The sequence below is a fragment of the Alligator mississippiensis genome, chromosome 16 (assembly GCF_030867095.1).
Source record: "Alligator mississippiensis isolate rAllMis1 chromosome 16, rAllMis1, whole genome shotgun sequence".
Lineage (NCBI taxonomy): Eukaryota > Metazoa > Chordata > Crocodylia > Alligatoridae > Alligator > Alligator mississippiensis.
This window is the reverse complement of record NC_081839.1, coordinates 9,929,736-10,001,518: the sequence shown is the minus strand read 5'-3', so window position 1 is coordinate 10,001,518 and position 71,783 is coordinate 9,929,736. Positions and strand designations below refer to the sequence as shown.

The window sequence follows — 71,783 nt, the reverse complement described above, 5'->3', positions numbered from 1 at the left end:
AGCACTGGCTTGTAACCCACCCCCACTGCCAGCCGCTGTCTATATTGAGTCCATGAGTTTCTGTACCTAGGAGGCTGATAAAGTGAAATTCATAGGCCCGGCTGTGAAAAGTAGTTTGTAAATTCCCTTTCAGGATCAGGCCTGAGAGACTGGAGACAGAGTGGTATTTTTGTGAGAAATGTGTCCCCACAGGTAGTTGGGTATTCTTGTCTTTGATAGATTATGCTGTGCAGTTTGTGGGGGTACTGGAGATTGTTGGCATGTTTTGTGTTTTGAGCTGTAGGAAGTTGGCTTCTGGTGATGAGGTGAGGTTAGCAAGGTTCAGTGCTTGTTTGAATTTACAAACCACTTTTCACAGGCTCCATCCAGGTTGAAGGCAGGCACTGCAGAAGAGCAATTCACACTGCCTGCCCATGCTCACAGGGAGTGAGCAGGGCCAACCCTGAAGAGGGTTTTAGCCAGAGCCTTAGCTCCTTCTCACTTATTCTAGATTAATTGCATTCACTGCAGATGATCCCTCCCAATTCCCTCAGCATCAGGGAAAGGAGAATCACTCCCTCAATTTTTACTTGGGCAAATCCTACTGGAACCAAGGTAATCAGGCCAGTGTCTCACAAATGAATGCTAATTTGGAGAACTCCAGTGTTAGATGTTCAGCTGGAGAAACTTAAGTGGGCCTGATAGAGAGACCACAATTTCTGGACTATCTGCCACCCAGGTTTTGTCTGGGCACCCACAGTTGCTTTTGGCTTTTGCCCACATGATGAAGCCGTGTTCGGACTCAGCTGCAAGGTTGAAGATCCTCAGGACTCCAGCCATTTCTGCTCCCCATAGAGCACTTGGAAATATGCCCTATTTATCCTTTCAAAAGGGGAGATAAAATGGTTTAAGGCTTGCTGAACAGCTGCCAAAAAAATTGCCATTAGGCCCTGGAAAGCTTAATCCCCACCTAGACTAAAAGCCTGCTAGCTGAATCACTGCTCGTCCTGTCTGCAAGAGGATAACATGATATAAAAGGATTTCATGAAATAAAGAAACCTTTTCTGGACTAAATCCATCCTGAAATGTGTGGATTGTTTGGGGCACGGAATTGCAATCTCTGCCATTTTGCTCAGATATCACCTGCAGCTCTGTTAATCCTTCATTACAAGTCCGTCCCTCCGGGCCTGTATGTTCTTGTTGCACTTCTCTGGTTTCTCTCTTTTGTTAATGCCACTCTCGGTACTGAAGGGCTGTGATCCCTGCTTGTCTACGGAGCTCAGTGTTTTCACAGTGTTCACTGCAACAGATCATCCATTTCCTCCTTGCTCAGATGCCTCTACACACAGCACCCTGGTACAAATACAAGCAGAGAATCACAGCGGCATTTCTGCAGGTTTGTGGCACTGCCAACTCCTCTCTGCCTTTGCTGTTGCAACAAAGCCTGTATCTCTCTTGCAATTCTTAGTTTCAAGGTTTCTCCATCACAGCGGGGATGTTATCGCTGTAGGTTTATTTTCCTGAAACTCTCCTAGTCGGCATGTTTCCCAGCTGACTCACATTTTGTTATTTCCGGCACGTATCTCTAGCTCCTTTTGCTTCCACTCCACTTCTGTCCTCACAGTACCTCTCACCTGGGGCTCATCCCCACTTTGAGTGCATCCGAACCGTCTCTTCTTAGGGAAGATTTCAGTGCCTGGCTTAGCAAGAGATTGCTGAAGGCCGCACGCATTGTCTTTCAGCTCCGGTACAGTAATGGTGTCAATTTGGGGCTGACTTTGAAAAGCAGTCCCCAGCTGGGCTGCTTGCTTTATCTTTTGTGAAGGTCACCAGAGGTGTGAGTCACGACTGATAAAGCTGTAAATGATTTGGGACCTGCTTATCTGACATAATGAGCCAGATTCTCCACAACCCTGAGCCTGGACATTTGCTGTTACTTACCTCCAAGGCAAAGTAGATGTGCAACTTAGTGAATCAGAATGGGAACAATTCATGCCCACTTTGCGCCAAGCTGATTGATATGATGTGGTGCAAAGATACAGAGAAAAAAGCCTGTTGTCTCTTCAGTCCTGTCCTGAAAGCCACAACGGTTGCTCCTAACCGTGTCAAATGTTCCAGATTAAAAGCAGAACTGGCTCAAACGGGCCCCTCCCCTCCAGATCCATCTCCCCTGCCCTGGCCAAATTCAAAGGTTCAGGGTAACCCTAACCCTAACCTGATTCAGGACTGAGGCTGAGCTTACAGTGCCTGTAACTGAAAAAATGCAAGCTGCACATGGCAGGAATGGAAACTGCTCTAAACTTTTGGGGGTCAGAAGTGCACTCCCTGGGTGGGATCACCAGCCAATATAACTCAGAAAAGCTCCAGGATCTAGCCCTTGAAGTAAGGCCTCTCCCTTTTGCTACTTCACACCTCAGTGTCTAATGGCTGCCAGGTGGGGAAGCAACAGAGCATGAGAAACATTTCTAAAAAATAAAAGGCATCAGATTGCGCTGATTTTCAAAACCTGCCAGTGGGACAGATTATGCGTGGAGCTGTCTGCACCCTCCCATCATCACTTAATTCAAATGCTGCTGGGTGCTGGAACATGCCCCCCGGTTAGTCAATGAACAGCCACACCAGCATATGGCTCATTAGCTACACTTCTACTGCCAAGTCTAATCCCCTACTACTTCACAGCACATTTTTATACATTACTGGGAACCTAAAGCCGTGTCAGTAACACATTTCAAACAAGCCCGCCCCCGGCAGTGCCCAGAGTCTTGGTGAGAGGCCTGAACTAGGCTGGACCATGGGTAGACCTAGGACTCTGAAAAGGTGGCGTGGTGCATCATCCCATAGCACAACATATATTTTTCTGCAATTAAAAAGAAACTAGAAGCTTTATTATTATGCTATAGGGCTGTATTATTCAGTTTATGATCCAAGCAAAAACAATGTAACTGAATTTGTGGGGCACTGATTGCCAGCAGCTGATGCCATGGGTTATAGCTGCTACCCCACCTCTGTCCGGTTCTGGAGAGAACAGCTCCCTGCACCCCGGCATGTCTCCCAGACACTCCACCATGGCCCCCATTTGTCCCTCACTGTCCTTTATGCATTATCCCTGCCACCTCTCATGCCTCCTGGCTCCAATCTGTCCCGTTATCCCACATGTTCAACACCTCCCCTTCGTGTCCCAAACACATCAGACCCCACCATTCCCCAATGAGTCTTATCTTGTCCCCTTACCGCTCCCATGAATCCACTGCACCCTGTGCAGAGCTAATCCCATCGCGCCCCAGCTCCCTTAACCCCTCCCACACATCCCACTGAGCCCCTGCCTTTCTGAGCATCCAAACCTCGCTGCAGCCCCTCACACCCCCTGGGCTCGTCTTACCCACGGTCCATCTTGCTCCCTCTTCTCCCCCATCCAGCTCTTCATGGGCCTGGGAGCCTCTTCTCCTCAAAGCCCCTCCCAAACAGGGCCCTCTGCCCCTTATGGCCCTGCCCATGGGGCAGGTGTGGACAGGGCTGTAACTCCCCCCACCCACTGCTCCTTTTGTCCACCCATGCTCAGCTTTATGGTGCTCTGCTTGCACCACTGGATCAGCCTGCGTCATCTGCTGCAATGAATAATCCACAGTCACTGCAGTCATTTTCTTTTTCACTTCAGCTTTGCAACTTCCTCTTGCCTTTGACAGCTGCCCCATGGCACTGCTCAGCCTGCTTTTAGCCCTGTCCCTCCTCTCCCTGTCTCTGACTTGTTGTGGGTTTGAATCCCCTACCAACAAAGCCACACAGTAAGGTTCCTAGATAGCAGCACATCTTTATGGGACAGGCTACGGGGTGAGGAGAGAAACCTTACCAGGAGCAGATAACACGGGATAATTGTAGAAGAAAGGCCAGCTTGATTAGAGGATGATCAAGGGTGGTTAATACCTATGGAGTAAAGAGATTAGCTGAAACTAAGTAGAAAATAATGAGCGATTAAGTCACTTGGCTCCCTGAGCTCCACCTGAAAAGAAATGTGGCTGTCTCTGCCAGGCAGTTTGTTTTAAACTTTCTTTGGAGCAGGAATCAAAGGGGAGTGCAAGTGCACCCTCAAACCTCCCCCAGACTCATCTCTGAACTGGATGAGTACTTGCATTTTAAACCAGTCTTACAAGTATCTAGCAGGACATCAATTCCTGATTATCTTTGCAACTCATTGCACACACAGCCTGATGGGGACCTATGCTAGATTTTGTCTTAGACTCTGTGGTCTCTCATGGTTCAGAGGAAGGGAAATGCTATTAGGAAACACACTTTCATTCCACCACTGAAGTGAATCCCCAGCCAAAGTGCAGGGTCTGGATAGATCCTTTACTAATACAGATGCAGGCACAACTCCACAACATGCTGTCAGTCACTAAAGGATAATGTAGGTTAGGGCACAAAGTGCTAAGCTAGATGCCAGGAACTCCTGAGTTCCCATTTGTGTCCTAGCATGGACTGGAATAAGCCATTTAATCCCCCTGCCATTTGCTCAGGGAAGTGAGACTGATAATAGTCAGTTCTTTCCTCCCTCACAGCGCGAATGTGAGACTGGGCTAATAGCTATAAATTTCTGTATCATGCTTTTAAACCTGAGCTTACTTCTGTAAGCTCCTGAAAGCCCATAGGCCGCTGTACCCATTGTGGTCAGTGACAAATCCCCTTTCCTGCTCCACATGCCTTGTCCAATCAATGCTGTAGCTGGGTCTTGGCTTCTTTCGTGGGTTGTTTTGGACCCAAGTGAGCATGGCTGTGATGCTTCCAGGTGTCAGCCTGGACCAGGAGCTCCGGCCCCCAGAAGTGCAAACCTGCCCATTACACCTCTGCATGATGGCTGCACCCGGGAGCTGGCATGCTTCCCATGGAGCTCCAGCCTCAGCACACGCAGACTCCTGCTGCACATGTAACTGTCCATGGCCAAACTGGGACTGACCAGGTCCAGGGTCCCAGGTGGAGGCAATCAGATAAACAAGCAAGTCACCCCACAGGGAGAGGCCCTACCCACACTAGCTATAGAAGCTCAGACCAGACAGCAGAGAGCTGTCTGGGCAACAAACCACCTTGCTGTACCTCTGGCCTACTTGGAAAACCTGAACCTGACTCCATGCTCTGAACCTCTGGCTGGGACTCTTCTGCCTGCTTCTGTTTTGAACCTCCTGGCTTGGATCAACTGCTTACCATGACCAAAACCTCATCTTATGCTTTGGTTTGATATCACCGACTCGGGCTGATACCCAGCTTGACTTTGGTTTAGAGTCTGGTAACACCCCCAACCTAGTATGCTCTCCTTGGACTTACCACTTATGACCTAGTAACCCCCTTCCTGCACATCTCTAGCTCTGTTTTGCCCTCCTGCCTACTCATCCATGTTGGGAGTTGGTGCCAAGCTTCTTCCTCCTATGCTCTGGCCTCAACTTACCCCTGGAACCAGTTCTGTTCTCCTGCTTCCTCCATTTGGAGCCTCCTATCAGTGGTATCCTCTCTGTCCTTTTACACAGCTTGTGAGCTTCATGCTCAGTAGCTCATGCCCATCTGCCAGCTTCTCTCTGATTCCACCATCTTCGGTTGCACCTCAGGAATGACCTTCCTCCTTTACTGAGCTAAGCTGTTTTTACTGGCCCTAGCTCTGAGTCTGGCCCTTTCCCTGTGCTGGGTTGAGCTACAGTACCATTGCCCATTGAAAGGTGAAGATTCATTGTGGAAAGGGCAATCCTAGGTTTTACTTTTGCATCCTTGATCTGAATACCTCCAGCAGGAAAAGCCAGAGCAGACTGAGTTGCTGCACCATACATTTTCTGCTGTGAGATCAGTGACCTCTTCCCTGCCTGAAGCAGGTGATAAGAGGAAGGACAAGTCCAATTGCAGCACTAATGGAGAGCAGCCAAGAAAGCACAGCACTTTCTATCCTGTAGGTTTTGTAGAAGCTGCTCTTTGACATAAAGAGATGACCAACCTCTATGGGCCACTTTGGCCAACCCTGGTAGGGGAAAAGCCAATGCCCTCCCACAGCAGGCAGCCAGGGCTTGCAGCAAGTGGGTGAGAGGCTATGTCTACACTCACCTGGATTCACCTTAATCTAGCTGGCTTGGGAGCCAATGGCCATGAAGTCATGATGCTGCAGTTGTCTGCCACCTGAGTGAACACCCTGAGTCCCAGACATGTTTGTACAGGTCACACAGACACCTATGCTTCATATGCCAATGCTATTGCTATTGCTACATGCAGCACAGCCACAAATAAGCTTGTCTGCACGATGGCAGTAGCAGGTCCCAGACAGAGGGACCTAAGCAAACCTACATCTTGCTCTCCCATGCCTGCTGATGCACTTCAAATCTGGAAGCATGCCACTCAAGCCACTTTGGGTTTGTCCCCAGCCCTTGCTTTTAGAGATCAATGACGGACAGACAGACAAGTCCGGGGCAGCCTCACTGGCATATTTTTGGGTTTCAAGCTTGTCTCGTGTGATGGGTGTGTAGAGTGAGTAGAACACACTTGGGCCCCTTGGTGCTGATACTTACTGCTGCTCTGGTATAGACAAGCCCTTGAGGCTTATAAAATGGTAGAGGTCTGAGGAGAGGGGATGGGGTACTATGGGGCAGTAGATGAGACTATAAATGGTCCATGGCTCACCAGGGTATCAAACAAACTGCAGACCACAGGTATCTCAGGGACAGTGTGAGCACTGAAGGAAGCAGAGTAGTGATTAGACCAGAGGAAATGAGGGGGATGGGAATCAAACTCAGGTGATGCCTAGCACACTGGACCAGAAAAGGGTATCTGGATTGATGCAGAACCATGTCAAGCAGTGGCTTCTTCCTTGGAAAAAAAATTCCTACAGTTTAGATTTTGAGCCATTTCAAAACAAAGGTTTAATGGCCATAGAATGTAGGCACCTCCATGCCTTTGACCAGGGACTTGGGCTGCAACATCTCATAGTCAAGGTCAAATCAGTTAAAAGACAGCCAGCACTGGGCACTATAATTGGACCTATGTCGGGAGTGGGTGGTGGTAATGATGCCACCTGCTGGCCATGTGATTCCTGCCCATGCTCTGATTCCTCGGGATACCTTCCCTTGCTATCTCGTCTGCCATGCCTTAATGTTGCTCATAGGGTTTGGGAGGCTGCCCCAGGGCCCCCAGAGTGAGTTCAATCCTCTGCTATCCTTCCCTCAGGCACCAAGCTGTGGCCCTTCTGGCCCTTTCAGAGCCTTAGCACCTTATGGGCTATATTTGCACCCATCATCTGCCCCGATAGCCATGCTCATGCTTTGTGGATAGTATACGGTATCACTTCAGAGGGGCTGCCTGACCCACCACAGTGCTTTGTCCCTGTAAACCTCAAACCTTTGTTGGGGCTTCAGCCTCCCTGGCTGCAGCTCCATTCCTCTGGCTGGGCTCCCCCTCAGCCTTGGTCCATTGCTTCGGACCTTAGCCTCTGGGCCCCAGCCCTGGTCTCACCCTTTTTGGCCTCTAGGTCCCTGGCCCTGCCTTGCTCTGTCTCAGTTCCAGCCCCTGGGATCAGTGACCCAGGTGAGGCTGCTCTCAGTCTCTGCTCCAGCCCCCAGAGTACCTGACCCAGGCAAGGCTCTAAACTGGGTGCTCCTCTAGCATCCCCATGGCCTCCACACCTCCCCCATAGCCACAGTCCAGTCCTGCAGTTGTAAACCTAACTAACAAAATAAAGGTACAAGCAACCACTTGCTAACAAAAATACCACCCACACTCTGGGTAACAGACATTTTGCCAGCCACTGGCTCTCACTTCTTTACTCTCAGTACCAGTCAGCATGTCTCCTACAGCCCCTCTCTCCCAGGAGCTGATTCCTGCCAGACACTGAGCCTGACTGACTGTCTTCCTCCAGGCACTGGGCTTATATGCCTTGGAGCCCTAATTGCCTAATAGGCAGCCTGCCCCTCCCTACTGCCGCTTAGCCTCCCTGCTTGCAGGCCTTATCCTCTGGCTGCCTGCCTACACAGCCAAGCTAGCCTGCTGTGCCTTCCCTTTTAAGTAAGGGGCCTTTGGCTCCTTGTAACAGGCTCCAAATCCCTGGTCCCCAATCACCTTAATGTTCCCAAGAAAGATGCACAGCTTGCTCACAAGTCAGTCTCCAAAACTCCTGCTTCCTTGTTGACTTCTTTTCCCCATCTTCTGCCTGTCATTTCCTTCCCCTTTGTAGCATCTCTGCATCCTCCAATGAACTTTACTTCCCTGATCCGCCTATAAGCATTCCCTCTATTTCCCTTCTCCTCATCCCATACCCTTGTGCCAATGGTGTCCCTTGAAACCTTCTCTGTTTCTTGTCATCAATTACTGCCTTGAGAGTGGGGAATCAAAATTCAAGAGAGATTTCTGTTAGCTGCATGTGGTCACAGCCATGGGCAACTGGTGCCTCCTGAGTCTGAGGGGGCACCCGCAGAAGCTGCCGGAGGTGGGGATGGGGCTGGCATGCCGCCCCTGCCTTCCCCATGCCTCCCCTACCTACCAGTCACCTATGGTCACAGCTGCTATGTCAAAGTGAGGATGACAGAAAACTGATAGCTCTTTGGCAGTTTCCATCCATATGATGCAACTCTCTTCTTGCTTTCACCAGAGATTGACACATTGCTCCAGCCCCCTACAAATACAGCTGTTATTACAACAGCTCAGAAGATAGCGTGCTTTGTGTATGACTGATTGCTCATGGTCAGTGTAGAGACCATCCCTGCAGACGTGGCCACCACCTGCAGGTGTCTCAACCATTTTTCTTTTTTTCTCCCAGAACATCTGTGTGCCAGTCACTCCTGAAGCCACAATTCTTGTTCCTTGTTTCATTTATTTATCTTTTTGGGGTAAATTTGTAGCCTATTGGGTCAAATTGCAGTACATTCCAGGCTCCGGGAGCCAGGAATTGTAATCGTCTGTCCTAATCCAACAAACGTAAGGGAGAAGAACCCAAATACTTCCTAAGGCAAGGTTCATTACTCCCCAGTGAGGATGAGGGTTTGCAAAGTATCCTAGTGTATGCAGAATAGCAGCAGAGAGCTGCACTAGGCCACTGAGGCTCTCCAGTTGTTTGCTGAATCTTTGATTTAAATGGGGGTCACTGATCACTTACCAGGGACTGCTAATGAGCTCCAGCTGATTGGAAGCACCCTTTGAAGTCAAAACTGTAGCAAACAGTTGATCAGCTTATTTTTAATTTGGCACCCCACTGCTAACTACCTAAATACAACCGATCTAGACCAAGAGTGTCAAATTTTTGGCCCAGGGGCCAGATCTGGCCTGTAAACCTGCTCTGTCCAGCCTGTTGGGTTACTGGTAGGCTGAGGAATTTGGTGAGGGGTGGGGAAGAGGGGTTGGCCTGCCACAGAGTGTAGGGCCCTGAGCCCCAGGGGACATGGTCCTCAACCGAGACAGACTTAGGGGCTGGTGGCATGGGTTACTGCCCAGGGCACTGTGGTCAGGGGGGCACCACACACACACACATTGCCCTGCCCTGCTGCTCGTATCAGGTGGGAGCCGCTGGGGGACTTCAGTGGCAGCTAATCTTGGGGGGTTGGGCAGCGAGGCATAACTCCCTCCCCTCCCAAGCCATGCTTGGAACTAACTGGAGCCAGCTTGCCAGGGTAATGAGATAAAAATCCCGAGGGCAGTGGTAGCGGTGCTGGCAGGTGCTGCTAGGCAGCATGACAGGCCAGGAGGAGGGCTCCAAGGGCTGGGCCAAGGGCAAAGTGATGGTATAACTGGGTGGCTCTGGCTTGTGCGCCATGGGCTTTGTCATCACCAACCTGCTGGGGCTGGAGGCTGAGCTGCAGCCCTCCTGGCCACCGCTACCACTGCCAAGGACATGGGGATGGGCAGCTGAGTGGTGCTGGGCAGCAGCACCCTGTCTTTGGAGCTGGGCTTCTAGGGTCCTTGTCCACCTGCCCTTCCTGCTGTCCTGCATCGAGCCCCTGCCATCCCCCAGCCCTGGCTGGCACCAGGGCAGCATCTCAGGTGAACAGGCATGTGCTGCTCCGTGAGAGCCCACAAAGTTGCCTGCCACCCACAGCAGCTGGCGTATGTGTGCCCCTCGTGCATGCACACCCACCCCCAAACAAACCCACATTCACACCTCAGCCCCCCCCACACACACCCTCCACATACAGCCCACACAAATCCCACGCACAGTGTCGGTGACTTGGAGGGCATTGGAGAAGTGCCAGAGGGAGGCATCGGGGTAGGCAAAATAAAAGTTTGCCCATTTTTCTTAAGGCCGGCTCTGGCCCTCAGCAGTGTGGGGAGGTGAGTAAGGGCTACATCATACAGCCCTTGCTTGCTCTGCAACTGCTTGGCCCACCACCTGCTTATACCACCTCTGCACCAGTAAGTGGTTGTCTGACCCTATTTCCTGGGCTGGATCTGGCCTGGGGCACAAGGTGATACTCTGATCTAGATCCTACAGTATTTTGCTTGCTTCATCAGTGATGTCAGAAGCTACCAGTCCATCTGCTGTAAAATATATTCAAAGCTGACACAGAAATGTATGTTAGGGATCAATTCCCTGAGAGGGAGTCACTAGTCTCCAAGTCAGAGTTGAGGGAGATGGGGTAGATCCAGGCTGGGAAATTAAATTAGAAAGTCGGTTGGTGGGGAGGTGAGAGGAGGGCAGAGAGCTTGCTATGGGATAGGGAAGGCAGCTGGATTCTGGAATATCCTGCCCCAGTTGGTGTAGACTAACACTGACTATTCAAAGTTCTCCTGGTCCTTGCCCCTGACAGCCCCCAGTTACTTTTGCTATCACTCAGTAGTTTGCTTTTAGTCATGGGAAAATCGACTATGGCTTTTTCTCCAGTGGGATTTCCTACTTTGTGGGCAATTTGATTGCTTTCAACACAGCCTAGACATCTCTTTGATCCTACATGGGAGGCTGCCTTTGTGCATTCCCTCTGGAATATGGTAGCATGTAGCTTTAGGCACGTTTGGAGTTAGTCCAGGGCTTTTCTGTTCTTGATCTCATCCAGCATTCAGCAGTTTGGCCTTTGCTTTCAATTCTAGTGGACTTACAGCCACTCTTTCATTACCAACCAAAGAGGCATTAAGGTTTTCTGGACCAAGCATAGGGCTGGGAATCGGGAACTTACTGGGCTTGACTATGCCATCAGCGGACTGTGCTAGGAATTGCCACAGCCAAGTCTGACACTCCCACTCTGTATGTTATGTCCCAAGATAGATTTACTATAGCCACCATAGCGTGGTGCTGTTGTGCTCCAGGAAGCCTGAAGTCTTGACGGTAGTTATTGTCCCATGGTACAGCAAAGAAGCTAAATTCTGCCCATTTCAGGTATAACATTAGCACAGAGCAGGAGTGCCATATTTTGCTGCCACACTCCCTAGCGTGATCCTTTGACAGTGTATCCATGCCCACTATGCTTGATCCCTTGGAGAAATCACTCAAGTATTGTTCAAGAACCAAAACAGAAACAACCCCAGCTTTCCAAGAAATGTAAACTTTTCTTTCAGAAGCTTGGAGAAGGGAACAGAGGATGGAAGTGGAAGCTAGAACGCCTATCTTCTAACTCTAGTTGCCTTCCTAGGTGGTCTTGAGCCATCAGCTGATCTCTCTGGCAAGGCTGCCTTAGATATGCTCCTAAGGGCACCCACCTTCACTTGGTGAAGAGCCAGAAGGAAGGTGGTGTTCAAGAGGAGGGTGGTCAAGTACCTCGTTGAGCTCGTCTGAGTCCAATAACCTCCTGCCCATGGCAAGGGATCGGACTTGATGATCTTACAGGTCCCTTCCAGTCCATGATCCTATAAGGAAGTATAAGCCAGTCAGTGTAACAAGATGGCCTCCTTTATCTTACTCTTGCATTCTTCCTTAGGCCCTCTGAGAGGGTCTTGGTCTAGTATTCTGCGTGGCTGGGTCCAGGAGGAATCTAAGAGGAAATTTCAGCCTCTGAAAGGAGTTAATGAGCACCTTGTGGATTTTAACCTTACTGGGGTACACCTGAAAAGGTTGTGTCACGCCCAAGGAGGTCTTGAGAGGGAAGAAGATTTCAAAGTCCCCCAGAGTGAGAGAGGGCTAGTCAGAGCTAGAAGGAAGTGGACATGTGAGGAAATTACAGGAGTAGAGTTGACTTCTCTAGCAGGACTCTGGGAAAGGGTGAATTGCTGAGACAGACAGTGGAGTTGAGGGCACTGGAAGAGGACCTGGAAGCCTGGGCTCCAGTAGGGCTGGGAGTGGTTTAGTCAAACAAGGATTAAGGCTGAAATTGTCAAGGACACCAGCACCAGCTTTATGAAGGGGTGGGGCTAGGAAGAAACCCGAGAGGGGTTGATTGGTCATTGTGGCACAGCACCTTCCACTTTAAGTTTGAATTTGGCAGTGGAGCAGCCCACAGGTGGGTGCTAGCCTCATCAAGGCTAGCATGTGACCCCAGGAGGGCCCTAGGATTGGCTGAGGGGGCAGAACAGCCTCCATTTTAGCCCAGGCCCTCAGAGGGGAAAGCAGCAGTCTGTTGGGGGACAACACTGGCTGAGCGGCTGCTCGGGAACATCTTGGAGGCAGGGGCAGGAGCTATGGGGATGGCTGGAGGCTCCTGGTCCTGGGCATGACCTAAAATTGTACCCTGCTAGGGAAGGGTGGCCTGGTGGGGCTCTCTGTGGTGGGGGCATCCCCAAGAAATACCAGGCCAGTTACCTCCCCAGTGAAAGGCGAGGAGGGGTGCCTGAAAACCCCAGCCCGCACCTGCGGGTGGGTTACAACACCAGAAGAGAGCAGGGCCAGGCAAACCTAGCGAGGGACACCGGAGCCCAGTGTAGTGAGGGCCAAGCACAGTGTTAATCACCCGAGCCCCATCAGGGGAGAGACCCCAGTGTAGTGGGGGCTTGGCATGGGGTGAGCCCCACAGGGTGCAAGACCCGAGTGAGTGAAGCGGCCCAGGCGAGGGGGTAGAGTTACTTAGAGAGAGACTACAGAAATCCTGGATAAGAGAATGCAGAATTACTGGGTGCAATACAGAGTTGCCTAAATGAGGGAATGGAGAATACTGAATGAGGGAATACCGAATTCCTGGATGCGACAATGTAGAATTCTTGGATGTGTGAATATAGAGACTCTGGATAGAACTTAGATGCCATCTGCGAGGCCCGGGACTCATGTAAGCAGAGGTTGGAGGTTGGTATACTAAGGCCCTTGTCATCAGGAGAGTGAGCAATGGACAGCCTCCTGCTTTGGTAACATCATTCATATTTATTTTCATCAAGGCATGGCAGACAAGCAAGGCGGCGGTTTAGGTTGTCAATGCTTCCCTACAGGAGGGTAGGATGCTGGACAGCCTGTAATTGTCTGGCTCCATCTCAAGAAACCATGACTTGATGCTGACTCCCCAGCCAGCTATTGCCCCATTTCCAACCTCCCCTTTTGGGGAAGAGCACTGAACAGGTAGCTGCCCAGCAGCTCTAAGTACATCTAGATGCACTTCGATTTCTGGACCTTTCATCTTGGGTATAGCATGGGGACTGAACTTGTTGTCTTATGTGATGGTCTTCACCTGGAGATCAACAGGGGAGATTGTGTTCTGTTGCTCTTACTACATCTTTCAGCAGCTTTTGATACAGTTGCCCATGAGAAGCTGATAAATGGCGCACAAAAATCACAGAGAAGTAGGGCCAGAAAGGACCTCTGGAGATCATCTAGTGCAACCCCCTGCTTGAGGCAGAATCATTCCTATCCAAACCATCCTGTACTAATCCTTGTCTAACCTATCCTTAAAACTATACAATCAAACCTGTCATGCAACCACAAGGCCCAAAGACACCAGAAGTACCCTAACTTGCCACAGGTAAAGCAGGGGGATGAATACAGTCAGTGTCTCACCACTGCAAGGGTTGTTAAAATGCATGCAAGAGATCCAAGGAAGAGGACCATGCCCCCTCACTCTAGAGGAAGACCCTCCCCCCTCCTCCCACTGTCCATACCAATTTGACCACGGAGGAAAATTATTTCCTCATCTGAAATGCAGCAGTCAGTCTCACCCTGAGCAAAGAGGCAAGACCTTCTAACCAGGAACCAGGTTCTTTAGCCATAGGAGGAGCATTGGCACACCCCATTCAAAATCCCCAGCCTTGGCTGTGGTCAACACCCAATGATTCTGAGGAAGGCAGAGGAAAAAAAACCAACCCTCACACCGCTAGCAACAGGAGGCAAAAAGTTCCTTTTTAAAGTGTGGACCCCAAAACACTAGATGAGGCCCAACCAGCTCCAGATAAGAGACACTATTATCTCCCATACCTTGCAATTATTGATGCAGCCTAAACCTAGATATGCCTTTTTTTGCAGCTGTGTCACACTGCAGGCTCGTATTGAGTCTGTGATCCACCACGACTCCTGGAGCGCCTATACATATGCAGCGAGGCTGCCTTGCGCTGTAATTACAGCATGTTAGATCAGACTTGATTAATCGAGTCTGCTAGACCATAGTTATTAATCGAGTCTGCCGGAGCGTGGTAATTACCACACTGTAGTAGACTCCAGTGTCATGTGTATCAGGGTCCCCACACTGAAAAATGGTGATGGGGTGCTTTAACTAAAGCTCATTTGACGAGCGTTAGTTAAAGCGCCCCCACCACCATTTTTCAGTGCAGGGACACTGACACATGCGATGCTCTGGGCGCTTTAATGAGAGCAGCTCTTGGATCGTCCTCCTGCCTCCACTCGCAAAGCATGTGTATAAATCCCCATAGATCCTTTTCCACAGTGCTGCCATCCAGCCAGTTGTCACTCATCTTGCACTTACATTTTGGATTATTCTTCCCAAGGTGTAGCACCTTGTATTTGTCACCATTGGGCTTCATCCTGCCGGCTCTACCCAGCTTTCCAATCTACCAAGATCCTTCTGAATTGCATTCCTGTCTTCCAGTGTGTTCACAGTCTTTCACAGTTTCATATCCTCTGCAGATTTGCTCAGGAAGTTCTCTATCGCAACATCTAAATTGTTAGTAAACATGTTGAACAGTAATGTGCCCAGGACAGACACATGTGGAACTCAGTTTGAAACTTCCTGCCATTCTGACATGGATCCATTTATAATTACCCTTTGCTTGTGCATACTGAGCCATCTGTAGCCTTTTAGCAGGCTTATCTATCCTACATTTCTCCGGTTTGTTTATGAGAAGGTCACAGGGGACTTTGTCAAAAGCCTTGCTTAAGTCCAGATATACTACAGTATATCCATTGCATTCCCTTCATTCATTCATCTAGCTATTTTGTTGAAAAAGGAGATCAAGTTTGTTTGGCACAATGTGTTCTAATAAATTCATGCTGGTGATAAGCCTTTCCACCTCCATGTGCTTGTAAACAGCCTTCCTTATGATATGCTCCAGTAGAGAGGCTGATCCAGAGATCTGTTTTCTACAAGTGCAGGCCATTGTCAAGTAGTCTTCCTTAGAGGCTGCCCCAAGCTCCCATTGTTTGTACGCCTCTTTCTTTTTCTGTAGGAGGGCTGCAACTTCCCTGCTTAGCCAAGAGTGTTTCTTGACCCTTCTGCTACTTTTTCTCAATAAGGGAATGGATTTTCTCTGAGCCTTAAGGATTGTATCCTTAAGGCATGACCATTCTTCTCATGGTCCTTGGTCTCTCAGGGCATTTTCTACTAGTGACCTGAGCTTATTAAAATTTATGCTTTTGAAGTCTAAGACTTCGAGCTTGTTTTGTCAGCCTTGCGATGGACCATGAACGTAATGATTTCATGGTCACTATCGCCTAGGCTGCCCTCTATGTTTAAGTTGGTCACCAGGTCATCCCCTTTGACCAGGACCAGGTCAAGAACTGCATTGCCTCTAGTTGGTTTGTGCTCCTCCTGAGTCAAAAAAAGCTCTTTGGTGCTGGTCAGGAAGGATCATGATTGATATGAGTTGGCTGAGCACTCCTCCCAGGAGATGTCTGGGTAGTTGAAGTCACCCATGACAACCATGTCCCATGAGGCCTCCGTTAGTTCACGGGCAAATGCTAGATCAAGTTTCTCCCCTTGGTTAGGCGGCCTGTAGTATACACCTACAGTCAGGTCTTTCTTGCCATGACTCCCCTGGAGCTTGACCCAGAAGGTTTCAAGCTGTTCTTCTTCGGGGCTAGCATCGGCCTGTAGGGAGGTGTACTACTCCTTGACATAGAGGGCAACACCCCCACCTCTCTTCCCTACCCAATCCTTTCTGTGAAGAACATAGCCCTTTATGGCTACGCTCCAGTCATGAGAGGAGTCCCACCAGGTCTCCGTGATCCCTACTAAATTGTAGTGCCCAGTGGAAAGCAGGAGGACTAGTTCCTCCTGCTTGTTCCCCGTGCTTCTGGCATTAGTGTACAGGCACCTGGGTCCTTCTACTGAGGTCACTGGCTGCTTGTTGCATTGAAGGGGAGCTGTTTTCTCAGCTCCCGTAAGAGTGGTTTGCTTGGTTTCATTGTTGATGGAGCTTTTCTGTATATTGGTCCCCAGGTAGACTCCACTTAGCATTTCCCCATCTCCCTACGATCTTAGTTTAAAGCCCTATCTAAGATATTGGCCATCCTGGCTGAGAAAAGGGACTTACCTTTCTACGTGAGGTGGATGCTGTCTCTCCCCAGGAGTCCTTTGTCCCTGAAGTGGGCTCCATGGTCGTAGAAGCCGAAGCCTTCTTGGTGGCACCACCGTTGGAGATGCTGCTTCACCTCATCGGTGCATTCTTGCCTCCTTGGACCGTGGCCTGCAAAAGGGAGCACAGCGGAAAAAACTACCTGAGCCCCCAATCCTTTAAGCCCAGCTCCCAGAGCCTTGTAGTCACCCACGATGCAGTCTGGATTGCTCCTGGCCGTGTCATTTGTTCCCACATGGATAAGGAGCATGGGGTAGTAATCTGTGGGCTGGACAAGCCTGGGGATCCTCTCTGTGACATCATAGATCCGTGCCCCAGGGAGACAGCAGACCTCCCGTGCTGTGGGATCTGGGTGGCAGATGTCTTGCTCCGTTCCTCTCAGCAGGGAGTCGCCTACCACAATTACCCGATGTCTTCTCCTCTGGTTGCTCTGTTGCCTCGCAGCCTGCCTGGTGGTAGCTATGGGAGTGGTCTCCGTTGCTGCACTCACTCCCAATGATACTGGGGCCCCAAATCAGTTCCCTACTTGCACTGGAGGGGTGGGTCCAGCAACGCGGGGTCTAATTCTGCATCGTCTAGAACTAGAGGTGACTGTCTTCCATCCGTCCATATCAGGTCCCTTTTGTGTTGCCATCTTGCCATTTGAGTGATCCTGCCAAGAGTGGAAGTACCCATCAATCTCATCCTCAATGGCTCTGATCCCACGCAGCCTGCTGACCTCTGCCTGGAGTTCCCTCACCTGCCCCTCCAGGGCCTCAATCTGGTCACATGTGGGACAGGTGAGGGGACTCCTGGCCATCCCACTGCCCCCAGACCCCTGAGGACCCACCAGGAAACCCCTGTAGGCAGGGGGTCCAGGTGCCACTGACTCACCCAAAGGCTCTGTCTGGATGGAGACCTCAGAGGAGCCCTGGGCGGGAGGCAGCATCGGGACAGGGTCCATGGCTGCGCTCCGAGTCGCCACCCCCATTGACACTCCCTCACGTGCACTCATGTAAAGACTCTAGAGACTCTGTCCGAAGCCACTGACTCCGATGCATGAAGTCTCAGGCCCCTCCTGCTTTCCCCACTGCACGAACTCCTGCGCAAACTCCTGCGCGTCCCTAAAGAGCAAGCCTGTTTGTGGGGCCTGTTCTCACAGCTCAGGAGCATGGCTCCCACCCGGCACAGCTAAATAGGGGTGGGAGGGGAGAAAATCCCCTTCCTGATTCCCTACAGATGGCCTGGCTGGCCCAGCACCTCCTCCTTCTTCCCCCCTGCCCTGCCTGGCTCACCGCGATTCAGCTGTCAGCTCCTTGCTCACTACTCTGCTCGGTGTGTTCGGGAGGAGCCAAGGGCTCACGTGTGCTGACACACACGTGTGCCTTCTTTGGCATCCAAGCCTGACTGGCAGGGATTAAATAAGTAGCAAGCTTGCAGCTACTCAAGGTAGATTCAAGCCCCTTGTTAGATTCAAGGCACCCCTCTAAAAATGCCAGCTCTTAGCTTCCAGTAAGTTTTTGAATATAGAAAAATACCATATTTTTCTTGCATAAAACACCCATGAGTAAAGTAACTGCTGAGCGAAGAAGCTGCTGTTACCATCTTTCCTCAATGATGATGTTCACCCCAGTTTCCAGCAGCTATATTTTGGAAAAAATGTGCATGTTTTATATGACAAAATGTTATAATACAGAGATACTTCTGTTGCAAAGAATCCGGGAAGACCAGAACAGGACAGAATGGTTTTGACTCTATGACTAGTTCTATTTGAAGCTTCTTGGTTTATCCTTTGAATCACGAGTAGGTGTTTTCACACCTAACAGTGCTAACAGCACCCTTAAAAGGACCCTGGTTGGGGATAACTGCTTTGGTAACTTCCCAGGTATTAAGGTGAGGCTAACTGGTCTATAATCCCCTGGGTCCTCCTTTTTGCCTTTTTTAAAGAAGAGCACTATGTAGACCCTTTCCCTGTCTTCTGCTTCCTCTAGTACCTTGCCTGTCTCCCATGATTTGGCAAATATTGTTGCCAAGGGCTCTGTTCTGCTTAATTGTTAGCTCAGGAGATGGTGCTGCAGAAACAAGGAGCCTGCTGCTGCCCGGGCTCAGGTAGGAGAGAGAAGGGGCAGAATGGATGTGTCTATCTGTACTTCCTTTTCTCAGCTGTAAAGGAACAGAAAGAGCTGAGAGTCACTGCTTTCCTCCCTTCCTGGGCAAAAAAAGTATTAGATCTTCATGTGAGGGGAGGAAGCAGGACATGAGCAGCTTCATTCCTTCTGTGCCTTCCAACAGAGGCATACCTGGGCACTTCTGTGCAGGGTAGCAGCTGCTGTTTACCCACCCCCCAACTCAGCACCTGAGTCTGGTACCCCAGGTCACTTCTACTTAGCTTTGCTACTGCCCTCCATGCATCCCTGCCGTGTGCAAACCTTGTAGTTCATCTGAGATGTGGGCTAAGGGGCTCTTGCCGGGCAGCCTGAGGATCACAGACGTGGCACTGCAGAAAGCATTTACTAACCCAGCACTTTCAAAACATGTTCTAGTCACCAATGAAGTGTTAAGCATGAGAGTAGAAGAAGGGCTCTTTTCTTTCTGAGGCAGCACAATTTCAGCCTTTCACTTGGAGCTTATTGCCACCCTGAATTGTGAAGAGGCCGTTGCTAAACCAGGTCAAAATCCAGACCTGCTAGCTGCCAACACAAATCTTTACTGCTTGAACTAAGGGAAAACTCTGTTGCCTACTAGTTGTTGAGTTACTCCCGTCTTCTTCCTTATCTGTAGAGGGCAACAGGATCTGACACATCCCGGCTAAACCTGTTCCAACAAAAGTCAATGGCAAAAACTTCCATTAACAAAAGATACCAGGTCTGGGCACCCCAAAAGGTCCTGACAAACTGTGTTCTCCCTGTGCCTAGCCAGAATTTGATTTCCCAGGGAGATTTTACCATATGGAAAGGTTAGAGCTGCACCATTACAAGCCAAGAGAAAGAAAAAAAAACAGCAGCTAAATGATTATGTCAGGCTATTTTTAATAGCATGTGATTGGAAGAAAAGGGCATTGCTAGTTTTCTTTAGACTTTACAGAAACATTTTCCTCCAAATATATCTGGTTGTTCTCCGGCCAAATTATTTTCTCGAGCCAAAGTTTTGGGGAAGATCAGTAGGGATTTGTCCTCCAAGTCACAGTCACTCTGTCCCAAACAAGGGAAAAGCTCTCGAAAGAGAGGTCACATCTACAATTCCTTTTCAGGGCAAAGCCATGCTATGGATCAAACTGTGCCTTGCTAATGCCATGGCAAAGCCCACAGGGCTCATGGGACTGGATGTGGAGTGATACAGGATAGAACTGGCCACATACGGTTTCAGTCCGAGGACAATACCAGGTGCTGAGAGCTTGGCCTGTACTGAGGGTACTCTTGCTCTACTTGCAAATACTGGAAGGAGTCAAAAACAGCACTGCTCTGTGACCTCCATTTCTTGATTTCACTTTCAAAGTGTTGCTGGGATGATTGCAGTCATTGTTTATCAAATCCTGTGCTGGGGACTGATGTCAGCACCAGGGTGGTATCTGCCTCTAGCTAAAACTCCAGTTCAAAACATGAACTCTGCAATGAGAAGACCCACAGGATATGACTTATGATGATGGAAAGCTACTGCTTTCTAAACACCCTGTGCACTGTCTGCAGCAAAGCCACCAGTAAAGACAAGGCATTTTTTTTTGAGCAGTCATTGCAATTCTCAAATGATTTTTAATCCAGTTTGTTGTAAACATATACTTGTTGGGCCAGGAGTCTCAGTTAATGCAAACCAGCAGTACTCCATCTTCCATTCAGTTGCAGAGGTTAAAAAGTGCTAAGACTCTTATGATGCATTATATTTAGGGGGAAAAGGCTTCAGGATTGTTCTCCCGCGGATCGGGCCAGGAGGCTCATCCGTTCTGTTGCATGAGGCCCCTCCCTGGAGTGGTGGAAGCAGGGAAGGTCTCTCCTGTGTTGCAGCTGCTTGCCTTTTCCACTGTGATATGGAGGGGCGAGGCTCTGCACAAACTGCTTCTCACGTGACACCCACCTGCCTTATTTGCACCATATGTCCCCCGTCCCCCCCTTCCTGTTTACAGTTCTGCTGGAAAACGGAATGGTTTTTTTTTTCTTTCTTAAATTAGAGTGTACCAAGGCCCTGAAGTCAGATAAAGGCCTGTTTCTGCCTTGCATGTGTTTATGACTTGCTGGGACATGCTGCTCCTGGAAATACTACATCAATGAGGTCTGGGGAAAGCTCAGCTTCCAGAACAGATTTTACCTTTTGCCTATATCTGCAGATTCCAGGCATGCAGCACAGGGCTGATTCACCTCCCAAGAGTGGCATACTGGTTAGGTCTCCTTGCAAGGATTAGTTTATTGGGGACTGAGTGTTTGGATGATACTGTATATTCATAATGGTGTCCAGGGGTCACAACAATGGCCATTTGTCAGAAAGTCGGTCCCATAAAATTTTAAAACTCCACCCAGGGAGCACCATGACTAAAGCGACCAACTACATAATGCAAAGCACGTGATTTTACTTGTATTGCAGTAGTTCCTGGGAGCCCCAATCATGGTGCTGGGCCATATCGTGTACGGGGCTGGACAGGCATGAAACAAAGAAACAGGCCTTGTCCAGGAGAGCAGATAGCAAGTAGTGAAAAGTAAGCGCTTTCTGAACAATCAAGAAGCTGCCAAGTGTTTGTGCAAAATGCTCAATGAGTCCTTGTGATTAATGAATCCACCAAAAGGAGTCCAGCTTGTTCTAGATCCTAATTGTTCCACGTACCAAATGCCAGCTATTAATATGAGGGGCCTCTGTGCTTGTTGTAAAGCTAAATTGGGTCTTCATTAAGTCTGTTCACAGAAATGTTGCAGCAGCGGCCATTCTTCTAGCCATAAGTCCACAGACTGGCTTCTGATGCCTCCTCTTCCCTCCTGAAACTTGTGCTGCCCCCTCCAAGTTTTGTCCATGTTTCCCTTTAACTTTTTTTGCTGCTGGCATGTCTTTTGTGCCAGCATTTGGTGACCCGCTAGAGACAGAGTTTACTCAAGTACATACTGCCCTAAGGAAGTTACCTTTATTGACAGCCCATTGTGGCAGCCGTATCCTGTTGTTGCCTTCGTTCTTATGGACAGCACCATGGTGGTTTTCTGTACTGCTCAGGTACCTAATTGCTTCTGGCTACATCAGGCCAGTTGACAGCTGAGTCTCTTTTACTACCTGCCCTTAAGTTAGCAAGACACTGAATGTGTCATCAGCCCCTGCTTTACCTGTGGCCAGGTAGGGTGTTCTTGATGTTCATGGACATTGGGCCAGTAGTTGCACAAGAAGACTGTGCAGCTTTGTTTGGAATAGGCTGGACAGACACTTGTCTAGTGTGGTTGATATAGGGATGACCTGGCCTTGAGCAGGAGGTTGAACCAGATGACCTCCTGATGTAGTTTCCAGCACTAAGTTTCTCTGATTCTGTGCTGTGATGAATGTGCTGTGATCCATTGTCTGATCCATTGTCCATCCATCCATTTTCTGAGGTCCACTGTGTCTGGAGTGCCAGACCTACATCACACCTTCAGTTTCCTCATCATAATTCTTGTCTGCATTGTAATTCTAATCTTGAGATAGAGCCCCCCTCCCTGCCTGCCCTCAAGAAATCAGACTCCACTATTACAGTTCCTGTCATTTAAAGTCAAAGCTTCTATCCTGACTTCTACACAGTCCCTAGCTGGGATCTCACCAGCTTCTTTCTTGTCTGGATTCAGCTTCAATTGGTTAACATGCATCTAGTCCCCAAGTGCTACTAGGAACTGAGAAAGGACCAAGACAGTGAGACCTGGATTGGATGAAAGGGATAACATATTGATATCACTTTACTCCAAATCTCCATCCAGTCTTATCCAGGAGCCTCATACACTTGTTGAACAAGAGGGGCATCAACATGGAGCCCTGAGGGACCCCCACAGGAAAGCTCCTGAGGAGATTATGAACACTTGTCCATCACTACCCCCTGGGACCTCCTTGTGACAAAAGACTGCAACCAATTCAGAATGGTCTGTATTGCAGACCACCCAGGGCATGTATACAGAGGTGTAGGTTGTAGCTGTGTTGGTCTAAGGGCATGTATATACACTTGTCGCCTGGCTCAGGAGGAAGAAGGTATGTATTTAGGTGAAGAAAAAAGGTGAAAGGTATAGTGTGAACTAATAGTGGGCATCTGTTATAGACCATCAAATCAGGAAGAAGAGATGGATGAGGCACTCTTCAAGGTGACAGAATTATCCAAAAGTTATGAAATGGTATTGATGAAAAACTTCAATTTTCCAGGCATCTGCTGGAAGACTAATACAACCAAACATAAAATATTGAGCCAGTGGCAATGCGTAGGGGGTGCACGTGGGTGCATGTGCACCCCCTGAGTGTGTTGGTGCACCCCCTGTGAAAAGGCACTTCTGACTTTGTTGGTGGTGCCTGCGGGTGGTTGCCACTTGCCACTAGTGCACTAGAGACACTGGTGGCAGTGGCAGCGGGTGGCCCACAATCACTGCTGGCTGCCGCAGTGGTGTCTGCGGGTGTTCACTGACTACTGGTCGGCGCTTGCCACCTCTCCACCCAGCGCCGACAGAGCTCCCCGCTTACCTCCGCCATGCTCCCACTGCCAGCAGTGCCACCACTATCTGCGGGAGTTTGCTGTGTCCCCCCCCCGCCCGCCTCTGGGGGCATGCAGTGTTCATGTATTAAGCAATTTCCTAACTGGTGTGGAGGACAATTTTCTATAGCAGATTATAGTCATGGTGCCATGGGAGGACAGACTGAAGGATAAAGGTGCTCAGGAGGTCTGGGAGCTCCTAAAGGAAACAGTATTAGAAGCCCAATACAAAGCTATTCCAACATGATGGAAGCACAAGAAGAATGGAAAGAAATGGAAACTCTGGCTGCTCTAGGAAATTCTGGGATGCCTCAAAAGCAAAAGGAAAGGTACAGGGAATAAAAAAGATGGGCAGGTCACCAAGGAAGCATACCAGGAAATCACAAGAACTTTAAGGGACAAAATCAGGGAGGCAAAGGTAAAAAAATACCTACACCTGTTGAGGGAAGTTAAGACAACAAGAAGGGGTTATATACATATGTTGGTTAAAAAACAAAGATTGATGAAGCTGTGCATCCACTATCAAATAGCACAGTCAAGTAGTGAGCTGCCAACAGGTAGTGTGCCTCAGTCTTCTCAGAATTAAGCTGCAACCAGATAGCTAATAAAGTTTATTTGGATAATAATCGGGTCTGCACAGAAGTAGTTAGGGATCTTCTGGAAGGGCTGGATGTTTTTAAATCTGTGGGCCCTGATGCCCTCCACCCACGGGTGTTGAGGGAGCTGGCAGGGGTCATTGCTGTGCCCTTGACCCAGCTGTACGAGCGATCGTGGTCCACGGGCCAGGTGCCCGGAGATTGGAAACTAGCTTATGTGGTCCTCATCTATAAGAAAGGGAGAAAGGAGGACCCAGGAAACTATAGGCCCATAAGCCTCACATCAGTCTTGGGGAAAATCCTTGAAAAAATTATCAAGGAGCACATCTGTGAGGGGCCAGCAGAGGACATCATGCCCAGGGGAAATCAGCATGGGTTCATCAAAGGCAGGTCCTGCGAGACCAACCTGATGGCCTTTTATGACCAGGTAACTAAATCCCTGGATGATGGTGTTGCTGTGGACGTAGTCTTTCTGGACTTTAAGAAGGCCTTTGACGCTGTCTCTCACCCCATCCTCATCAGTAAACTGAGCGACTGTGGCATCGATGCCTACACAGTTGGATGGGTCAAAAATTGGCTGATGGGGCGCACCCAGAGAGTAATGGTGGATGGGTCGTACTCAACCTGGTGGGATGGGTCCCCCAGGGCTCGGTCTTGGGGCCTACACTGTTCAACATCTTCATCAGCGACTTGGACGAGGGGGTGGAAAACACGTTGTCCAAGTTTGCTGATGAAACCAAGATGTGGGGAGAGGTAGGCACGCTCGAAGGGAGAGGGAGCCTGCAATTAGACTTAGACAGACTACAGAAGTCGGTGGATGGTAATAGGATCAATGTAGATAAATGCAGGGTGCTGCACCTGGGGAGAAGGAATCCACAGCATACATACAAGCTGGGGAGCTCCCCCCTTGTGAGCACAGAGGCAGAAAGGGATCTTGGAGTCATTATTGACTCCAAGATGAACATGAGCCGCCAATGCCAGACCGCAGCCAGCAAAGCCAACCGCACCTTGTCGTGCATCCAAAGATGCATCTCAAGCCGGTCCAGAGAGGTGATACTCCCTCTCTATGTGACATTGGCCCGGCCTCAATTGGAGTACTGCGTCCAGTTCTGGGCGCCGCACTTTAAGAAGGATGTGGCCTGCCTTGAGAGGGTTCAGAGGAGGCCACCCGCTTCGTTGGAGGGCAACAGAGCAGGCCCTATGGGGAGAGGCTGAGGGACCTGAACCTGTTCAGCCTCAGCAAACAGGGGCTGAGGGGGGATTTGGTGGCTGCCTACAAACTCGTTAGGGAAGATCAGCAGCAAATAGAAAGGTCCTATTCCCCCCAGCAGCACCTGGGGTGACAAGGAACAATGGCCAGAAGCTGCTGGGGAATAGGTTCAGGTTAGAGATTAGGAGGTACTATTTCACTGTCAGGGTAGCTAGGATCTGGAACCAACTTCCTAGGGAAGTGGTCCTCGCTCCTACCTTGGGTAAATTAAAAAAGAGGTTGGATGAACACCTGTCTGGGGTCATGTGATCCCAGCGTGTGCTCCGGCCAGTGGCGGGGGGTTAGACTAGATGATCTATTCAGGTCCCTTCTGACCCCTAACTACTATGAAACTATGATAAGGAAGGAGACAGTCTAAGGAGGAATACTTCGCACTGGTCCGGACCTGCAGGGAGCGAATCAGGAAAGCCAAGGCTGCGACAGAACTCCAGCTAGCTTCAAATATCAAGGACAATAAAAAGTCCTTTTTTAGATATGTGGGGAGCCAGAGGAAAAGCAAGGGCAACACTGGACCCCTGCTAAACCAGATGGGACAACTGACAACCGATGCCCAGGAAAAAGCCAACTTGCTAAATGGGTACTTTGTGTCGGTCTTTCATCAGTCCTATGGGATGCCCCTGCCCACTACGGGACAGGGAGGCCCGGGTGAGGGAGATTCCCTGCCCTCCATCAATGCTGACCTCGTGAAGGAACACCTTGAGAGACTGGATACCTTCAAGTCAGCTGTCCCTGACAATTTACACCCCAGGGTATTCAAGGAGCTGGCGAGCATCATAGCCCAGCCCCTGGCATGGATCTTCAAGAGCTTCTGGTGCTCTGGTGAAGTGCCCAAAGATTGGAAGAAGGCCAATGTGGTGCCTATCTTCAAGAAAGGGAGAAAAGTAGATCCGGCAAACTACAAACCCATTAGCCTGACCTCTATCCCGGGGAAAGTCTTAGAAAAGATTGTCAAAGAGGCCGTTCTCAATGGACTGGCCGACGGCAACATCCTGAGGGACAGCCAGCATGGGTTTGCTGCGGGTAGGTCTTGCTTGACCAATCTCATTCCCTTTTATGACCAGGTGACCTATCACCTGGACAAGGGAGAACAGATTGATGTCATATATCTTGACTTTAAAAAAGCCTTCTATCTGGTATCCCATGATCACCTCTTAGTAAAACTGGCCAACTGCAGCCTCGGCCTCACCACAAACCACTGGCTGGGGAATTGGCTCCGCGGTTGAACCTAGAGGGTGGTGGTTGATGGAAGGCAATCATCGTGGTGCCTGTGACCAGTGGGGTCCCCCAGGGCTCTATTCTTGGGCCTACACTATTTAACATCTTCATTAATGATGTGGACATTGGTATCAGAAGTGGACTGGCCAAGTTTGCTGATGACAGCAAACTCTGGGGTAAAGCATCCACACCTGAGGACAGGAGGGTGATCCAGACTGACCTTGACAGGCTCAGGAAATGGGTGGATGAGAACCTGATGGTGTTTAACACCAAAAAATGCAAGGTTCTCCACCTTGGGAGGAAAAACCTGCAGCATGCTTATAGACTTGGCAGTGCTACGCTGGCTAGCTCTGTGGACAAAAGGGGCTTGGGGGTCATGACTGACCACAAGATGAACATGAGCCTGCAATGTAATACTGCTGCTAGTAAAGCAAGTAAAACGCTGGCTTGCATCCACAGATGCTTCTCTAGCAAATCCCAGGACGTCATTCTCCTGTTGTACTCCGCCTTGGTGAGGCCACAGCTGGAGTACTGCATCTAGTTTTGGACTACAAAATTCAAAAAGGATGTGGAGAAGCTTGAGAGGGTGCAGAGGAGAGCCACGTGCATGATCAGAGGTCAGGAAAACAGACCTCATGAAGAGGGGCTGAGAGCCATGGGACTCTTCAGCCTGGAAAAGCCCAGGTTTAGGGGTGATCTGGTGGTCACCTATAAGTTCATCAGGGGTGCTCACCACGACCTGGGGGAACGTCTGTTCACCAGAGTGCCCCAAGGGATGGCAAGGTTGAACGGTCACAAACTCCTCCATGACCGTTTCAGGCTGGACATAAGGAAGAACTTCTTTACTGTCTGAGCCCCCAAGGTTTGGAATAGACTGCTGCCAGAGGTGGTTCAAGCACCTACTTTGAACGCCTTCAAAAGACATCTGGATGTTTATCTTGCTGGGATCCTATGACCCCTGCTGACTTCCTGCCCCTGGGGCAGGGGGCTGGACTCAATGACCTTCCGAGGTCCCTTCCAGCTCTAATGCCTATGAAATCTATGAAATCCATAAGGGTTGAGATAGGGGAAGAGACAATCAGAGTTTTGGGTGGGTCTGAATGAATTCAAGTCAGCAGGGCCTGATGAACTGCATTGCAAAGTACCGAAGGAACTCTCCAAGGAGATGTCAGAGCCCTTGGCAATAATATTAATGACATTGTGGGAGACAGGCAAGGTACTGCAGGGCTGCCCCTCTTTAAAAAAGGCAAAAAGGAAGACCCAAGGAACTACAGACTGATAGCCTTACCTCAATATGCAGGAAGCTACTGGAGCATATACTTGCAAGCCTATGGAGGAGGAAAGGCTGATCACAAACACCCAGCATAGATTTACTAGGAACAAACCATGTCAAACAAACTTGATCTCCTTTAAAAAGGAACTACTTGGCCGGATGAAGGGAATGCTGTAGATATAGTGTATCTGGACTTTAGAAAGGCTTTTGATAGGGTTCCACATGACCTTCTCAAAAACAAAGTGGAGAAATGCAGGCTACACAAACTACTCTAAGGTGGATAGACAACTGGCTTAATGGCCACAAGCAAAAAGTAATCAATTCTAAATGGATCCATGTCAGAATGGCAGGAGGTTTTGAGTGGAGTCCTACAGGGGTCTGTCCTGCTTTTCAATGTTTGTTAATGATTTGCATGCTGGAATTTATAGGTCTTTGAGCAACACTACTGATGGTATGAAGCTGGGAAGGACTGCAAACACATTGGAGGATCTGAGTGCAATTCATAAGGATCTTGACAGCTTGGAAAGTCAGTCTGGAGCTAACAGGATGAAATCCAATGCTGACAAAGGCAAGGTGCTACAACTCAGGCAGAATAAAAAATACAAATACAAAATGGGTGACACCTGGTTGGATGGCAGCACTGTGGAGAAAGATCTGGGAGTCTTGGTAGATCACGGGCTCAATATGAGTCTGCAGTGTGATGGAGCTGCACAAAAGGCAAATGCAGTTTGCAAGTGCAAGACACCAGAGGTGTTAGTGCCTCTGTACTCAGAACTTGTTAGGCCTCATTTAGAGTATTGTGTGCAGTTTTAGGCTCCACATTTTAAAGAGGATGTGGATAAGTTGGAGAGAGTCCAGAGGCAGGTGATGATAAAGGGCAAGGATGATAAAGGGTTTGGAAAGCAAGTCATGTGAGGAGTGGCTGAAGGAGCTAGGCATTTCAACTTGCATAAAAGGTGCTGAAGAGGAAACGTGATAGCAGTCTTCAAATACTTGAAAGACTGCCATAAAGGAGAAGGGAAAACATATTTTCTCATTTGTTGCAGAAAATAGGACTCGGATCAGTGGCTTAAAGTTGCAGCTAAGTATGCTGCCTAGGGAAGCTGTGGACTCTCCATTACTGGAGGTGTTCAAGAAGAGATTGGACAACCACTGCTTGGGCATGATCTAGGTTTAATTATGCCTATGTGCTTCTATGGGTATTTTCTATACTTTTTGGCTTTCCTGGTTGCCACATGGGGCTGGGAAAGATTTTTCCCTCCCTTCCTACTGCTACAGGTGTTGGGGGCAGTTTGCTCTTCCTTAGAAGCATTAAGTGTTGGCTGTAGCCAAGGCAGGGATTTTCACTGGGGTGTGCCAATGCTCCTGCTGGGACTTCAACCTGGAGGTACCAGGCTAGAGGTCCTTGCCCCTCTGCTCAGGGTCAGACTAATTACAAAATTTGGGGACATGAAAGATTTTTACTCTATGGTTAGATTGGTATGGACTGTGGGGGTTTTTTTGCCTTCTTCTGTAGTTATGTCTTGTGTTGTATCAGGGTTGACTGCAATTTTGTTAAGAGGTTAGATTATGGATTAGGATGCTTTGGAGAGGGATGAGCCTGCCTCAGACAGGGGTCTGGACTATATGACCTCTCGCGGTCCCTTCCGGTCTTACTTCTCTATGACTCTTTGACTCCATCTAGCCACACAAGGCTCTGGACTTACACTGTCCCCTCTGCTAAACGGGCCCTGCCTTGCCAGCCCTCCTCTCCCAAACTAGTCTGTTTGCTCCTGGGTTGGACTAGTGGGTGGTTGCCTGCCCAGAGCTTTGGCAGAAGGAATGCCTGTCACCCCAGCACCTTTAGCAAGCATGGGTCTTGGGGCTGCTCACTGACACAATTCCCCCCCTCCACGGACACCCCTGGCAGAGGACAGCCCAAAGGTACTGCTGCCCTGGCTGGCTCACAAGGTAGCAAACCAGCCACGGGTATGTCATTGGGAGGCAAGTCCAACCTGAAACAGAGGCCTTTTGCCACTAGTCCCAGCCCCTGCTGAAGGACAGTTAGGTACAGGTAATCATCCCTGTCTCTCAGACCTCTTGTGAGCCAAGGGATCCTCTGTGTGGTCTCCAAATGAAGGCGGCTGGGGGACAGGACCTGGGCCAGAAAGGGCATTTATGGCAAATCTTGAGCACTGGCCACAGCTGCTCCTGTTAACCATTTCATCTCTCAGGGTACCCCTTATCCTGCCACATGTTGCACATGCTGCCACCCTTCCACCCCACCAGTTACTACATGCTCTTCCATTCCCCCAAGTCAACCCCCACCCCACACCACCAGCCATTACACATAAGACCCCCCCCACCACCCATTACACATAAGACCCTCCCACATACCACCAGGCCCCCACACCCCACCACCCAAGCAGCCATTAGACCCTATGCTCCCCTCCGCACCACCCATTAACCACCCTGCCTGCCTTGCCTTCACCTTGCCACAGATCATGACAGGGCCTTTGCACTTGGCTGGATCCCAGGCTCCACGTTATGTAATTCCAAAATACTCCTTGTCCTATTTGCACTGCCCTGTCAGGCAGGCTGGACACCCACTGAGCTTGGTGCCAATATGCCAGCACCCCAGACAGACAGACCAGACATCCAGGTTTATTGTTAACCAAGACAAACAGAGGGGTCTTCTCCTGCTGAACTTTGAACCTGCCCTTGACCCCCATCCCATCAGCCTGTGCCCACCCACACTGTGCCAGGATTCACCGTACGTCAGGAGAAGGAGCTGAGAACTAACAGGAGCTTAATACGAGCAGGGGCAGATCCAAGAGCTGGGGTGCACTGGTGCACTTGATTCCAGCCAAAGTTTAAAACCAACTGCCTGTCAGTGATTGCAGCATTTCTAGTCAGGCAGCACTGAAGGAGTCTATTCATTTCATGGCTCATTATAATCTACCTGATCCCTTCTAAATTCCTCATTGCACAGGTGTTAATGACACTCTCTTCTTTTTAATGGTTTTGATGTTCCACCAATCAAGCTAGCCTTTCTTCTGCAATTCTGCCATTCTTGGTAATGAAGCTTCTATTTCACAGCCCTGCAGATTGGTTTTTAACTCATTCCAAAAAGTTATATCTGTTTTTTACTTCAATACAGCCTAGAATACTAGTAAAGCTTCTGTTTTATTTTTAACTGGATAAAAATATGCGCTATTTTAGATGCACCTTACCATCTGCACCCCCTTTTTCCAAATGCTAGATCCTACCATGCCTGTGAGAACTTTTACCAGGTTTCCCTGTGCCACCCTGATGCACTGGGCCAGCCTGACATACACTGCCCCCACACTAGTGTGCCAGCCTGGATCACCTTGCCCCAACCCTTAGCTGTTAGCTGTCTGATCCCCTATGCATCAGTCTGACTCCCTCTGCCCCTACTTCCATGTGCCAGCTGGATACATTCTGTCCCCATGGGTCAAGCTCACCCATTCTGCATCTTTCACCAGTGATAGGTGGAACCATCCTGTCCCTGTCACCCTGTGCCACCACAACAGACTATGCCTCCACTCCTATGTGTCAGTGTGGTGCAATTTCCTGCTCTTTCCTGTGTGCCAGCCTAACTTGCTGCACCCCAGCCCTTGTGCCTACCTGACACAACCTGCCCTTCCCCCATGTGCCAGCCTTATATATTCTGCTGCTACCCACACGAGCTACCTAAAAGACTCTGCCCTTTATTCACGTGTGCCAGGCTGAAACATTCTGCCCTACATCTGTCAGCCCTCTCCTAGGTGCCATCTGTCCCTGACACCAACTGCCAGCTTGGCACATCCTTTCTTCTATGCCACACACCATCCTGACACCTTTGCAACCTGACACCTTTCCACACATAATGTGCGTGAGCCTGACACACTGCTCCTGTTTGTATACCAGTGACATGATTTTCTCACACCCTACGTGCGAACCTGACACACTCTACCACTCTCCCTTTGTGTCAGCTTGACTCACTGCTCCCCACTTCCCCAGTGCTAGCGTGACACTTTCTTTCCTTATCCCTATGTGCCAGCCTGTTAAACTGTCCCTGAATCCCATGAGGACCTGACACACTGCCCAGCCCCTCTTTGCCAGTCAGTGTGTCCATGTTCCAGTCTGACTCCAGTTTTCCAGCTTATATGGGAGACAGTGGGTGTGTGTGTGGCCCTTGCCCCCTCTAGTGGATGGTCCCTGAGCCCACTTGCCCTGCTTCTCTCGATTGCTTTTTGTGCTGAAGCAACAGGGTTCAATTCCTGCTAATGCCTGTGGTCTGGTTGTGACATAACCCCAACTTTGTGCCTTGGGAGCTGGTTAGCAGCCTGGCCATGATCTATTTATAATCCTGCCAGGTCAAGATGACCCTAGCTGTCAGGCAATCTTCATTTTACAAGGCATATTTCATCTTTTTAGTTGAGTCCAATTCCAGTGTTTGGCCAAAGGCACTTGATGGGGATAGGGAGACTCAGGCTGATTCATTCCTCAAGCTGTTGCCCTGGATTGGTCTAGACAGTCTCATGAGACCCAGCACCCTCCAGGCCAAGGTTTATCCAGCTGGAGGATGCACTTTTGTGCAGTCTGCATCTGAGAATCTGCCTGTGTGCAGGGCTGTGTGACATGCTCCTTGGGATGGAGTCATCTAACAAGTAGGCCCTTTCACCTGTTTGTAAATTGTTCACAAGCTGACTTGCATTTCTGGGGTTAGCTGAAAGTCAATGGGACTTACACTCTTAAGTACCAGTTTTTTAATTGTATATAGGCACTGAAAGATGCAGATACCTAATGGGTATCCAAAGCTCTAATGTACCATAGATATGCATTTGGCCCAAAGGTCCATTTAATTTGTGGTAGTGCTAGCATGATGTTGTAGCCACAAAGATCCAAAAATCATGCAAAAGGTAAGGATTTTGAGGGAGTGATTTCTTTTATTGAACCAACTTTATAGTTGGGATAAAATTAGACAAGCTTTCAAATGCAAAGCATTCTTCTGCAGGTCTGTGAAAGAAAACTAACTTTTTGTCTCCTTAGACCTGAAGAAGGGAGCTAGACACTAGGGCTGTCTGAAGCTTTGGTCGCCAATTCGATTTGGCAGAGTTTCGGCCTGATTATTCAGCCAAATCTCCAAATCTGAATCGAATTGGGAAGCCCATTAATAGGTCCGAATTGAATCCAAAGCCTCTGAATCTATTTGGGAAAGATTTGGAGATATTTGGAGATTCGGATCAGCTGGGGAGAGGCAGGCACAGCCGGATGGCTGCAGGTTCTCCCATGGCTCCTTCAGCTATGCCTGCCTCTTCATGGGTGGAGGGAGCCACGGGAGAAGCCCCCATGGCTACCCTGCCAGCCCCAGCCCCTGCCCAGCCCCAGCCTCCCAGCACTTAGAAAAGAAAAAAAGAAGCCCCGCACTCAACGGCTGCAGCAGTGGCGATCAGGGCTTCTGAATGCTCACGGCAGAGCCCCCTCGTGCAGGCACAGTCAGAGGAGCCGGGGGAGAACCTGCAGCTGCCCAGCTGTGTCTGCCTTTCCCCATCTGATCTGAATCTCTGAATCAGTGCCCAATCTCTGATTCTGATTCAGTCAAATTGAATGGGGACAGTGATTCAAATCACTGAATCGAATCACTGTCCTCCAGTCGGCTGAATCTGAATTGAATACTTCCCTATTCACACAAGCCTACTAGACAGTTCTCAAAGGTGGCAGATGACAGAACAAGGAGCAATGGTCTCGAGTTGCAGCAAAGGAAATTTAGGTTGGGTATTAGGAAAAACTTTTTCACTAGGTGGTGAAGCACTGGAATGGGTTACCTAGAGAGTTGGTGAACTCTCCATCTTCAGAGGTTTTTAAGGCCCAGCTCAACAAAGTCTGGAATGATCTAGTTGGGGATGGTCTTGCTCTGAGCAGGGGGTTGGACTAGATGCCCTCTGAGGTCCTTTCCAACCCTCATTTTATATGATTCTTCAGGTCTGAGGAGAAAAAAAGTTTTCCTCCGCAGACCTGAAGAAGAATGTTTTGCATCTGAAAGCTTTTCTGACTTTATCCCAGCCGCACAGTTGGTCCAATAAAAGAATCACCAGCCTTACCATCAAATCCTTCCCTCTCACATTTAATCTGTATCACAGTCAGAGGTAGGCAGCAGGATGAACCCAGCACTGGTGGGGAATGGGGGAGGAGACGCAGAAAGCTCTCAGGCCTGGGGAAAGGTGAGATCTGGGTGATGAGGGTTGCCAGAATCTGGAATGGGCTTCCAAGAGAGGTAGCTCTCTCCCCTACCTCGTAGGTCTTCAAGAGGAAACTGGACAAGCATATAGCTGGGGTCGTCTGGGCCCAGTGCTCTTTCCTGCCAAGGGCAGGGGTTCAGACTTGATGACCTGTTGATGTCCCTTCCAACCCCAACATCTATGAATCTGAGGAGCACTGCAAAGAGGAACTGGCCTGAATTTCTGAAAGGGAGGCTCCTAGCTAAATGTTGAAAGGCTTGCTGCTTTAGGGTACTAGCTTATCCTTTCTCAGGGCTAGGCAGATTTCCTGAGATCTCCTGTGACCTTGACTGAGTCAACAGGCCAGAAGTGGCTGCTTACTTCAGGTGCCTGATATGTAATACTTCATGTCTTGGCAGTCATATGCTAACAAGCCGAGCTGCCCACCCAGGCCCTTTCCTCTCTTTCTGTGTCTCATCTCTTCTACATCAAAACAGGGGGTTTGTTGGGGGAGCGCTAACTCATGTGAGTTTACTAGGTGCTCAAATACTTTGGTGACAGCTATCAGAAAAGAAAGTACAGATGCTTGATCTGCTTCTGTTTTACAGGGTGCTTTGCTATAAGGACAGCAGAATTTGGAGCCAACTTCCAAGAGAAGTGGTGCTGGCTCCTACCCTGGGGGTCTTTCGGAGGGGACTGGATGAACACCTTGCCAGGGTTGTTTGACCCCAGTATTCTTTCTTGCCATGGCTTGATGATCCGCTCAGGTCCCTTCCAACCCTACCAACCATGAATTTCAGTATGCTGGTCTCAAGCAGAGGGCTCAATCCCTGCCCAGGAATTCCCGAGGGAGGCTCTTTTGTCATGCCTGGATGCAACGCAGATAACAGTGCTGCTCAGCTCTTCCCATCTTCCTCTCCCTGCATCCCTTGTAGCAGTAGTTTCTCAATTGACCACAAAGTCAGATCCATGAGTTACTGAGGGAATTTATGAGAGCGGAAAAAGCAGAGACCAAGGCAGCATTTCTGTCCTTCGTGTTTCCCCCATGTCTCTTTGTATGGCACCTTGCTAACTAAGTTCCCCTGCTCTGACTAGTCCTTGACCACAGAAGCATCTGCCTATATGCCATTAAAGCTAAGATGTCAGCAGCATGTGTAGGAGAGGTGTGGAGGCCTGAACTGCAAAACGTGCCACAACTGAACCTTGTGAGGAAGGCATACAGGGGAAAAACAGTGCCAGCACAGATTGAGTCCTGCATTTTCCTTCCTAGCCAAGGGTGGATGGGGGACATAGACATTGTATATCATTTAGGTCCCAAGGCTGCACTGCAGGTGGCCCAGCTAGCATAGATATCCTAAAAGGGCTGTGACTAGCTGGATAAGGAGACTCCCTCAGTGGTGATGAGCTAGAGCAGAGGTTTTCAACCTTTTTTAACAGGTGTACCCCTGGTGGCCAGGAAGGTGCAGGGGAGGGGGGAGGGGGCACGTGGCTGGATGTGGAGTGGAGCAGGTGGCGCACGGCTGGATGTGGAGCAGTGGCAGCACGGGTTGATGGGTGGTGGTGGCTGAGCTTCCCTCCCTGCCACCCCCACCATGGCCGGCTGGCCAGGTGGCACCTGTGTGGCTTGCAGAGGTGTGCTGCTGCCCTCACCCCCACCCAGCCCTGCTCCTGGAAGGCGGAGGTGCAGGGTGATGGGTGGTGGTCCTTTGTCCCCCCACCCCTCCCCACATACCCCCTGGGACCTTCCAATTACCCTGGGGCTACACGTACCCCCGGTTGACAACCCCTGAGCTAAGGGAATAGCTCTGTTCCATCCATCCTTTCCACCTTGGTGTAGTGCAGGGGTGGGCAATTATTTTAGGTGGAGGGCCACTTAACCAATTTTGGTGAGCTGTTGAGGACTGCAAGGGTAGTCCCACCCCTTGACACTTGCCACACCCCCTTGTTGCCATCTTGGGACCAGAAGTCCCACCCCTAACCCTGACATTTATCACCAGGAGTCCTTACCCTTGCCCCCTGGAAATACTCCTTTTGGGAGCAGGGGTTGCCATCCTAGAACTAGGAAAAAAACCAAACCATACACTAAAAGTCAAATGCCTACTATAACATATTTTAATTTTATTACCAAAAATATTTTTGTTATGATTTGTGCTCATGTAGTGTATATAGAGGTACTTGCATAATAACTCAAAAATAAATTCTTAGTTTTGTATGTTGTTGGGGGAGGGTGTGTGTGGTATGTGTGGGTATATGGTGTGTGTGTGTATGCATGTATGTTGGATGTGTATGGGGTGTGTGGGGGTGTGTGGGGGTGTGGTAGGATGTTGGAGGGTGTGGGGGGAGTTGTGAGGGGGTGTGTCTGTGAGGGGATGTGGCGGGGCATAGGGTATGTTGGAGGGTTGTATATATGTGGGGGGTTGTGGGGGAAGGGTGTGGGTATGAGGGAGGTTGGGTGGGTGTGGGGACCCCCTGCACTCCCCCATGGTGCAGCAGCAGGCAGTGTGCTCAGGACGCAGGTGCCCAGTGTGGCATGGGTCTGGCTAGTGCGGCCCATTATGGCAGGGGGCACAGACTCCACATGGCTGCCTGTATCCCTGGCACTCTGACACTCACACAGCAGAGAGGGAAGCCCCACATGCTGGAGCCAGGTCCTTCCCTGCTGGGGCTGTGCAGCACTGGAGAGAAACTTCAGGTGCTGGAGCTGGCTGCCTTCCCCACAGGGGCTGCATTGCAGGGGAGGGAAGCCCCAAGTGCCTTCCCTTGTGGGGAAGGGAAGGCAGCTAGCTCCAGAGCCTGAAGCTTCTCTCTGGCACTGTGCAGCCCCAGCAGGGAAGGCACCTGGCTTCAGGATGTGTGGCTTCCCTCCCTGCTTGGTGAGTGCAGGGGCTGCATGCGAGTGTCAGACTGCCAGTGATACAGGCAGCCATGCAGAGGCTGCACACCTCGCTGCGATGTGCAGCACTAGCCAGACCCATGCCCCACCGGGTGCCTGTGCTCTGAGTGCCCTGCCTGCTGCTGCTGCAACCACCTGCTAGGGCTGCACATCATGGCAGGCATGCTGGGGGGTCCCCACAACCCCACTCTCCCTCACATGCTGCCCACCCCAGCTCTGTGCTGCTGCTGCCCTGTCCCCCTGGGCATGAGCTCTGCACTAACACCGCCCCCACGCTCTGTGCTCCCTCCCAGCTGCAGTGACACCCCCACTGCTTTCCTACCTGTTACCCGGAGCAAGCAGGAGACCAGGGAAGCGGGGCAGTTCCCAGAGGCTGCAGTAGGAGCAGCCTGATGTGGTAGCTGTACACTGGCCAGCCAGGCCCTTCTGCCCACAAGGGCGAGAGCAAGGCAATAGGGTATGTTTTGGGGGCTGTGTGTACACATGGGTGCCTTGCTCCCACCCTCATGGGCAGAAGGGCTGGGTGGGGCACAATTTGTTGGGGAGGGGGGCCCCATGGGCTGGATGAAAGTGCTTGATGGGCCAGATCCGGCTCATGGGACATATTTTGCCCATCCCTGGCATGGTGGCATGTCAGGTGCTTGTTAAGGAAGAGTGACATGGCCAGGGGAGAAAGCACTCTGTCTATTCCAGGCCACTGCAGTGGTCAACAGAGCCTTACTGCAGCAAAGTATAAGTTAGATCAGTCCTAGGGAACCACTTCAGGCTGCTGCCATCTCCAGAACTGGAGAAGTACAAACATAAATGCAAGCTACCTTAGCCTGTCCCCACATGGCCCAGCTTAGTTTGGCTAGAACTGAAAATCAGGGCCTTCATCTTGCTGCAGTGCTACTCCCTGAGCACTGTTTAACTGAGATGAGTAGGGCTGTGCAAGGCTTTGGACAGAGCTTCAGATCCGGAGACGCTTTAGACGTGTTGGGGTCCAAGGCAGCACATCTGGGTTGAAGCGCTGGCCTCGTTCGGCTTCCCGAAGAGCTTCGGAGCCACCTCGGAGATCTGGCTATAGGGTATAATGGCAAACAATAAAATATCTATAACTTTGTTGTTTTTTGTCTGATTTGGATGAAATTTTCAGAGGTGGTAGAGTCTGCAGAAATGATGAAGTCTACCAAGCTTAAAGAAGATAGGTGCAGGAGGTTGGGGGGAACAGCACACCAAATTCTTGAAAGCAAAACTCCTGTCACATCTAGGTGTTACAACACAGGGGGGTCAAAACTGCAGGGGTGGTAGCTCTTACTGAGGTCACAAAGCCTGCCATGTTTCAAGAAGATCGGTGCAGGGGTTTGGGGGAAACTGCCCCACAAGCTGTGGACAAGCAAAACTGCACCGATCTCCTTGAAACTTGGCATGCTTTGTGGCCTCAGTAAGAGCTACCACCCCTGCAGTTTTCACCCCCCTGTGGTGTGACACACAGCCATGACACGAGTTTTGCTTTCAAGAATTTGGAGTACAGTTCCCCCCAAATCCCAGCACTGATATTCTTGACACTTGGCAGGTTTCATGCTCTCAGCAGAGGCTACTGTCCCTGCAAGTTTCATCCAAATTGGACAAAACCCAAAGTTATAGCTATTTCATTGATTCCCCATTATACCCTACGGCCGGATCTCTGAGGTTTTGGAGCTGCTTCGGCCAGATCGAGGCGGAAACCCAGCCCAGAGCTACGGATCGGCTCACTGTCAACTTGCACAGGCCTAGAGATGAGGATGTCCCTGGATAGCTGAGAGTTTCTGAGTGCAACTTATCTACAGGATCCACCTGGGAACCATTTAATAAAAATACTAGAAAAATGTAACCTCTGGATGAGTGAGACCAGCCAGTTGGGGAGCTCAGTGACAGTCTCTACCTCTACTGGCTCTAAAATCATATTGTATTAATTGCAGGTGCAATATAAAATGCTGCCTGCTTCTGTTTGAGAAGTCCCCACTTTTAATCTCAAGGCTTGACTAAGATCTTTAATCCATATTTAATGGGATGCATCTCTCTGAAGTGGATGCTTACAATAAAAATATGAAATAGTGAGCATTCCTCAGTAGAGCAAAAGCTAAGGTGGACTTGCAAAGCTAAAGTATGTCAATACAGAGACCAATGTCACGTCTCTTGGACTAATATCCAGGAATGTTACTGGTGGCACTGATGGAAAAATAGAGGGTCTGTTTTCCAACAGTTGCCAACAACTGGCCTACCTGGAGGGCTGCTGGTATCATCTGGAGGTAAGGGAGGAGCTGTAGGGGATGGTCGGGAGGCTCCTGGTCCTGGGCATGACCTAAAACTGCACCCTGCTGGGAGTGGGTGGCCTGGTGGGGCTCCCAGTGTTGTGGGAGCCCCCAGGAAATGCCAGGCCAGTTACCACCCTGGTGAAAGGTGGGCTGGGGTGCCTTAACCCCTAGCCCCCACAACCAGGTGGGTCACCCTGGTGTGCAGAGTCTGGAAGGAGGACTGCAAAGACCGAGAGTCAGGCCATAGGCTCGGGAACCTGTCTGAGCATCCCCTGACCGGTCAATGCTGGGGCCAGGACCAGAAGGGTCGAAGGGCTGGGGGCCCACTGCGAGGGATGCCCAAGAGCCGAGGGCCTGGGGCTCTGACTGGCCTGAAGGTGGGCCAGGGCTAGTAGCCAAAGGTCCAGGGGGGTGGGGAACCACGCCCGTGAGGGGGAAGCAGCTCAGGGAGCTATGCAGCCTGGAATGAAGGTGGATTAGGCTGCTGGAATGGAGGGGTTTTAGAGTGGTCTTGATACGAGAATTATGAGGCCCAGTGTGGGGGCTGGTGATGGTGATAACATCTAGATGCCATCTGCAAGGCTTGGGCTGCAGTGTAGGGGAGGAATGGAGCTGCAGATAGCGCCCCCTGGCATCGGGGCAGGAAATGAGCAGCCTCCCGCTTAATTATATCATTTAACTAATTAACAACAAGGCATGGCAAGCAAGAAGGCAGATGGTTAGCCCAGAAACAGGTGGGTGGGCCACAGGGAAGTCGGCCTCGAGAAGGCCCCCTGTTACAGCCCCACACCCTGCTCAGGTTGTCTCTGGCTAGAGTAGTTGTGGGCCTGACCTGCAATAGTGCTGAGCTACAGCAACTCAGACTGGAGTCCATGGAAACCTGGGGTGCTTAGTGCCTCTACCAGCCATGCTTCGGGGCTAGGGACAGACATTACATATAAACTGGTTTAAGTGATCAGGAACTGGTTTAAACCTGTAATAGAACAGAAATTCAGTGCACATAAACCAGTTTCAAAGAGATAATTTAGGTTAGGTTATAATTTGGCAGGACCCCTTGCTGGGGGGAGGGGCAGGGATTATTCCCCCTCACTCCGGCATCCAGTGGAGGGGACGGCAGGGGACTTATTCCCCTGCAGGGAGCAAGTGTTGTGGTGATGGCAGACAGATCTGGCTGCCAGGTGGGGTAGAGGGGAGACTAACCCCCATCTCTGCCCCCCTCTCCCTCAGAAGCCATGGTGCCCTGCTGCTGCCGCAGCAAAGGGGCAGCACCCAGCAGACCAGGCTCCAGTCCTTGCTGGTGGGACAGTGTGGGGGGGAATTAAGCCCCTCCCTGGCCAGTTCAGCCAGGACTGGCCATGCCTCCCCAGCACAGCTTCCCTGCAGCCGAGAGCACATTGCATTGCTAGAAGAGTGTTTGTTCTGTGAGGAACTGGTTCAGCCTAGGCAGGTTAGACTAACCTGCAAAGGTTGAATCAGTTTAGGCTCCGGCTTTTTGAATGTCTATCTCTAAATGTTCAGTGTATTGTTTGTGAGCCATTATATGCGGTATTGTTTCTCTAAATGTTGTAACTTTGTGTCCCTCCACAGGCATTGTTTGCTTTTGTATTTGGGTCCCTGCGCAGAACCATTAAGTGACCAGCTGTGCCAGCTGTGTTCTGCTTTCCCCCCCCCTACGCTACAACCCCTACCACTATGGAGTCACAAAGATAAAACACCATGGATCAGAACTAGTGCCATTCTGAAAGTCCATCTCCTTAACACCCCTCTCCACACAAGCATTTCCAGAGGAGCAGATTCAGAGCCACGTTCCAGGCAGAGCCTATGGGAGAGTTCACACATGGGACAGAGGGACTGGCTTTTACAGCCACTCTCCCACCTCTTTGTTTTCCCCAAGGGCTGGGTTTCCAATGAGGCTGCCAGTCACAGGCCCAACAACTGAGGGAGGAGGGCCCAACTCACATTGCCTGGTATCCCAGAGGTGTCCTGATCAGAGACAGTCTCACATCTGTTCCTCCAGACCAGGTGGTTCCTGTGTCCATCACTGCCGTAGCACTTCCCTGCCTGAGGACCAGCTTTAGTCCAGTCCAGTCCAGGGCAGCTAGTGCTCCAGGACTGCACAGCCCCTGCTCACTTCTCAGGTGTGCTATTTCCTTTCCTTTTTTCAATGCCTTATGCCAAGGTATTTAGCACAATTCACAGATTCATTGGAATCTGACAGGCCAGCCCATGAGCACTTCTGCTATGGCTTCAGACTTGCATAGACTGGACTGTCAACTGTGCTCCTTAGCACCTGCACCACCCCAGCTCTTAGGCATGGTATTGAAAACTCACTGATTCTTACTAACTTTCCTCCCACATTGGCTAAACACATTTGGGACAGGCAGTGGAGCTCGTGTTCACACAGGACTGGTCCAAGCTACAGACGCTGCAAGTACTACTTTGCATTCTGTTGGGTGGCATGTGTTTGGGCACCAACAATTTGGAGGAGAGTATATCAGCTAGCTATGCACAGGCAGAGAATTCATTATCAAAGCAAGAGACAGCATTTGGAAGTCAGGGTGTAGGCCCAAGAAGCTTACTCCAGGATGGAAATCCTGTGGAGATTCACAGCTGTTATCATGCCATAATCAGTAAACATCTTTGCTCATTGGAAATCTAGAGCCAAATTCTGCCCAAGACAGCATAATAGCCATACTTCACCAAACAGGGAGCACAGTGAAGAATTGCTGCCTTCCCATGGCAGGAAAGCAGAAGTACCAACAGAACTGGCACAGCATGTCCCACAGCACACTTTGCTCCTCTCACCAGGAAAAACAAATGAGCTGCTTCTGCGGGTGGTGTGGCTGCACCGTGGAATGCGTCCCTACTGGTTTATGGTTCAGACACAGTCTTTCCCTTCCAAGCCATGCTCTGAGGCAAGCTACAGCATGTTAAATGGGGGTCACAACCCAAGCACTCCTGTCACTTATGACTGGAGATTACACTGCCCCATGCATCACTTGCACAGCCAAGATAGGCATTTTCATGTCCTTGCAGTCCAGTGCTAGGATTTAGCTCAAAATGCCCAATGGACACTGAGAAGAGAAGCAGCGGTAGTAGTCACCATGCTGCTACAGAGAAGCTTTGTTCCAAAGTCATGGAGGCTTGTGTTGTGGGGATAAGTGAGGTTTCAGTTTGGCCACTTAGTGAAGGGGGGGAAAAATCCAGAGAGAGTGCAGGGTTAGATTAATATATCATGGGAATATTTAGGTTCTTGGTTTGGGCAGAACAAGCATTGTGCTTATCTAACCTGAACAAAATACTGAATTTCCATTTCAGGTATTCTTACAAAAGTAAAGCAAGGATGGGCTGGCTGTAGGCACCAATCCCAAAACAGTGAGGAGAAGGGGACCCATATGGTCCCATCCCCCAGCAGTTATGGATGTTGGGGAGACAGGCTCAAATCTGTCTTCTACTTAAGGGAATATAAATGCAGCTCTTTCCACTTGCAGATACAGTGCTCAAACCCACTGGAGTGCTGGGTATTCTGGGACATGGCTCTCCCACTCCTTCCTTTGGAGATCATTCTACTTTGCATAACTACTGAAAACACTAGCTTATACGTTGTTGGCTTTCTTGCTGCATTTCTCTCTGCTGGTCTGTCATGGCTGGGGGGCTCCAATCTGTCTGGTGCGGAGGCACTGATACAAGCTGTAGTGTTTCATTTCCCACCCATGATCATTCAACACTTGGTATCTCATGGGCTCAGGGCTCCCACAGGAAGTGCCAGGTGCTGGTTACTGTGCAGAAGCAGTTCTGTTTTCATGATTTCTGCATGTGTGTAAGAGCATATTTCTTGAGCACTGCACTTTTAAATGTCTCAGATGCAGCTGTCTCCTGGAGGCAGCTGCCATTCTGGATTCAGTTCAGACGCTGCCTGTTTCAAGGAGTTTTTCTTGTTTGCCTTTACTTTGTCCTTTTAATTAACATAATTTAAAATATCATTCAAAGTGACAGTACAAGTCTCCACTCTGTGCTACATAATGGTCATATGATGTCAAGTTTCATGAATTTACAGTGTTTGCTTGGAAAACCTCTGGTGTTTGTAAGTAATGCAAGCCAAGCCAACATTGGAGCTACTCTTATTTGCTCTTTTTTGCTTTAAAAACGTAAGATACAGATAAAAAGTGAGTATTAACATGGTGCTTGGGTTACCAAAGCAGGCATTCAAAATGCCTATTTAAGGCCTCTTCCCTTATAGCGGTTTGGACTCTTAGCAAGGACTCAGGTCCAGGTTTGAAACATCTGGGATGTAAATGGGTGGGTAGGTAACCTCATGGGTAGGTCCTGATAAAAGAGGCAGAAACAGGACTACAGCCCAACCTTTTATTTGCTTGCACCTTAAAACATGAGAATAAACACTTATCCCAAAGTTTATCCCCAACAGCACAACACCAATTCTCACCTATACTGGTGGGGAGACTCGAGAGGTGGGAGGAAGGTGGCACAGATTCAAGCAGGCAGCAGGTCTTCTTGAATTTGCTGAGTTCTTCAAAGTTCCCTCCAGCCTATGCCCAATATTTATAGATGGCTTGTTTTAATATTCTAATAAATGGCCTCCAATTGGTTTTATTTAAATTTCTTCATTTCACTGAAACTTTTGGAGCTGGACTGAACCAGATCTCATATGAACTTGGAAGGTGTCAATTAGCTGGGATTTATATCTTTAGGAAAGAGAGAGGATTTCTTTATCTCCTTGCCTTCCCCGTTGTGGAATGCTGTTTCTGTTTCTTTTTTACCTTACTTTATGGTCTTCTCTGAAAGGCTGTTTTTGTTTTTACAAATTATCTAAGCATTTAACCAAAATATATGTATTATAACAAAATACCATCTAATACATTTGGTTACATCGATCACTACTATTGCTACTTTAAGATGAAACTATGATATAGTGTATATAGATTATTTAATTCCCTTATCTCCCTTTAGGCCTTGTGCCTTGTTTAATTGTGTTTGATGGTTTCCTTCACTTGCTGACCAAGTTAGTTGTCACATCTGCAAAAGTTCACGCTGTGGTTACTCAGAAATAGGCTTTGCACCCTCTGCTTAGCAGCACTTCTGCCGCTTACCCTTGCAAATGGCCAAGGCTGATAACAGCTTACTTTTCAGCAACAGTCTGGAGCAGGGTCGGGCAATTATTTTGGGTGGAGGGCCGCTTACTCAATTTTGGCAAGCTGTTGAGGGCCGCATGGGTAGCCCTGCCCCTTGACAGGTGCCCTGACCCCGGTCACCATCTTGGGACCAATGTTGCAGGGCCAGCACCAGTGGGCCCAAAGTGGGGCACAGGCTGGCAGGGGTCTGTGGAGCTGGGCTGGGCTGCACCAGCAGGGAGAGGGGGGAGCTGGCCTGGCTCCATAGAGCCTCTGCCGACCAGGACCTTGTACTCCTGCCACCCAGCTCTGGGCCCTGCTGGTGCTGGCCCCAGGAGACTGGTGTGGGGCCCGTGCTCCCACTGGCTCCCCGCCCACTCACTCCCAGTGACCCCCAGCCCTGCGGTACAGGTGGGGGTGTCACAGAGCACTGAGGTTCCCTGCTCCTAGAGAGGGGAAACTGCCAGGGAAAGAGCCCTAGCAGGGAATAAGGAGCCCAGCTGTGGGTTGCCAGGGCAACCAGGAGGTCAGCTGACTGAAAGGGGCAGGGCCTGGCTCCTATATAAAGCACAGACAAGAGGCAAGAGGCAGTTCCCTGCCAGCAGCCAGAGAGGCAGGAGCTCCTTAATTCAGGATGCGGGAAGAAGCCTGACCACAGGTACAGCTTATGGCAGCTTTAAGACGCTTGAGCAATGTTGTTATAATCAGGTGGCTTATGTTTAGGTTATAGCCAAGAGGCTCGAGTTTCTGTTTTGTTTTGTTGTTACACCGGTGGTTTGGGTGAGGCTATTAGGGGTTGGAGGAGGCCTCATAGGGGACCCACAGTAGCGTGGGGGCCCCAGCACCAGTAAGGGCTCAGTGTATGGGGTACATAGACCCCAGCCCCAGAGAAGAGCATTTGAGAAGCCCCAGAGTGGGCGTGGTGAGCCCCAGAGGAGGGGGCAAGACTTGAGGGGGCAGCGTTACGGAGAAGGCCCCAGAGATGGTCAGCATTACTAAGGAGTCTTAGAGAGGGGAACAGTCTTACTGAGGAGCCCAGTGTGGGCATGGGGAGCCCCAAAGAGGGGGCAGCATTGCTGAAAGCCCCAGAGAAGGGGCAGTGGCTGAGAAGTCCCAGTGTGGATGTGGAGGCCCCAGAGAGGGAGCAGCATTGTTGATCACAGGAAGGAAGGCCTGGAGACGACAAAAAGGGGCCCGATTGTGATAAGGCCAGGACATAACAGCTATTCCATCAGTGAGGTGTGGACTGCAGTGTAAGGGAGGTAATGGAGCTGCAGATGTACTGCCCTGCTGCCAGGGGGCGCTAAGGGCAGCCTCCTGCTAATTAACATCAATTAATTAATTAACAGCAAGGCATGGCAGGAGAGAAGGTGGGCGGTTGCCCCAGGAACACCTGTGTGGGCCACATTTTAGCTCAGCCCAGAGTGGCTACCTGTGACAGGGGGGCAGTGCACAGCCCTGACCCCTTGCTCACTGTCTCAGGGGTGATGTGTAGGGGGAGGTGGGGTGGCATGTGCCCCCTGAGGTTGGCCCTTGCTGGCTGGGGAGTGGGGGATTTCAGCTGATGCCCCCCCTGAGAATGTGGGGGTGCCAAGAGAAGCACCGGCGGCACTTCCAGGTTTGCTGCTGGCACTTCTGCCAATGGTGGCGATCAACCACTTAGGGGACCCCCAACCCTGGTCAGTGATTGGCTGCTGGTGCACCCCCAAGATCAGGAAGCACCAGTCGCCCATGTTAGGGACCCCTCCGAGTTCCACGACTCTTTGAACAGCCTCACCAGAGGTGCCGCTATGAGTTCGGTCAGTTCTTTCAGCACTCTCGGATGCAGGCATAGGTGGAGGGAGGAAAAAAAAATTGTGGGGGCTGACCACACGCACATACACTGGGCAGGGATTGGGCTCAGAGCCGGGGTCTGCTGCACCCATGTGGCTGCTCCTTCCCTTGTGCCATGGGTCACTGCCCAACACCGGTGTTCACCGCCCCCCAGCCCTGCATTGGCCCTGGCTGCCTCCACATACCAGCTCCAGTCAGGGCTTAGCCCCACACCGTCTGGAGGGGGGGGCGGAGCAGGAGTAGGGCCAACCTTGGCTGCATCGCCAGGCCATAGGAAATGGAGCCCCCGGGACCCCTGCTCCATCTAAGCTGTCCCCAGGAAGAACCCAGCAGCTCCTGCAGAGTCGCAGCGCTGGGAAGCCAAGGGTGGCACATGCCCCCTTCTCCTCCATCAATCGTTGCACAGGGTGAAGGCAGGCTGCAACTATGAAGTGAGCTAAGTTCTGCCTGCTGCCTGCTTCTCTTGCTTGCTGTAGCCTTTGAAAGCGGCGTGGCGCCATGTGTGTCCCACCAGCCCAGTTTGCCTCACAACTGCAGCCCGCTCTTGCTCCATGCAAAGATATGGGGGAGGCCTTGTGCCCCCCTTGGCTCCCCAGCACCACAACTCTGGAGGAGTCACCATGAATGGGGCCTCGACCAGGCCAGGTCATGGGGCAGTCGGAGTCCAGTGGCTCGTCCAGGGCCGTGGCACATTGGAGCCAAGGGGTTGGAAGAATGTGCTGCCCCTCCCCAGCTCCCCGCAGTGTGTGCAGTGGCGGGAGCTGCTGGGCTCCAATTGCTCCATGACCCGACCCAGCCAGGGCCCCAGTCTACGTGGGGGAGTGCTGGGCTTTTTTTTGCATTTTATTGGCTTTTTTGGTTGCTGATGCACAGTGGGTGTGCTACATGTACATTAAGTTTAGTACTTCTAATATGAGGTACTAACTAAAAGCATAGTAACCAGCACAACTGCTTCTCTGTTATGGCCTTTTCAGCCCTGAGCGCACCTTTTACCCCTTGCTCATCTAATGCTCCTGCTGATTCTTTAGCTGGCTTCCTGCTTCTGAGGTCTTAAAAAAAGTTTTTATTATTAACTTAAGCATCTTTTGCTAGAGGCTCCTCAAATTCTTGTTTGGCCTGCCTTATTTCACTTTTAAACTGGACTTGCCAGAGTTTGTGACGTTTCCTGTTTTCCTCATTTGGGCACACCTTTCACTTTTGCTTTGAGTGGCCTTGTTAACTTTGATATTAAACTATGCAGGGGTTTTAATGGTCCACCTGATACCTTTTTGAATTGTGGTATACACTATTCTGGAGCTTATAATATGGCATTTTTAAAAGCTTCCAAGCCACCTGCAGGCCTTTTACATTGTTGACTGGTCCTTTAAACTTCTGTCTAACTTCCTTATTTTTACGTAATTTCCCTTCCTAAAGTTGAATTTAGGCGTGGTCGAATTTTTTGGCTTGTGTCCTGGTAGCATGTTGATTATGATTGTTATGCTCACTATTGCAGAGCAGTTTACCAACAGAGACCTTTGCACCAGGTCCCGTGTGCTACTCAGGACAAGGTCTAAAACTGCTCCTCCTCACATGGTTTCCAAGATGGGTTGTTCTAGGAAGCAGTCATTTAAAGTTTATCTCCACATCTCACCATGATGAAGTGCCTACCCAGTCTACGTGAGGATAGTTGAAGTCTCCCATTATTATTGCTTGTTTTATTTTGGCAGCTTCTCTAATCTCCAAATTAAAATTAAATTAAAATAAAAATATAGCCATTATTATGAAGGCATGCTGGCTGATACTGAGAATACCTGACAGTTAAATGAGTCCTTTCTTACCCCTTAAAACGGGGAGGAGGGAAGGGGCATCTTCCACTGGGCCTACTGGAAGTTCATGTAGCTTACAGCCACATCTACAACAAATGATCTAAAAGCTAACATTTACTAAAATGTAATGAATGTTGTAACGGGGGTCTAATTTAATAGAATGTACCACATCACTTGCTTTGCAATATCATCCTAAAATTATACTCTTAATTCTACCTCTTAATAGAAGATAATAGAAATTTGAGGGAAAACAGTACAATACAAAAGCTCTAGGGTCTTTTTGCAAAGATACCTTTTATTCCATGTGCAAAGTAAGAAGGGAGTGATTTTAATTGGCAATTATTTGAAGTGCCATCAATAAGGACACAAAAATATTTAAAGCAAAAACAAGTTCAGATGATCTGCAATGGTCTTTGGTTTAGCCTTCTTGACCAAAGTCTTCTGTAAACTTCTTCAATTTTTCTAGATCCTGTTCATTTACTGTTGGTTTTGTATTAGCTAATGATCTGAGCATATCAGCCATGGAAACATGAGGCTCAAATAGCTTATCCGCTGGAACATCTATCTATGTCATTTCAGTGGCTTCAGGATCACCTGGAGAGCATGGGGTAAGCAAATCTACCAAAACATCTGGATTAGACAGTGATGGTCCTTTTACTTTTTTTAAGTGAGTAGATGATTGCACTTTCCTAACAGGCTGCATCAGTGCATCGCGTACAATGATGCTTATACCAGCACCTGAATAACCATCAGTTCTCTTTCCAAACTCTCAAAAATCTGATTCTGTCAGCTTGTTTCGAGTGGTCCCAAGATGAAGCTTGAACACTGCAGACCTGGCATGGTCTTCAGGCAAAGGAATATAAATACACTTCTCAGACCTTCTCCTGATAGCTGAATCCAGAACCCAGGGCATGTTTGTAGCTCCTAAAACAGGATTCCTTCATTGTCTGCTCCAACCCCTTGCATCTGAACAAGGACCTCTGTTTTAATCTGTCTAGCAGCTTCACTTTCATTTTCACTTCTTGACTTTCACAGAGAATCTATTTAATCAATGAAGATAATGGAAGGCTTGTTTTCTCTGGCGAGCTGAAACAAGTTTTTCACTAATTTTTTTAACTCTCTCCTAACCACTTAGACTAGGCCAGAAGAGGATATTGAGAAGAAAGTGAAGTTGTTGGTTTCTGTTGCCACAGCTTTTGCCAAGTAAGATTTTTCCTGTATCAGGTGGTCCAAACAGAAGAATTTCTCTCCAAGGTGTTCTTTTCCTGTAAATAGATAAGGAAATTTAATGGGAAATATTACTGCCTCTTTGAGTGCTTCTTTGGCTCCTTCTAGGCCAGCAACATCGAACATCATTCCACTTTACATTTGGTCGCTCCATAACAATTGCACCTTGAAGCTGGTTCTGTAGTTTCTTTTTTTCAGGATCTCCTTCCCCAACACTTTCATTCCCTCTTTCATCACTGGGACAAGACTCCTTCATTGGTTTTGGTGCAGGCTTTCCTTCCTTTTTCATATACTCCTTCAGTTTTTCTGCTCTGTCCAGATATTCTGTACATTTTGCTCTACTCTGCTTTGCTTTATCACCTTGTGCTTCTTATTTAACCACATGGAGAAAATTCTGCATAGCATGCTGATACAAGTGGAATGCTTCCTTTGTAGTCTCCTGCTTTGTCTTCTTGTGCTGCCTTACTAGCAAGGTCTATTGCTTTCTGTAGGTTGGAGCTCCTGCTGGCTATGGCGGCACTGCAGTAGGCATGAGGGAGGGGGAGGGTGACGGTGCTGGTGGGGGAGTGGCCACCACCATGCTCCCCACTACTAGCTACAGGAATCAAGGATAACAAAGTCCTTAATCAGGTATGTGGGAAGTTGAAAAAAGAACAAAGATAGCATAGGTCCCTACAAAATCTAACAGGACAACTGACATCTGATGCCCAAGAAAGGGCCAATCTCCTAAATGACTTTTTTTCACACTGGTTTTTCACCCTCTCAAGGGGATCATACTGTCAGAAAGGACACAAACCATCCTGGGAGCGGGTGACGGGCCCAAAATTGATGTGGATCAGGTGAGAGAACACCTTGAGAAACTGGACGTTCACAAGTCTGCGGGCCCAGATGGAACGCACCCGAGAGTCTTGAAGGAGCTGGCAGACATCATTGCATCCCCCTTGGCAGAGATATTTGAAAATTTGTGGTGCTTGGGTGAGGTCCCAGAAGACTGGAAAAGAGCCAATACAGTCTCTGTCTTCAAGAAAGGGAGGAGGGATGACCTGAGGAATTATAGACCAATCAGTCTGATGTCCATCCCTGGAAAAATCCTGGAAAAAATTGTCAAGGGATCCATCAACTCCAGACTAATGGTAGGCAAGTGTCTGAATGCCAGCCAACATGGCTTTGTGACTGGCAGGTCTTGCCTGACCAACCTCATCTCCTTCTATGACCAAGTAACATGTGCCCTGGACAAGGGAGATGATGTGGATATCATATATCTGGATTTCAAGAAATCCTTGGACCTAGTACCCCATGATGTCCTCATGGTTAAGCTAGGGAACTGTGGCCTTGATCATCTTATGGTCCGATGGCTAGGTAAATGGCTACAGGGTCAGACCCAAAGAGTACTCGTTGATGGGAGCAAATCAATGTGGCGCAGGGTGACCAGTGGAGACCCTCAGGACTTGGTACTTGGGCCAGTACTCTTTAACATCTTCATTCTGCAGTCAGGAGTCGGATGCAAACTGGTAAAGTTCGCAGATGACACCAAATTATGGGAGAGGGCAGTCACACAGTAGGTAAGGTTGGAGATACAGGCTGACTTGGACATGCTGTCAAGGTGGGCTGACCAAAACCTGATGGCCTTCAATGTAGAGAAGTGCAAGGTGATGCACCTTGGCAGGAAGAACCTTCAACTTACAGGCTTGGCAGTGCTACGTTCACTAGCACTACAACAGAAAGAGACCTGGGGGGTCTTGAACAACCACAAGACGAATATGAGCCACCAGTGCAATGCTGTGGCTGGCAAAGCAAACCAAACTCTGGCATGCATCCACCGTTGCATCTCAAGCAAAACCAGGGATGCCGTCTTCCCACTTTACTTGGCCTTGGTGAGACCACAGCTGGAGCACTGCGTCCAGTTTTGGGCTCCCCACTTCAGGAGGGATGTGGAAAAGCTTGAGAGAATCCAGAGGAGAGCCACTCATATGATCCAAGGCCTGGAGGGCAGGCTGTACAAGGAGAGGCTGAGGGACTTGGGACTCTTCAGTCTAGAAAAGAGAAGTCTCAGGGGGACTTGGCAGCAGCCTACAATTATATAAGAGGAGTACATCAGGACCTGGGAAAACAGCTGTTCACCAGAGCTCCCCTAGAGATAACAAGGTCTAACGGCCATAAACTCCAGGAAGGCCGAATTAGACTAGACATAAGAAAAAAGTTCTTTATGGTACGAGTGTCCAGGGTCTGGAACAAACTCCCCCCAGAGGTGGTGCAAGCATCTACTCTGGACTCTTTCAGAAAAATGTGTGGATGTTTTTCTTGCTGGGGTCACTTGATCCCAGCTGACTTCCTGCCTACTGTGGGAGGGCTGGACTCGATGATCTCACAAGATCCCTTCCAGCTCCTAGTGTCTATGAAATCTATAAGCATTCATAATCGTCTTCACTTTCCTGAGATCAGGTGGTTGGAAGTACAGTCCTAGTACTATATTCTTTTTATTTAAGTAATAGCGAATTGCCCATCAAGAATGACATGGTGACTGCCACTTCCACCCACTGCCCTGTGCTGCCACTGCTCTGCATCCAGCTATGAGCCCCCCCACTCTGCATCCAGCCCTGTGCCATCCACCACACCATGCTGCTGCCACTCTGCATTCAGCCCTGTGCCACCCCTTCCCATGCTCTGTGTCTGACCCCACACAGCCACTCTGTATCTGGCCCCCTGCCACCCCCCTCCACGTCTGCCCCTACCCCCTGATCTGCATCTGCCTGGCCCGCTCTGCTGAAGCCATGCCCCACCTGACAGGCATTCTTGACGCAGCCCTGGCTGGAGCCATGCCCCACCAGAAGCCACCCCCCCCAAGCCCTTTATATATAGTATATAGATTAATTTTCTACACACAGGGTTTTATGGTAGTTGTCCTTTCAGATAAGATTTTTATGCTGTTATTGTCTATACTATCCTTAACATACAGTGTTACTCCTCCCCCTACACATCCTACACTGTCATTCCTATATAGTTTGTAATCTGTTATAATGGTATCTCATTGATTTATCATCTTTCCACCAAGTCTCTGAGATTGCCTGTTATGCCATAGTCACTATTTAATATCTGGCATTCTGTTTCACTCATCTTAGTTTTTTTAGGCTTCTGGCATTTGTATAGAAGCACTAATAAATGTTATCTTTGCTCAGCTGCCTGTTCTTGCTCATGCTCTTTGTTTGGAATACTAGATGTGCTATACTGGCCCTGCACAGAGGTGGGAGCATCAGGCAAGGACACAAAGGTGCAGAAGCCAGCATGCTCCCAGCTGTGAGCTTGGGAGAACTTTCTCCAACCTCACTGAAGTGAAGGTGTCCCTATGAGCCCAGTGTTCCCAGTACCTACTTGGCAAGCTGCATGGCCAGCTCTCCACCTTTCCTTCCATTAAGTAAGATTCAGATTTTGATGCTCTGCTGTGGCTCCAAGACTGTCTCCAGGTTGTCATTTTCTGTTCATGTCTCAAATCTCATCAGGCCCCTATAAGAGTTTTCCGTCTTCCCAGTTTAACGTCTTTTATGTCATTAAAGTGCTATTTACCCAGTAAACATGCCATTTCCAGACTGTTAATGAAGATATTAATAAGACCAGATGTAACAGTGAGCCCTGCAGTACATGCTGGCATTCATCTGGTGCCAATGCCAAGAGCTTGCGACAGTGGTCAGAAACAATCGGGGACTAATGTTTGAAGTAACACTTTGAGATACTCCTTCCAGTTTGTTTCTTAGAACTCACATCCATTCAGTTCCATTTAGCTGCACCTTCCATTTGTTAAGTTAGTAACTGCATATAGTATTAATGGCTTCTGCACAACTGGTTGGATTTTTGGTTTTCTTCTAGAACTGAGATTTTTTTTTTCAATGCCACTCACAGGGCCAGAACAGTCCTGTAGCTTTGAAAACCTCTATCTAGCAAGGGTTGTAGAAGAGAAATCATTCAGGTCATTCTTCTGTCTTTTGGGGAAGAAAGAACTTCATTTTCTAATCTCAAACTTCTTGGACAGCCTCTAAAGGCTCTGTACTGCAGCTTGGCAACTAGGTCAGCAACACTCAACCCATAAGCAGGGATGTGAGCCTGCGCCAGCTGATTGGTATCGGGGCTGGTCTTGAGGAACTCTTGCAGCACCTAGCCCTGGCACCTTCAACTTGAGGGGAACATATGTGTGGAATGGCTACACCTTAGTGGAATAGAAAATAGATTATCAAAATGCAGATCAAGAGATAATTCCACTTTGGAGTGGCATATCTCTGAGCTACATAATGAGGGCTTTAACCCACTTAAAGGTGTTAAAATGCAACCAATCCAAGGTTTAAGAGCTCCAGGAACCACCCAAAATTAACGTGCAACAAGGCCATGTTCCTTCTGTCCTGTCGCATACCAGCTACCTGTTGATTAGCTCCAAAAAGGACACAGTTCTGTCTGCCTTTGTCCTGTCTGCCACACCACAGATCATAGCCAGCATGTATGCTGGCTAGTGCTAAGAGGTGTATGTGTAAGGCAGAGGGGAGGGGGGAATCTCTGCTTAGCAGGGAGTGGTAAAAAGATGGGGAGGAGCACGGGGAAGCCAGGCAGACGCCTGCAGTCTGTTCCGGAGTTGCTGCCAGGGAGCAAAGGGAAGGGGCCAACTCTGCTGTGAAGCAGAGATCCCAGCCCAGAGAGCATGCTGGGATGCTGGCGGAGCCTGGTTTAACTTAAACAAGGAAGGGGTCTGGGACAGACATTGCATAAACTGGTTTGACCCAAATTAATTAAGTCTGATACTACATTCAACCAGGTTTATCCCAAACCGGTTTCAGCCATTTTCAAACTGGTTTATGTGTACTGAACTTCTATTCTGTTACAGGTTTAAACCAATTTCTGATCACTTAAACCAGTTTATATGTAATGTCTGTCCCTAGCCTTAATGCTACATTACTACAAGGTGCTAATACCCATAATGCATGCAATCATAGCGCACCAGTCAGATTGGGCCCCATGCAGGACTTAGGCGCTGCCTCATTTTTGGATCACAGTGAGCTTCAGGTGGAAGTCAGGTGCCTTGTTGCACATACCAGGTTCAATTCCCTTCTCTGCCCAAGGGGATTTGAATCCACTTCTCCAATGTGAATTCCCTAGTCACCAGGCTATAGGCTACTCTGGGGGGAGGAGGCATGCCCCACCCCTCCTATTAAAACTGTGGCACTTTGCATGGAATAACTAGCTATTCGTTGGACCAGAGAGGGGGAGGAAAGAAAACATTCACACCTGAGAGAGAAATAATTAACTACTCATTCCGTGACAGGGAGAGAGATGGCTTGTGCCCATGACTATAGCTGGGATCAGCAACCTACTGCCCACAGGCCAGATCCAGGCTGGAAAAGGTTCGACCAGTTTGGGAAAGTCTCACATGGCCTAGGGCAGTGCAACGAATCAAGCACCATCAGCTGCACTGAGCCACCCATCCCCTCCACAGACCTCCTTGCTCCTCTCTTATGCCTGCACTTACCCTTCCTGCAGACTGGCTGGGTATCTGCAGTGAGAAAAGCACCAGCAGCTTGAACTGGGGGCATTGGGGTGGAAGGAGGTGTGCAAGGCACTAGGCTAGCTGCAAAATGCTGCTGACCTCTGCTCTGTAGCCTGGTGGTTAGGATACTTAGGTCTGAAATGGAAGACCTAGATTCTTATTCCTGTTCTAATGAACATTTAAAATAAAATACTTGAATGTTCATTGAATGAGGGACTGAAACCCACATCTCCTCTTTGCTATGTGTGTCCTAACCACTAGGCAATAGAATCCAGCTCGCTCTTGATTTTTCTTGCTCAGGGAATACTTAATTATTCCTGGCAAAATGGAACATTTTCAACAGGTGTTGTGCAGCACACGTGGAAAGACCATAAACCAGGACATGTTTGCTTGCTGGCATACATAGGCACCTTCAGGAAGCCCTGAGGTACCAAAAAGCATTCCACAGCTATCCTGCAGCTGCTGAGCTGATAGTTACACAGTTCCTCACCAGCCAGCATGAAATGATCCAACACTGGTAGTCCACAAATGCCTGAAGCATGATCAAGAAGTTGCCCTTCTAGCTGCTGAATTAATGGTCCTGGAGCACAGGGGAAAGGATGATGAGATGTGTGCCAATAATAGCCCCAAGGCAGTTAGGAAACCCTAGGCTGACAGAGCTGTCCACATCCTCCTGTGGGTTGGCAAAGCATACAATGGGTGGGACCATCATCTGCAGGATCCTCAAACACACCTCTCTCACTTACTCTCCAGCTGATGACTTGCCACTGCTGAAATGGTTTTCCTCAGACCAAAGGCTACCTGGCATTGTGAACTTCCACAGAGAAATGGCAATGCACTTCTTCATGGATAAGGATGTCCTCATCTCCATTGTCCATGGTTATATGTGTAGGCCAAGCTGGGTGCAGGTGTCCATGAAGGTGCCCCTGGACACGCAGGACTTTGTGCACCACAATCTGATATCCCAGGTGGCCATGATGTTCCACTCCCACCAGTAATGCTACTCCATGTTTGGAGCTGCTTCGATTTTTGCCCAGCCACAATGTGCCAAAAGATCTTCAGAGTGGCAGCTGCTGCCACAGACTAAGATCCAGATGTAGCCACGGACCATCTGTTTGGCTGCAAGCATGTGCATGAGGTTCTTCTGCACAAGAAGTGTGCCTGTAACAGGGAACCCTAGCCCTGTTACCAGAAGGCAGGTCAGCCCCTTTAGAACCAGAACTTTCTGGGCACAGCGTACTGGTAAGGGGGGCGTTAAAAGCTGAGCCTGGCCAGCTAGTCAGCTGACCGGAATGGAGCAGGCCAGGACTATAAAAACCCTGGGCTGGCCAAAGGGGAAGGAGTCATCCCAGGGCTCCCTGGAGAGGCTTGGAGAGTGGTCCAGTGGTTGCAGGAGGGGACCTACCGAGGACTCCCAGAGAAGCGGCAGGAACCCCAGAAGAAGGACTGTAGCAGACGGTGGGGGAGCAGAAGCACGACTCCTTAAGAAACTGTAAGCTGGCATGCTGCCTTCTTTAGTCATATTTTCTGGGTGGTTGTTATAGCCCATGGACAAGACTGTTCATATTTTCTTCTTTTGTTATTGAACAACACCGGTGGTTTGGGTGAGGGTTTTGGGGAAGGAGGAGGCCTCATTGGAGCCTCACTATAGCATGGGAACTCCAGCACCTGTGTAGGTGCAGTGTTCGGGGCGCACAGGCACAGCGACAGAGATGGTGCAGTATTTGAGGTACAGGCCCAGCGCCACAGAGGGCAAGCCTAAAAAGCCAGGGTGGCCTGGTGCACCTACATGTAGTTTTTTTTGTTTCTTTTGAACTGGGACATTGGAGGTCCAGGGATTTCTCCAGGCTTTGAACTTGCAACCCTCTGGCTGTAGAACCAGTGGACAGGTCTCTGGGCCAGGGAAGCTGTGCTCCAGAGTGCTGTAAGAAAGAGGGCTACGAGCCCCAAGACTAAAGAGCTAGAGCCTCGAAGTGAAACTCTATCTGGTGGGTTTAGATGGGGAGGCCTAGCTAGAGAAAGACTGGGGTCAAGGCCAGTGTTGGCAGAGGACCCCAACATATGAAAACGATGGGCAGCCTCCTGCTTAACTAACAACAAGGCGTGGTGGGCCGTTAGCCCAGGAACAGGTGGGTAGACCAAAGGTAAATCGGCCCTGAGAAGGCCCCCCGTTACAGCGCCCTTGTTCTTGACACAAATGTAAATAGTCATGGTGGCCATCATTACTTGCAGCCGCCCCCATGAGTACATGGTGCTAGCCAGGAAGGTCTGCAAGGGGATGACCACATCATGACCCAGAGCTTCCACCACTATGGATCAGTGTTAGTAGTGGCAGCACAAACACAATGGAAATAAGGCAGGTGGTAAGAGGCACAAGCTATGTGCTGAATAGCACCAAAATCCTTCCCACAAACAGTTCACCACCCACCCACAGTCTGAACACCCAAGAGGCACTTTTCTGAGCACTGGCAGTCAGGGGAACACTTGACCAGCTCCCGGCGCACAGAGATGTATGCTTTCTCCAACCACCTGCTGGCAGGAGTGTAACAGTGCAATCACTCACTCTTTAAACCCAGTTGGAAGGGCAATGTGTGGACGCACCAATCCCAGGACATTTTCATTCTAAGACAAACGGTGCATCTACGTGAAACATTTTACTGCGGAGCTGACTCCGGTGTGAACTGTATCGGAGTTGATTCAGCTGCATTAATTGCACTTGTAGACATGCCCACAGAGGCACAACCAATCCTGGGACAAATACAACATCTATTCATAGCCTAAGGAACTCAGTCAATTTAACTTATCAAAGAAATAGGAGACATAGTCATGGCCCATAATTACTTAAACAGGGAGATTTGGTTTGTTGCTCTAGCATTGGTATTAGCACTAGCATTAGTACTACAGTGTTCCTTACACAACAGGACTATACAGAGAACAGAAAAGTGTTTTCTTTCCAGAGAGCTTTCAGTCTCTGTACAAGATGAGGGTGAGAGGTGAATACAACACAGAGATGGGGAGAAAACAAAGTGATGGCGATACAGACACAAATGCTAAACACTGGAATCCAGCAGCACTCCATTCTACAAATTTAAGTCAGAAAGTTCAAATTGGAAATAAAGCACACATTTTTATGGAGTGCAATTAACAAATTTGAGCAAAGCATGAAGAAACGTGCTAAATCCTCCATTTCCAGCATGCCTGGAGCCCTTCCTGAGAGCCAGGCTGAGCGCAAGCAAAATTATGGACTGATAAAAGCATTCCTAAGGTTGGTTTTCAGGCCTGTGCAATACAGGCAGTCAGACTGATCATAATAGTCTTTCTGGCCATAAAATCTATGGCTCCAATCACTAGGACAGGTAATTTACTGACCATATTGCATAGTTCCCAAATACGCTATTTTGCACAATTTGTGATGACATTTCACTTTCACTCCTGGAAGGACCGTAGCATTTCCTCCTGAGTTGTAGTTTCCTATCAGCCAGCCACCTGGCAGTGCCTCTTCCCAGACTTCTTTGAAAGCTACTGCAATCACCACTTTTTTTTTTTTCAGGTACATGTGTCGCAGGGCACCTTAGTGCCTGCTCCTAAGAGAGGAGAAACTGCCAGGGAAAGAGCCCTGGCAGAACTAAGTGAGCACAGCTGTGGGTTGCCGGAGCAACTAAGGGGAGCCAGCTGCCTGTATGGGGCAGGGCCTGGCCCTTATAAAGCCCAGGGCCGAAGCCAGGCTGGCAGTTCTCTGCCAGCAGCTGGAGAGGCAGGAGCTCCCTCGGCTGAGCTACGGGAAGGAGCCTAAGTCGCAAGTACAGCTCATGATAGCCCTGGAGGCTTGAGCTACGATGATGAGTTATGGCCATGCGGCCTGCATTTGTGTTACAGCCTAGGGGCTTGTGGTTTTGTGTTGTGTTATTACACCTGGAGGCTTGGGCGAGGCTGTAGGGGTGGAGGAGGCCTCAATTACTCGCACGCCAGTGCGTGAGCAACTGGCGGCAAGGAGCATGGCCAGTGGGTCGCGGGCGCAACCCGTAGGTTGCGGACGGGGACCTAGACCCCGGATTGCGTGTGGGGGAGCATAGACCCCGGTATGGGGGAACATAGACCCCGGCCCCAGGAAAGGCGCGGTATTATTGAGTAGCCCAGTGTGGGCACGGCAAGCCCCAGAGAGGGGGGAACGCCCTTGTACAGTATTGCGTAGCCCAGTGTGGGCGCGGCGAGCCCCAGAGAGGGGGAACGCCATTGTGCATTGTTGAGTAGCCCCAGTGTGGGCACAGCGAGCCCCAGAGAAGAGGGAACACCATATTGAGGAGCTAGAGAGGGGCCATTATTGAGGAGCCCTAGAGAGGGGCCATTATTGAGGAGCCCGAGATGGGCATAGCGAGCCCGGCCACAGGCTAGGGCGGCAATACCCCTCAGACCGAGGCAGGGCGCTGCGGTTGCCCCTGAGAAGACAGGGAGTAGCAGCGCGGGGAGCCAGGGTCAGGGAGGGTATCCGTGCGGTTGGCCAGGGAAGGGCCGGAGCCCGCTAGGGAGTCCCTGAGCGGGACTGTACCATCGGGGAGGCCCAGTGGGAGGCTGGGCACGAGAGACAGACCGAACAACGTCTATTACATCTGCGAGGCTTGGGGCGTGGTATCAAGGGAGGTAGGAGCCACGCATAGCGCATAAGGCTAGGGCGCTTAGGTAGCGCCCATTGTACAGGGAGACCCACGAGGGGTCCAAGAGCTGACAGGCCCGAGGAAACACAAGGCAGCCTCCCTATTACATATTCGATCAAGACATGGCGGGCGAGAATGGAGGGTGCCCTCGGGCCGGAGTAGCGCGGTGAGAGGGCCTCAAGGGGATCACGGCCCTCCGTGAGGACCCCGCCGTGACAACATGCATATTGCATTTTTCCAGTGTGTTGCAGCCCCAGACTAGTAAAGTAAGACTGTAAGAGGGATTAAGTTTACTGGAAGCTACAGAAAGAGGCATCTAACAGAAAAGGGATTGTGGCGTGCAAATAAGGTTGTCAAGGAAGAGGGGAACAACAAGGATATTTCAGATGGATCTGCATGCAACCTCCTTTAGGTTGCATGGTCTAGTTGGGGATAATCCTGCTTTGAGCAGGAGGTTGGACTAGGTGACCTCCTGAGGTCCTTTCCAACCCTCATTTTCTATGATTATACTCATAAGGAAAATGAGACTTCACTGAAAGGGGCAATAAGTAGCATTCACTTGGAGGGGGATGTCTAGCACAGTCTCTCACAATCCCAGGGGTAAATGCAAGTTACCCTTGTCTGAGATGGCACGCCTCATTACAGTAACTAGCACCAGTACAAACAGTGCAGGAGGCTGGCTACTCACACATGGTCAGGGTAAGCAATTATTAAACTTGTTAATATTACACCAGGGACTTTTGTGCTCCAGTGAAGCAAGCTCTTGTTCCAGGGCACTGGAGAAGGAATGTTCCAAAAGGCAGTCGGGTTGCCACCCCTCCTGGATTGGCCAGGAATCTACTGGAACTGGCATTGATTTCCTGGTGGCTATTGAAAGCAATCTGGGAGATTTATATTGTGAACAGGTTGAACAGTACAATTCATGACTAGAGGTGCACTGATACATTGGTCCCATATTCGATTGGTACCGATATAAGGAAAATTGACAGTATCAGCAATAGGCTCTTTTTGGCTGATGTGGCTGATAATGTTGCCGATAAATGTCCCGTTCATGTGCACAGCTGCAGTGCAGCATGCAGGCAGCCAGGAGCACAGCCTGGCAGCGTGGAGAGCAGCTGGTTCCGGCTGGTAAGTTTGTTGCGAGGGAAGGGGAGTGGGGGACAGACCAAGGCCCCAGCGGTGAGGGAGGTAGTGGGGCTGCGGCTGCCCAGCCAGGCGGGGGTGCGGGATGGAGCCACAAGTGGCATGTGTGGGGATATGGGAAGGGGGTAGTGGCTACCACCACTGCATGCACCCTGGGAGGGCATGGGGGGCATAAGCCCCCAGATCTGTGTGCAGGGTGAGGGTGGGCTGCCACTGCAGGTTGGGGGTGGCACCAGGCTCTTCCCAGTGTGGGGGTTGGACTGGGGCTGCACTCGGGGTGGGTAGTGGCGGCGCTGGGAGGTGGGGCTACAGTGAATCTTGGGGTGGCTGTAGCCCTCCTCCCTGTAGTCCCCCTCCCAACACCACCACCGCCTGCCCCAAGCACAGCCCAACCCAGCCCCCCGCCAGGAAGAACTTGATGCCACCCTGGCCCCAACCCATCCTCACTCTGCGCGCAGGTCCAGGGGCACATGCCCCCCATGCTCTCCCAGGGTGCATGCAGTGGCTGAAGCCACACCCCCACCCTGCGCCCCCCGGATGAGTCACTTGCAGCTCCGCATCCCTACCCCCAGCTGTGCAGCGCCTGCCCCTGCCTCTGCCCCAGCTCCACTCCTCCTTCCCTCACTGTGGGGGCCTCAATCTGCCCCCAGAATGCCCCTTCCCTCCCCCCTTGCCCTTTTCCCCCACAACAGACTTACCAGCTAGACACTGCTTTCCAAGCTGCCTGGCTGCATATTAGCAGTCAGTACTGGCCAATATGGGTCATTAAAAATTGGCCATCAGTATTGGCCCCAAAAAATCTCTATTGGTGCACCCCTGTTAAGATATTATGTCATGTTGGAAAAAAAATATCCTGGAATAGCTTCAGTCAGAGTTGGCAACCCTAAAAGGCAGTGTGTTTTAGGAATGAGCTCTGGTAGCTCTTATGGGATGCACCTGTCTACACTAAGTGGTATGTTTTGGATTTCCACATGTGGCCTATGGAATAACCCTTGTTCTTGCAGTAGTCCTTATGTACATAGTTGTTGTTACTACCTTCTCAAATAGGTGCAGTAGAAATGTCTTGAGATACACAGAAAGTAGAGCTTAAAACCAAAACAAGTGTGTATTGCTATCGTGCATTTTACACAAACAGTGCTATCCAGAGACCTCAATCAGTCAGTGGGTAAAAAGATGCTTAATGGTGATGACATGTCTGAAGGGAAGAGAGAGTCAGAAGTTTAAAATCAGTCCCCTGCAGGATAGTCTCAGGGCCCTTCTGTGGAGGTAGCTCTCTACAAATTGGCCTTAGTCACGGCTTAGAGACATATTATTGCCATGTGCAGAAACAGTGCTGCCAGCCATTTAATAAAGCAAGGACAATAGGAAAACAAGATAAACTAAGTGCAGCTCCCTTTATTAAACTATCTGGTTTGCCTTGAGCATCCTTGATAGCTCTGCCTGGAACGAAATGACATCTCTATTTTGTGCAGACGTTTATGGCTTGGATGCCCTGATGAAATGCCCTGCTTTCCTACTTTATAGAAATCAAGGATTTCTTATAGCAGCCTGCTAGTTCTGGCACGTGAAACCTCTGACTGATTTATGACCAATACTAATGGATCCCAGTACCAGGAAAAATGCTCTGCAAAAGTAGTAACAGTTGCAGTTCATGCATTTTGATGTTAAAATATAGTGGGTACATTCAAGAAGGAGGAGGAGAAGATGGTCTATAAATAGTCCCTATGAATCTGATAAGTGCACTGTCTCAAACAAGGGCTCTAGTCTGGAGGTTCTGAACCACGGGCTAAATCCTGTTTCTTTTTACACGCCCAAATGGTCCCTATGTATCCACGTCATTGCAAATTTGGCACTTAAACAGTTTACAATTCAGCAAGTTCTGCACTAGCTCCATAAAACCATAGGGTGCCTGCACACGTGCAGGGAGGCTGCTCTGACATGCTGTAATTAGAGTTGACAGTAGTCTTATGTAGAATTCAGATTATGGATTGTATAGGATTTTTCAGATAGCTATGATCCTTCCTCAGGCACGGGTTAGACTTGGGCTCCAGCCCGACTTCTCTATGGGTGTTTTTACACATGGTCTGAGGGTGGGAGGGGGCACTTTAATTAGAGCAGCTCCAAAAGCCACTCCAATTAAAGTGCCCACAGCGTCATGTGTATCAGCGTCCCTGTGCTTCAAAGTGGTGGCAGGGGCACGTAAACAAAAGCTCAAAAGCTGAGTGGAGCCATCAGGCAAATTGAAGAAGCTTTAGTTGAAGCACCCTGCCACCATTTTGAAGCATGGGGAGATAGATACACGAGATGTGGAGGCTCACAGAAGTGCACTCATTGGCACGCTACAGCAGACTTGATTTGAACTGCACACAACGCTCCAGCTAAGGCCTAACCAGGGCAAAGTAGAGAGGTGCTATCACCGCCCATGTCTTGCACCTAACGCTTCTATTGTTGCATCCTAAAACCACATTTGCCTTTTATATGGCTGCATCATTTTGCAAGCTTATATCGATTCTGTGATCTACTAAGCCTCCCAGATCCTTTTCTGTAGTGCTGCTATCCAGCCAGGCTTCACCCACTTTAAATTTGTGCACCCTAGCCAGGCAGCTGCAATGCAAAATGTTTGTGTAAGGCCTGGCAACTCCAAAAATTTTAGTTGGGCAACACCTGCAAGTAGCAGGTGCTAAATGCTGAAGGAAGAGGCCCCTCCCACCTTTCAGCCCATGTTTAGGCACTTGCCCAGGAAGTGAGAAACCTCCATCTTCTTTCCTTTCCTTATGTTTCTGTCAATTTTCTGCCTATAGAGTGAAATAGTTTTCCTTTCAGTAAGATGTGCCTTCCTCACAAAGCATCACCATGTAGTCCTGTCCCAAGCTAGTTTTTTTCCAATTTGTGGTGTCAATGCCATACTTCTTCAAGGACACCCTCAAGGTGAACATTAAGTGTTTCCTCTGGCCCCTGCATGCCTCTGGTCTTTGGCTGAGTTGGGAATATAGCAGTTGTTGTGGTAAACGTACATAAAACATGCAGTTTTAACCCCCCCCTGTGGTGTGACACACAGCCATGACATGAGTTTGGCTTTCAAGAAGGCTTTTTGGAAACTAGCTAATGTGGTCCCTATTTTTAAGAAGGGGAGGAAGGAGGACCAAGTAATTATAGGCCTGTAAGCCTCACCTTGGTGCTCGGGAAGATCTTGGAGAGAATCATCAAGGAGCATATCTGTGGGGGGCCTGCAGGGGAGATCATGCTCAGGGGCAATCAGCACGGCTTCACCAAAGGCAGGTCCTGCCAGACCAACCGGATTGCCTTTTATGACCAAGTAACTAAATCCTTGGATGATGGTGTCGCTGTGGACATAGTCTTTCTAGACTTTAAGAAGGCCTTTGATACTGTTTCTCACCCCGTCCTCATCAATAAATTAAGCGACTGTGACATTGATGCCTACACAGTTGAATGGGTCAAAAATTGGCTGATGGGGCGCACCCAGAGAGTAGTGGTGGACGGGTTGTACTCAACCTGGTGAGATGTGAGCAGTGGGGTACCCCAAGGCTTGGTCCTTGGGCCCGCACTGTTTAACATCTTCATCAGCAACTTGGACAAGGGGGTGGAAAGCACGCAGTCCAAGTTTGCTGATGACACTAAGATGTGGGGCGAGGTGGACACACGTGAAGGGAGAGAGAGGCTGCAACTAGATTTAGACAGACTACAAAAGTGGGCAGACGAGAATAGGATGGGGTTCAACGTAGACAAATGCAGGGTGTTGCACCTTGGGAGAAGGAATCCACAGCACACATACAGGCTGGGGAGTTCCCTTCTTGAAAGCACAGAGGCGGAAAGGGATCTCGAGTCATTATTGACTCCAAGATGGACATGAGCCACCAATGCCAGACCGCAGCCAGCAAGGCCAGCCTTACCTTGCATCCAAAGGTGCATCTCAAGCCGGTCCAGAGAGGTGATACTCCCCCTCTATGCGACTTTGGTCAGGCCACAGTTGGAGTACTGCATCCAGTACTGGGCGCCGCACTTCAAAAGGGATGTGGCCAGCCTGGAGAGGGTTCAGAGGAGGGCCACCCACTTGGTGAGAGGGCAGCAGGACGAGGAGAGACTGAGGGACCTGAACCTGTTCAGCCTCAGCAAGAGGAGGCCAAGGGGGGACCTGGTGGCTGCCTACAAGCTCATCAAGGGGGATCAACAGCAAATAGGTAGAGCTTTCTTGTCCCCAGCACCACCTGGAGTGATGAGGAACAATGATAATAAGCTGATGGAGAATAGGTTTAGGTTGGAGATCAGAAGGTAATATCTTACAGTTAGGGCAGCCAAAATCTGGAACCAACTTCCCAGGGAAGTGGCCCTCGCCCCTAGCTTGGGCATATTCAAGAGGAGGTTGGATGATCGCCTGTCTGGGGCCTTGTGAACCCAGCATTCATTCCTGCCTGTGGCAGGGGGTCAGGCTAGATGATCTGTTCAGGTCCCTCCTGACCCTAGCTACTATGAAACTATAAGAATTTGGGGTACAGTTCCCCCCAAACCCCTGCACTGATCTTCTTGCAACTTGGCAGTTTTCATGATCTCAGCAGACACTACCATCCTTGCAAGTTTTATCCATATCGGAAAAGAAACAACCAAGTTATACCCTATGGCTGGATCTCCAAGACGGAAACCCTGTCCGGAGCTACGGATCGGATCGCAGCCATCCAAAGTGGCCAGATCTGAAGCTGGATCAGATCGCTGCCAACTCGCACAGGCCTATTAACTGTGTAGTAGCATCGTTTTCTGCACAGTAAGCACATGCGTCTACACATGTGCATGCTTACTGCACAGTAAATGATGCCACTCGAGTATACTTGCTACCTGCAAATGTGAGTAGCAAATTTATTCACAAGTACTTAGTGTGCAGTAATGCAGTAACACCAGCCAGAAGCAGATTTGCTGCTGGTCAGCCATGCCACTAGGGGGGTAGCCTGAGCTCGGCCCCAGGGCTATGGCTGGGAGCCTTTCCTGCCCCAGGGCTGGGCTGGCTCTATGCCTGCTCCAGCCTCACGCCCTGAAAAGCCTGCAGGTAGTTTGAGCCTTGAGGCACATGCAGGCAGCCTGAGGCCACTCCAGGTCCCTGTGTCCCCCTGCACAGACTTGCTGCACCAGCATGCCTGCACCCTTGCCATGCAGCTGCCAGGCTCATGCTGTTTAGGCCTGCAGGCTCCTGCCAGGCCTACCAGCACCTAGGTCCAGCTGCAGCCAGCTCCTGGCTGCCAGAGCTAGCTCCAGCTGCCCGCCACCCAACCCCAGCAGCCTGCTAGGAGCCTGTAGGTGATGTGAGGCATTGCCTCACCACGCAGCTCCCAGTCCCAGGCTGTGCCCCTGCATTGGGTGCTGCAAGCAGCTGCCCAGCCCAGCAGCGCAGGGACAGCTAAGCAGAGGCCCAGAGACCTAGCACGGGAGCCATGATGGCCTTGTCATTGGTGATGCCAGTGCCTACCGCTTAGGGCCCCAACTGATCCATGGAAAAGACTGTCAACCTCATGGTGCTGTGGGGCATAGCAGCGGTGCAGCACCAGTTTGTACGGGACAGGCACTCCAATGCCCATGTCTATGTGGGGGTGTCAGGCTGGATGCAGGAGTACGGGCACAAGTGGTTGGCGCAGCAGTGCTCCATAAAGGTTAAGGCCTTGTGGGCACAGTGGGTTTTCATCTACGACCACAACCATCAGTTGGGAAGTGCCTACAAGACCATGCCCTTTATGCAGCAACGGACAGAGATCTTCGCGCCCAGGGACCCAGGCTGCAGCCATGCTGTGCATAGCAGCACGGGTGGTCTGCCTGAGTCCCCACCCTGGCCTGGCACCCGTTGTGATGTGTCACCAGGGAAGGGCACCTCAGGGCACCAGTAGCCTGTCCTGCCGAGCTCCCCACCCGCAACCTCCACCAGCAGATCAGGGAGCTGAGGGCCAGCACCTGCCTCAACAGCTCCTCAACATCATCCCCAGCCATGAGGTGCCACCGGCCATGTCACTGCTGGCCACCAGCAGTACTAGCTCCTCTGTGGTGGGGCCCCTGCCTAGATGCCCGCACACCACACCCCGCCATCTGAAGAGTCCACCCAGAGCTTCACACAGTTGCCACCAGCTGGTACTGAGTGGAGCCATCAGGCACCCCAGCCCTGGCCACATGGTAAACCCTGCACTGTGGGGAGGGCCCTTCCTGTCCCAGACCCTGCCCCTGGCACTTGCCCCTGCCCCCTGCCTGACCTGACTACACTCCCCCGGCCCCCAAGTTTCCCAACCACAGCATGCAGGGAGGCAGGAGACAGGTCAAAACTTTACTGAGCATCCCATGCCTCAACAGCTAGGTGAGCATGGGCATCACACACTGAGGAATGTGCCAATGCTGGCAGCATTGGCCTCCTCGGCTGCGGGAGGCAGGGATGTATAGTGCAGCCACAGGTAACCCTCCAGGTGGTGATGGAGGTTGCAGAACAACCTGGGCTTTCTCCCTGCACCATCAAAGCTCAGGGTCCTGTGCCAGGTGAGCAGATGCTCCTGGAGCACCATGGTGATCAGCAGCAACAGGGTATAGTGGGTTGGGCACCTCTAGGTCCATGCAGACAGCTCCTTGTGCAGTGCCTGGGACACGTGCAACAGGGGCATGTTTGGGGCACAGCGCCAGTATGGGGGAGGGCTGCCCCCATGGCAGCAGAAGGCTGGGGCTAAAGGGGCTCAACCCTTGCCAAACACGGAGCAGTAGGTAAGGCTGCAAAGCAGTCCAGCCGTGGGCTCCGGGCGGCTGCAGCAAGGGCGGAGGGGCATGCACACAGCCAGGATTGTAGCCTGGTGTGCGATTACTAGCAGCATGGCAGGAAAGTACCAGTCTACTATGAAGGGGAAGGAGCATGGGGGCGCAGATCGAGGCCCCCATGTTGAGGGAGGGAGTGGGGCACAGACAGGGGTGGGGCAGGTGCAGATGCAGAGGCTGGGGTGAATGGGGCCCTGGCTGGGCCAGGTTCTGGGACAATTGGAGCCTGGGCAGCTTGTGCAGTGGGGGGACTCTGTTACTGTGCGCACCCCGGCTGAGGCTCAGGGGGAACATGCCCCCCCATTCTGTGCATGGGGTGGAGGTGGCTGCTGCTGCACACTGGGCTTTGTACCCTGCTGTAGCTGCCACGGGAGCAGCACAACGTTATGTGCCTGACCCTGCTGGGCTGCACTGTGTCCCCTGCCCACCCGGTGGCAGGATGCATATGGCATAGCACCACATGCAGGGCAGCTGCAGCAGGGAGTACAGTCCAGCACACAGCAGCAGCTGCCTCTGCCCCGCACACAGATGTGGGGGGCACATGCCCCTCAGGACCTCCGCTGGGGTGCGCATAGCCATGGGAGCCCTCCCATGCCCCTGGATGACCCAGCCAAGCTAAGGCCCCATTCACCCCAGCCCCTGCCTCTGCCCCACTCCCTCCCTCACCACTGGGGCCTTGATCTGCCCCCCCCATGGTCCTTCCCCTCCCCCTGCACCTTCCCCCACAGACTTACCTGCTGAATGGGTGGGGGGCAGTGCATGTGTGCGTGCATGCACACTCAGCACCCCCAAATAATTTTTTTCTTCCTCTGTGTATGGCTAACCCTGGGGCACCTCCCCAGAGAGGCCCCCTGCACGGAGGGCAGGGGCACAGGCAGCTCCACATCCCAGTCATCCAGGAGCCCCGCACCCCCAGAGCCTGGGTGCCATGGGCTTGGCAGCAGCACAGGAGACAGCTGGCCTGTAGAAGGAAAAGATGGGCACCTGGGTCTGGAGCCATGGCAGCAGGTGCTGCCAGGAACCCGGCTTAACCTGGCCTGGGAATGAGGCATGGGAGGCAGGCTGCCTGTGGCTAGCACCCAGCAGCCTGCTGGCTCCAATGGTGTGAGCAGGGATGGCCAATGGCTGCCTGGGCTTGGGCCTGCCTGTCTGACTTACCATGGTCCCTTGGCACCCATGCATGCCCAACCCTCAATCTGAGGCTGGGCACCACACGTCCCCTGGTACAGAGCATCTTATTTGAGAAATATTGCAAACTCTCACAAGCAGCTTATTTTTAATGGCTCTGTAGGCCCTGCATGCAGAGGAGAGGCCACAGTTGCCAGCCGGGATGTGGCCTTGGGGTCACCATCACCCACAGTTGGGGCCCTGGGGATGCACTGGCTCTGCCAGAGAAGGACCCAGGAGAGGACCCTCCTCTTGAACTCGCTGGTGAGAGCATTGGAGGACTGTCTCACAGACACACAGGCCTGGCAGGAAGAGGATGTGGCCCACTAGGACAGGTGGCAGGTGGAGGACATGGCTCGCAAGGACAGGTGGTGGGCAGTGGATATGGACTGCAAGAACATGTAGGACTGGCACAAGGAGATGTAGGACCAGGAAGACCAGGAGTTCCGGGCACAGCTCCTGGCCCTGAAGCATGACCAGGTGAAGGCCCTGCAGGAACAGAACATGGTCCTGGGCAGGGCAGTGCAGGCCACGGAAGATGATCACCAGTTGTATCCTGCCACTCCAGGTGTAGCCAGAGCTGCTCCAGGAAGTCCCAGAAGGTGGCCTGGGTTATCCAGAATGCCTCGTGTCTGCTCATCATCCCAGGTCTGCTAGACAATGTGCGGCCATCAGTCCTGGCTGGCCCAGCAGGCCCAGAGATAACAGGACTGGAGACCCAGGAGGATGAGGGCGGCCCCAGCAGTGGTGTCCAGCAGCCCATCATCCATGTCCCTGCCGGGGTCTGGCTAGCTGGACGGGGTCCAGACAACAGTTGTCTGGTGTTGGCAGCCCTGGGATGGTATGATGCAGCTGGGCAGGCAGTTGCTGTGTGTGGGGGAGCTGGGAGGGCCCAGACAACTGTGTACCAGCCAGCGGTCAGCGTGGCAGGCCAGCAAGGCAGTGCAGTGGCCAGCTGGAGCCCGGGGTGCTAGCTGTGGCATACTGATGGGGGGTGGGTGCGACAGGGCCATGGACCCGGGGTGCTGGCCGGGGGGGTGGGGGGGGCGAGCGCCAGCTGGAGAGGTGCCTCTTGCATTTTTTGTGTGTGGCCCACCCAACCGCTTGGCAGGTTGTGGCTTGCTTTGGCCTTTCCAGCCAGAAATTCCAGCCACTGCCCATCCCCTCTGCAGCTGGTGTGCCGTGCTGCTAATTCCCCCATGGAGGTGCCATGGGGCAGGAGGCAGGCTGATTCGCCTTGGACCCTGCACCCTGCTCAGATTATCCTGGGCAGGGGCACAAATGCAAGCATTGGTCCCCAGGCGCTGGAGACCCATGGTATGCCACTGGGTTCTGGTTGTTGCGGGCAGGGACTGGAGCAGCCATGGCATGGGGAGGCAGAGGCAGCAAGGAGAGAGTAGCCGCGTGCTTTCCCTGCTCTGTGCACACTACTCCTGCCCAGGGAAGTGGCTGGCCAGGGAGCAGAGAGCAGGGCTGGCTTTTCAATATGGCTACTGGCAGCTGCAGTCAGAGCCTCCAACACCCCCTGGTGGGCCCATTGCAGGACTGCAGGAAGTGATAGAAGTTTGCTGCTAAGAGCAGCAAATCTGCTGCCACATCCCTGCATGTGTAGACACCTGCCCAGGAGCGTTTCCTCACAAGTGGTTTACTTGCAAGTAAACTGATCTTGGATCAAATGCATGTGTAGATGTGTCCTCTGGGTATGGGAACAGCCCCTCATACTTGCTCAGCTGTGCAAGTCATAAAGCAATATTACTTAGACTTTAAGTAGGACTTGTGTACTACCAGTATATCCAGGGAGATGAAGCTTCTCAGCCTGTGTCCAGATAGTCACACTTACAGCTTGCCTGTCTATTCGCCTTGTTCATCTAATGTAACCTCACTGGTGGAGTCACCTTGCAGCAAGCATCCATATGAGGTAAATGCTACCTCCACTTTGCAAGTGGAAAAGAAAGAGGCACACTGCCAGATAAGATGAGCAAAAGGCAGAGTGGATTTGTCTGTGGTTGAGAGACAGGGAGGTCTTGAACTGAATCCCAAATGGACTCACTGTGTGGCCTTGTGGCAAGTCACCTCATCTTTCTTCCTGTATCTGAATATCCTGAGGTCTCAGATGTACTGCTTCTCCAGCTAAGGGGAAACTAACTGAAAAATTGTACCACTGAGTATTTGTTCTATCCATGCAGCAAGTCCTTTACATTAAATCTGCAGGAATAATATGCTGGTTAGGAAAAAAAGGTTTTCTAAAAAAAGTATATTTTCAAATCCCAGGATTTCAAACACACCATAACTATAAAAGTGATAATGGAAGGCTCTCTACTTTGGGAAGGAATGCTTAAATAATTAAGATGCACATTAGCTTCCACCTCAATATTCAAAGGGTTTAGAGCTCCCTGGAAGGAAGCAAAGATGAAAGGAACAGCATTGCAATGCTACAATATTCATAAAGCTCTAAAGGCAGACGTGCCTGCCCTATCGTTTACTGCATGAGCTGTTCTTCTCTGGAGATCTCTCTGCCTAGGGTTTCTAAAAGGCTGTGGCTGTCATGAAAAAAAAAATAGGAAGGCCCATGTAAGCCCTAGGGATGGTGTTACTGCAGCGGAGAGAACATTGTCAGATAGGAGTGTGCCTTGCACAGCTTTCTGGGGGTAAGTGGATTTGCAAAGCTGCATTTTAGCAGGTGCTGACCTTTATCAAGATTGCTCAGTGTTTTCTATCCAATCCCCACCTCCCCATTTTCATTAGCTCTTACCTTTATAAAACCCTGACTTCTCATGCAGCTGTTTTTCAGCTCAGTTTTTGGCCAAGGGTGAGAGGCCTAAGAAAGTATAAGCAGAAAGGACTAAAAATACTTTCAGTCTTTTTCTGAATAGGTCTGTTAGACTGTGGTGATTTGGAAGCTGATATTTAGCTTGGACATACACTCACTGAGCAGTAGTACTAGTTTTTAGATATTTTTTTTTATTAGATTGACAGTGAGAAAATTAAAATCACATACTAAGACTCTTCAGAGGATTTTACCAACCTGATCAGGATGATCTGTATGGCTGAGCCAGGTTGAGAGACAGGAGCTGACAGAGAGTCCTTTGTGGAGTTGCATACACCTATTGCCTCATCAGTTTTCACAGAAGGAACAGGAAGCCTCCCTTCATGCATCTTGTGGAGGGTGAAGTGAATGAAGTGGGGTCACACAATCATAGAAGGTGAGGGTTGGAGGAGACCTCAGGGGATCAGCTAGTCCAGGGGTTGTTAACTGAGTTAACTCCTAGTGAGAGAGTATGTGTACCCCCGGGGGTACTTGGGAAGGTCCAAGGGAGTACGCGTGGGCAGGCAGGGACGGAGCATCACCACCTGCCACCTTGCACTGCCGCCTCCCAGGTGCAGGGCTGGAGTGGGAGGAGGGCAACAGCACTCCTGCAGGCCACACAGGTGCTGCCAGGCCAGTTGGACACAATGGGGGGGAAGCTTTCACGTGGCAGCAGTCATTGCTATCCACCACCGCTCCATGTTTGACCATGTGCCACCTCCCCCACCCCCTGCTCTGCGTTTGGCCGCTGGGGGTACAAT

General features: G+C 50.4%; 1 pseudogene; it reads right to left on the bottom strand.

Moving 5' to 3' along the window:
* Positions 1-47,981: 47,981 nt before the first annotated feature.
* Positions 47,982-55,346, bottom strand: LOC102576103 (vacuolar protein sorting-associated protein 4B-like; annotated as a pseudogene).
* Positions 55,347-71,783: the final 16,437 nt, after the last annotated feature.